The sequence below is a fragment of the Pieris brassicae genome, chromosome 2 (genome assembly GCF_905147105.1).
Source record: "Pieris brassicae chromosome 2, ilPieBrab1.1, whole genome shotgun sequence".
Taxonomy (NCBI): domain Eukaryota; kingdom Metazoa; phylum Arthropoda; class Insecta; order Lepidoptera; family Pieridae; genus Pieris; species Pieris brassicae.
Window position 1 is genome coordinate 14,529,020 of NC_059666.1, and position 72,089 is coordinate 14,601,108.

General features: G+C 33.1%; 1 protein-coding gene across 1 annotated transcript; it reads left to right on the forward strand.

Moving 5' to 3' along the window:
- Positions 1–2,921: 2,921 nt before the first annotated feature.
- Positions 2,922–59,047, forward strand: LOC123720471 (protein turtle homolog A-like). Its single transcript, XM_045677086.1, has 21 exons — positions 2,922–3,105; positions 14,862–15,012; positions 18,508–18,640; positions 20,962–21,075; positions 23,489–23,574; positions 24,114–24,227; positions 27,906–28,027; positions 29,284–29,341; positions 29,625–29,776; positions 33,992–34,136; positions 37,860–37,990; positions 38,303–38,456; positions 42,299–42,393; positions 42,804–42,873; positions 43,796–43,909; positions 44,096–44,208; positions 48,267–48,450; positions 50,820–50,948; positions 52,041–52,423; positions 56,449–56,665; positions 58,254–59,047. Exons 2-21 carry the CDS (start codon positions 14,922–14,924, stop codon positions 58,301–58,303), a joined length of 2,655 nt encoding a protein of 884 aa, XP_045533042.1. The 5' UTR covers positions 2,922–3,105; positions 14,862–14,921; the 3' UTR covers positions 58,304–59,047.
- The last annotated feature ends 13,042 nt before the right edge of the window (positions 59,048–72,089 follow it).

Genomic DNA, 72,089 nt, shown 5'->3' on the forward strand with positions numbered 1-72,089 from the left:
ACTATGATGAGCGTTTCTTAAGGCAGTTTTGTCGCGCGCCATCACTATGTGGAACTAGCTGCCCACTGAAGTATTTCTGAACCAATTCGATATAGGGTCCTCCAAGAACAAAGCGTACCAATTCTTAAAAAGCCGGCAACGCACTTGCGATGTAAGTGTCCATGGGCGGCGGTATCACTTAACATCAGACGAGCCTATATTATAAGAAAAGATATTGTGTGCTATTCCTAACAATTTATTAGGACCAGTTAATTTTACACATATTCAAAATGTTTCAAGTATGATCGTAAAATCATAGTTTCAATTAAACATTTCTATCTTTATTTAACAGTATTTATTTGGTGAAAAATCTGTCTATTGTTTTTATTTAAATATTACACGTAAAAACGATTCTACAGTTTAGGTTACAATGCAATCGTATAAACTAGGTGATAATAAGATGTGGAGTGCACAGTCGTTGGCCTGTAAGTCTAAATTAAAAAAGAAATTGTAAATCTAAGTTTACATACAATACCGTATCTTTAAATACAAAAGATTTATGTATGTAAAGATTACGGTGGACATACAATTTTATTTTATTTTAAATTTAGACATTCAGGACAACGTTTGTGTACTTCACATATTATTATCACGTATTTCATATCATTGGATTGTAATGTAACAAATAAAAATAAAAAAGCCTTTTTATTTCTTGCAAAAAAAATAAAGTAAACTTAATACTATATTCATTATACCTACAAACATATATTTTTTTAAGGATATGAATAACACTATTTTTGATATCTCCAGGGGTTCAGCATGCGACTCGCATCTCTGAGGTCGTAGATTCGATCCCCGGCTGTGCACCAATGGACTTTCTTTCTATGTGCGTTTTTAACATTAGCTCGAACGGTGAAGGAAAACATCGTGAGGAAACCGGCTGGTCTTAGGCCCAAAAATTCGATGGCGTGCGTCAGGCACAGAAGGCTGATCAACTTGCGTATTCGATTGACAAATGATCATGAAACAGATACAGAATCTGAGGCCCAGACCCAGATTTATTTTTAATTTTTATATCTAATTCCTTATTGTTTTGCAACTTCCGCAGGTGAAGGTCTCCTCCAAGGATCTCCAGGTATCTCGGTTTTGGATGAGTTGCATCCAGCTCGCTAGTCGTTATACAGGTCATCTTCTGTTTCGTTTCTCAATAGGGCCTTCCCACCACACGTCAGACAGTCTTGCTATCGTGAACATAAGATTTACAAAAAAATACGTTTCCAAAAACATTACTAATTAATTCGCCTAATGAAGATTAGCAATTTGACATATATATTTTATGCCTAAACAGTAAGTATAATGAACACGTAGGCAACCCTATAATTTTATTTTTCTCAATAATTGACTAGGAAACCTTATAGGTGGAGCCACAATCTTAAGGATGCATAGTTGATTGATATTCTTCAATACATACATATGGCTAGGGAAATAATTTAATAAAGACTTATGTACTATATTAATAATAATAAAATTGTTATCAAGAAACAATCCATTGTAAAAACAAATTAGTCAATTATAATTTCACTTGTCAAACGTGTAGGGCATCCTCCCATCAAACTGACGAAAGTGTCTGGCGAACGACTGCTGCTCGCCTTTTGAAGTTATACTTCTTTTGGCGCGTTAGGGAGAAACGCTAAGAGTACATTTTTATGATGCTCGCACCCACCGTCAAAAAATCCGACACCCGCACATCGTCACAAAAAACCGACACACTGAAATTTATATTTTTTTTAAATTATGTAGAAATAATTGTTTTGTGATATTTAAATAAACTTTATTTAACTGCGTTATAATAAAACAGCTTTCAATATATTAAATTCCTTTTTTCTATTGTTAGTGTAGTTTTTTCTACAAACGTAGAATAAGGCAAAACATAAAAATTTAAAAAAAAGTTTTTTAGCTTGTTACGCATAAAGAAGAATAACTTCTAACGCGTATTCATAAACACACACACACATTTTTTTTAAATTGGAATCTCGTTATTGGCTTGATGGGGCCTGATAGCTCAGCTCAGCCTCTTTTGGCGAGCTTAGTTCTTGCGAGATGCTACCCTACTCGATATCATATATGCTTAGAAAAATTTTCCTAAGAATACGTGCGTCACTGTCTTTTGAATTGTGTTTACGCTGTGCTGTGTACCTCAAATACAGAAAAGCCTCGTATATGTCATATTAAAGATCTTATATATCATATCCCATGGTATTAAATACTATAGAGAAATACTACTACTTGCCAACCGGGACCATGTAGAGGCAAAAAGTTAGCGTGGCCGATCTCCGACAGCCGGCTAGTGAAGATGATGCAGCTGCAGCGGTTCCGGAACAAAACAACGATGTGGACCAGAAACTCACTACGACCACTCTGAAAAGAGTTTTAAGAAATAATAACTATTACAAAATTAGTGAATGTGTTTGAATGCGGGTTCTAACATGTAAATTTTAATTACGTAACATAAATTGGGCCTTACGAGTTTTAATTTTACGCTTGTAAGGTAGAGTATTCTCGAAACGACGCGACTGAAAAAGTCGCAGTAAATGAATTCTAACAAGTAAAAAATAAGTAATGTATTCTTTTAAGATTCATTACCCATTTTTAGATAAGTTCTTAATTTACATGATGCAAACCCAACTTTCTACATAAAGAGGAAACTACGTAATTAATTTTGGCAGAATGTATGTGATAGCTATTAGAAAAATAGGGCCGATAAATTTGTGTACATATTGCTGTATTGATGCGGTCGAACCATTGTATCTGGCCTTACTTCGCCCCTACACCCCATTCCGCAACCCTCCATCTTCCCATACATAGCGCATGTCGTTCAATTCGTTCGACGTTGATCGGTCTTTGGTCCTCACTCCTCAGTTCTCGTTCAGTCGCGCGGTGGCCGTTTCTATGAGTGGTTGTGTTGTCCGCGATCGAATGTAACAGCGATCGTAACGTTCGATTTGAAATCGTTTTCAAATTTTGCTGTGTCTGTGGACTGTGAAAAATAAGTTAAAATTAAAAAATAAACAGTGTAGTGTAGTGACAGTTAATTGTATGGATTACTTAAGCACTGTGAATTAAATTGTAAGTTTAACATTTTTAATAATTGTCGTTACAAAATTCAAATAAGTTACTAGAATATCCGATCAACTAACTTTAACTTATTAGTTAGATATTATCAATTAGGATGAAAATATACGTTTGGTATTAGTTTTAACACACAGCTTTGTTGTTCTGAGTAGATATTCTTTACAATTGTGTAGTTGGAGGTAGCGTTATTACCGGTGGTGGAAATACAAAATTTTAAATTTTGCGACGTTGATCCGAAAATAGACATGTACTAAAGAAGTAGGAAAATAGATTTAATAGGTACGTCTCAGTATATTCTACACGCCGCGGTTTTTAGCGTCCTAATATTTTCATGAAATGTTCATATGGATGTAGATAAATAGTAGAATATAATAAATTATTACCCATTTTGAAATATTGAAATATAGTTTATACAGAATATAAAATATGCTCAGTTATACGACGTATTTTGTAATTATTTATTTATTAATTTACGAATTTTATAAGCAATAAACACTATTGTTGAATATTTATTTCATAGGAACAGCAATCAAGTAAATATATTATATATACAGTAGGAAGTTACTATATAGTATACCAATATTACCTGTATTGGAACGATAAATTAGAACAAACGGACTGACATAAACATCCTTTTTGGTTACGGATTATGTTATTTATGGTTTTGATTTAAGTTTATGTTAACATTGTTATAACTATGGGCCACCGGAGGTTATAAGGCACACAATTTTTGGGTTTGTTTTATGGTGTTTACACGTACAGAACTCGTAAAAATGATTGTTTCGTTACGAATCGATTCCAAGACTTTATTTTTTTATATCTATTATTCCTTTGTGCATTAGCCACTGGACCTATAATTAATGCTGTAGAATTTTCGTTAATTGCGGACTAGACTCCGCTGTTAGCGTCCCGTCTAGGGGGAGTGTTGGCGTATGCTTAGTGACTGAAATTCCTTACATAAAACAAGAACTTATTTTAAGTTATAACTTAAACGCGTGTCCAATTTATATATAGTAGGAATATTATTTGCCTTTATTACTTTTCACGTCCTTTTAGCAACGCGCAGATCTCGGCAACTACTGATTCGAACAGAAAAATTCACATCTCAGTCTTCCCAAACCTGTCACAAATATTCAGTACTAGTGAAGAACTGAGAAAACGATGAAACAGCGAAATCATTGACGGACGACTCGTGAGGTCCACTCACACAGCATTACGAAATACTTTTCAGACATATACAGTCTAAGCAATGCTGGAAGCAGACCCATGCCCCTTCAAAACATTAAGTGCCAAGTAGATTTCGGATTGCCCCCTCCGTAAAGTGCTTTATGAAGCATCCCCCAGCAGCATACCCCAATGTGCCCGGTAAAAGCGCAAGGGTACTGGAGTAATAATATTCACGTGTATCAGGCACAGAGCAGTCAGAAGATTTGTTTTTTTTTATGTAATAGGAGGCAAACGGGGAAGCCTCCTTACCTGATGTTAAGTGATACCGCCGCCCATGGTTCTTTTCTTGAAGGACCCTATTGAATTGATTCGGAAATTCTCCAGTGGGCACATGGCGGTGGTGCGCGGCAAAAACTGTCTTAAGAAAGACTCGTGAACAATGACTCGTAATGTTCTGTGATGATGTCCCGTTATCCTTAATTTTTATATACAACAGAATACGTAAATCAATGTTTGTGGCGTCAATAAAAAAGGCCTCTTATTTATTGCTACAATTGTAAACATAACTTTCCATAAAGTTGTTGTTGATTTATAGGTTCATTTAAAACAAAATCTATCTGGATGAAAGCTAGAGCGCGTTCGTTAATATGAACACAAGAGAATTCCGAAACGAATGCTCTTGAGATATATTACATTTAATATAAGAAATTGACATGTCATTTAGAATAAAGTTTAAATTTAACAGTCAATATAAGGAATCTAGCTGTTCTCTGGGTTGATCATGAAGAGTTAGCGGTGACACAGTCATTTTAAGAAAGATTTCAAAAAGTTCAGTATAGTTCCAATTTCAAACCGATATCCAGATCGAGCATTCTGATAAACGAGCTAGATCTGGATATCCATAGTTGTGTGACTCGAAATCGTTAAAATCGATTTTACCGACCGAGTGTGAGTGTACCGAGCGTTGGTATGCTTTTATAAATAAATAAATACATTTTACGTTGTAAAAGGGGTTCTATGGTTCTTGAAATTAGTCGCGTTTCAATTGCTTTGCTTTGGTCTATAAGTTTTGTCTAAGTAATTTTATATTTCATGTAGTTTTACACTTGCGGCCACGTGCCTGAAAGAGATCGCTCGAAAGCGATAAAGACGCCAGTTGCCTTACTTTTTATTTAATTATTTTAATTGTACTGTATTACTGCCACAAGGTAAATAAACAAAACAAATTAAAATCAGAAAATAAATTTCGTTGCTGTATTGAACTATAAATATAATTCAATGTTACCGAGGGAACAATCTGAACCAAGTTAGCACTGTTTTAATTGAATCATTAACACAACAATTTCTGGTTTATTCGTAAAATATTGAATGCTCAATTTCCTTTTGTTTAATTGACTATGAACACCGATCGCGCTCTATGATTTATCCAATACGAAACCTACCGCATTTTATTAGGTACGAGTAACGCGTGGTTAGAATAATTTATGCGCCTACGCGTTGATATTGTACAGATTGCGGTATTACGTAGTTGGGTTTAACAATCGATACAGAGATTTTCTATAAATAGTCTTACAATTTAACACTGTTTTCGTAGCATATAAAATCAATAATTAGCACTACAACCTTTTTTAATTGTAGGCCTCAGATTTCTGTATCTGTTTCATAATCATTAGTTAATCTAATAGGCAAGTTGGTGATCAGCCTTTTGTTCCTGACGCCGTCGGCTTTTTGGGTCTAAGGCAAGCCGGTTTCCTCACGATGTTTTCCTTCACCGTTCGAGCCAATGTGCCGATGATGCACCGATCGATGCACAGCTTGGGACCTCAGGGATGAGAGTCGCACACTGAAGGCAACACTTTTCACACACAGATTGTTTAATTAGTGTTGGTAAAATAATTAATTAATCATGTATCTATTAGAAAGTTTTTATAAATCACTGGATATAATGGAAGAGAGTCCTTCGCCAAGTCGTATACGATAGTCGAACATCACGATAAACTCATTTATCACACGGGTTTTCGTACAGTTCTTTTCAATAGAGTTCTTGGTCAACTTGACTTGAGTTGTTGTTGAGTTGGGTCTTCGCGAGGTTTAAGTTTGTAATTAAGGTTTTGTGTAAAGCTGTTGTAATATAACGATAATTGTAGGGTTTGCCTAAAGTATTAGCCAATTAGGCAAACCTCCTGCCCGTTTGCCCCCTGTAACATAAAAAAATCCAAGAAAACTATACTTAAACTAAACTCAATATAAGTTATACTTTGTGACAGTCGGCAAAGACAAAACTTTCTATAAGTGGCTTAAAAACTTGGAAGCTTTGAATTTAATTAGATGTTTTAGAAGTTGAATATGTTCCTATTTCGAGGAATTGAAGAGAGAATATTAAAACAGACGGAAAATAATAACAGCTCAAATATAAGAGTCTTTCCTCCAGTTCTGATTTTGGAGAAGAGACTCTTGGGCCGTGGGGTTCAAGTGCAAAGGCGCTAATTAAAGTTTTGAATTGGCGCCTGTTAGATAATACTTACAACCCTAGGGCTGGTGCTTTCGTCACTCAATGAGTAAGAATCGCAATACAGCGAACGCTGCCAGAATTAAAGGTTCACCGCCACAGGGATCAAGCTTTTTAAATTTGTTTGATTTTTTAAATTTGTTTGATTTTTTTAAATTTGATTGATTTTTTTAATTTGTTTGATTTTTTAAATTTGTTTGATTTTTTAAATTTGTTTGATTTTTTAAATTTGTTTGATTTTTTAAATTTATTAGATTTTTAATTATTGTTATTATTATGTATATGTCGGAGTAGTCAAGTCAGAGAGTTAATTGAATTTCTAGACAGTTAATTAAAGATCGATCACACCGAAATAACAATAACAAATGAAATAATAATGGCGGAGTCTTGTTTAACCATCTTGTTTCACACGCTGGCTTTCGGTCAGACAGATAGTTAAACGTTTTCGACGCTGCTCTATTTAAATCAAAATGCTAGTGACTTGATTGAATATCGATTTTTAATTGCCTAGAGATTCAATTAACTCTCTGATTTTATTATTATTTTAATGCGACATATATATAGATAACATGATATGTTGATTTTAATAAATATTTAAAATAAATTTACAATATCTGCAATATATTAGTTAAATAGCTGGTTAAAGCTGATGGACCCAAAATACTAATCAAACCAGTCAATGATTGGAGACAGAAAGGTTTTAGTTCGACTCCGTAGTTTTGACAACTTCTTCAAACAAATTCTTTCGCGATCTAATGTTATGGTTGCCTAGAAGCGATCGCAGAGTAGCGATAAGACCGCCCTTTGCACCATGTCTTTTAATGAATAAAAACACTTACGGGTACTAAATAAAATACAAATTAAATATTAAATCAAAACAGTAATATATACAGATATAATGCGTGTAAGGTGTTGGTGTGCACAGTGTGTGTAACTAAAGCATATATGTTAACATTGGCTTGATTTAGCGACATTATTTTTAATATTACTATGAAATTCCTGTGCAAAATATAAATATTAGGTATACTGGTAATTTAAATACACCTAACAGACTCACAAACATATTATTTAAACGTTCACAAAAGAAGTATATATGGCATGAATAACAATTTAGTTTAAATAATAATAATAAGTAATGTTGACTTAATTCTCTACAGAACTAGTGAAAAGCTTAAACTAAAGTTAATGTTCATTACCAGTCTTAGTGTTTTATAATGTTTTCACACTATGCACTTGACACTACACTAAGTAACTCAAAAGGTTTAGTTCTCTTGCGGCTAGTTCCTATTGTATCAAGAGGCTGGATTGCCTCAGAATTCATATAGAAAATTTTATTTTAAATAATAATTATTATTATTTTATGTTAGTGCGGATGCTAGTTATTAACATAATAACAAGTACGTTAGACAAAAGTACAATACACCGCCATTTTTAATAAGCAGTAGCGAATTCTGTCATATCCACTTGATATCATCTTCGTAGAAATAATTAAAACGTCACGGCGTTGTGAAAATGAAGGCTTGTTAATGAGTTGGATATTCTGTTATAAGGTTTTAAATGTAGTCTGTACTTTATGCACATGTCTTCGAGATATTAAAAAAAAGTGCTTAATGTTAACATATTTTCTTAAAACTAAGTCGAACTGTTTAGAGATAAACCGTCCGCACTGTATAGTAATAGTAGTAATGTGGACTTAGTCCGCGCTTAGTCGCACATTTGGTCCGTTGTACGTTAAGGGCTAATTGAGCCAGCTAGTTCCTCGCCCAGAATTTCTGCTCGTTGGCAAGCCACAGCTACGCATTCCAGAACTACGCGCGTGACTGATTCTTCTGCACAAGGGATTGTCTGTCGCAAGGAGAAAGAGTTGTTTATTTAGGAGACAGTGTCCCGTAATTGTCCCTATGACTGTGTAATTTAATTTTTATAATTGTGTGTAAATAAACAAATCGTTCATTGTTTGTCTGCATTCTCACTTCACTGTATTAGACTCTGATAAAGAATATTGGGTAACACATATTACTTTAAAGTCCGGCAACGCACTTGCGAGCCTTCTGGCAATGTAAGTTTCCATGGGCGGTATCACTTAAGATCAGATGAGCTTCCTGGTCAATTGCCTCCTATTCTATATAGAAATACTTAGGGAAAACCTCCGAAACGACACACGTTTCCTGTTTTTAGAATTGGTACGCTCATTTCTTGAAGGACCCTATGTTGTATTGGGTTTAAGTTACGCTAGTAAAAATGATCCATACAAAGAACGGGAAAGGTATCTTTATCTCAACAATAAATCCTGAACTTTAGTACAATTTCGTTTATAGAATGTATAGTTTATGGCCTACGGATATAGTTCAATGCGTCAATCAATCTCAAACGTTTTACTGCAAAACATTTTTATGAGCGGTTTTATGTCGTAGATGACTTGAGAAAGTTTTATAAGTACTATTTCAGATATACATTTGATCCATACAACTGATCTTACCAGCTAAGTTAGAGGTCCAAAAGGAGAGACAGGGAAAGTAAGAGAGAGAGAGAAAGAAAAATAGAGAGAATGTAAAGTTAAAAGTTGTCTTTTATTGCTCTATTTGCTCTTAATCAGGCGTTAACTGATTATCTAGCAACAGTACTGTTAAGCTATACATAAAATAAGACGTCTCTGAGTAAGGCGGTAACACACATTTTCGTTATTGACAATCTTTAATACATACAGGCCTTTAATACCTACCAAACCCGTAACAATTCTTTAATTTGTCCTCAAACTCTGGACTACCGGGTTTTTGTTATAAAACTCTTTTTCCCACTCATTTGCCTTACTTGCCAGTAGCAAATAAAATTAATGTATTTTCGCAAAAGTATTAAAACTGATATATTTTTAACGGAAATCTTAACCGTCGGATTAAGGATTGAATCTTAACTAGGAAATATTTTAGCCTCTTAGATTTTCTTAATTGGTGATTAGTGATTACGTCAACAGTAATATTTTACTATTTACACAACTATGCCATTACTATGCTTGAAAACGAAATGCATTTTCGAGAATTCCTACTAAAAACTAATATATTTATGTAGTATTATTTTGAGAGCTTTGCTTACTTGTGCTGACAAGAGGAACGAGGGGGGGGGGGTTGTATTAATTGCAGTAAATCAGCTTACGTAATACTTCACCAGCCCCTATATTTATGGACAATATATGGATTTGTTAGATCTGTCATACATCGTATTATATGAATACTTGAGTATCGAATTACAGTAGTTTGTAAGAAGCTAACACTTTCGACCTATACAAAATGAAGTCGTTCAACATCCTGCTCAAACTTATACTAGTTTCTCGTAAAAATAAACAATTTTCATTTACAACACCTGCCGGCTCCTTTAACTTATCTTATTGGTTGAGGATCACTGATTACACTTTTTATCGCCCTTTGGGTGCATTTTATAGCAGCGTCGGTTCCCGTGAATATTTAAACTTGTTACAACGTTTTTTAAATCTCTCGCAGTGGAGTTTTGTATCTCGTAAACCCAGTGTAGAAAATTAATAAACATTTATTTTGTATTAGTTCTGTTTTATAAAGTCTAAATGGTATTATTTTCTCTTTGAATATTTACGTTTTAAATATTAGGTATTTCCGATATGACTTAAGAGGCCTCGAGAAGTGGGCGTATCATTTCCTTAAAGGTCAGCAGCCTCCTGTAAAAAAATATAAAAACTAACTTATTTCGCTTCTTGTTGTTACATATAAACTTCTTAACAGTAACTGTACTTGGACACAATCTCTTCTCACTCTTGCGTAAATCTCTTGTGCTAAAAAAGATTCTAAGGCAGATTCCATCAATAGGCAATATAATTAAACAGTTGTTATATCTATATGTTATTAAATAAACCTTCTTTTTACAGTCTATCTCAAGCTTACGAAGCTTTAGAAATAAGCTTTTCTGCTGGTATTTTTTATAATTAGTAGTTGTTACATCTCTAGATAATATCAAATAGCGTCTTAAATATTACACAAAAAACCCCATATATTACAGATCTCTCAGCTCCACCCGTTCCTTAAAAGCTATAGAAGAACACCTTAGAAGCTACAGACGCTAAACAATAATTAGATAATATATTCTAAGCTAAGTGCTTCTGCTAAGTACGGAATATCGACCAAGTTGCGGTGCCCTCGTGGTCTTGTGGTGTATATTACATCCTGTTCAATGTTTAACTAATATACACATTGATTTTCATATTATGAATTATTCTAGTTGTTTAAATATTCAATACTGTTATTTACACAGATTATATATTATTACACAGTTACACTATTCGATTATCTATGGTTGCGTTAAAAAGGACATGTTTAGCGTGGCATTAGTAAATTTAAATACTTATTTTATAATATACTTCAAATTATTTTCATAGTCAAAAATTTTTTTTAGTATTGTCTCTTGTTATGCTTTTACACATTTAAAGAGAACACTTTTTTTCCGGATTGAAGCTATGTATTATTATAAACTTATATTATTTTAAATTTTAAGATATAGACGACACACAAAATCAGCAATCTGTGAACACACACTAGATAGGCCTAATCATTACATACGCATTGACCAACCGAAAGTACTTGCGAAAGAAAAAAAAATTCTTTCCAAGATTGGTACGCGAAGCCATTGAAATAAAAAGACACCCCAATTTCAATAGAGAAGACGGCCTAAAATTATCAAACACCTGGGATCCCATAATATCCAAATTAAAAGCCCAAGACAAACAATCCGCGAAAATAGAGGACACCGTGAGTAATTTCTGCAAAAACCCGTCATCTTTTAGTCGATACCAACTCCGGGGAAATAAATACAGATAACACAACTTTCTCTACAGCCGTGATACTTTTTGACATCCAATACCTTTTGTCTTCAGTCCCCGTGACCACGCACGCGAAACGTCGGAAAAATTTAAAATTATCTAAAATAATTACATAGCTTCAATACGGTAAAAAAGAGTATTTTTTTGTATACGTTTGTTAGTAAATAAAACACACAAAGAGCGTTGGCCTAGTGGTATAAGCGTGCAATTCCTATCCTTGAATTCGTTAGAAACAACTGTGAACGGACTTTCTATGTGCGCATTTAACACTCGTATGAAGAAAAACATTGTGTAGAAACCTTCATACCCTAGACCCAACAGCGTCAGACTGATCATCGACTTGCCTATAACAAACAGATTAAAGCGCCTGATTATTATTACTTTTAAGGTTAAATAGAATTTTTTAGTGAAATATGTATACAATTATAAAAGCTGTTTTATGTTAAAAGTGGTCAGTCCAATGTTAGCCTTTTGTAATGATAATACGATTCTAATGAATAAAATTCTATGGAAGCCCTTGAATTCATTGAGTATTTCCTTTGTTGTACATTTGGTTAGGCGGGGTTATATTCATAATGTACCTACGTACATGCGATGGTAATAAATGTTGAAATGTTGGCTTTGGTAAAGCAATTTTTTTATAGAACAGGTATACAGGCAGGAGATTTGCCTTAGACCCAAAAAAAGTAACGACGTCAGGCTCAGAAGGCTGATAATGCTTGCCTATTCAATTTACGAATGATCATGAAACAGATACAGAAATCTGAGGCCAAGACCTAAACAGGTTGTCGTGCCATTGATTATTATTATTATACGGGCAGGAGGTTCTGATGTTAAGTGATACCGCTCATTGACACTCAATGCCAGAAGAATCGTGAATGCGTTGCTGGCCTTTTAAGAATTGATACGCTCTAGAAGGACCCTAAAATTGTACCTATAGAAGTACACTAAGTGCAGTAGTGCACGGCAAAAACTGCCTTAAAAAATTAAAAATAAATAACGAATTGTGATGATGTGTAATTCGTTGTTTTGCTTTAATTTACTTTTACGTTAATAAAATTGCTATTTGAAATGGCGATTGGTGGTAAAATGAAGTGAAAATAAAGGTGTATAAAAACACAGTATACAAAAATTTTGTATAAAAAGTAGTCGTATAAAAAATAAGGTCTATTTTTTAGGCCCACATTCTAGACCGTCAATCAAAATAAATCTAGATTCAACAGCCAGCAAACCATATTTTCTGTATGAAGTTTGACATATTTGACGGCGGTCAAGACGAGATTGTTGTATACGAATATGGATCTCAGACATACCAAATATAAACAAAATTTTCATAAAAATCAGTCACGCAGTTCCGGTAAAGCTTGGTTAAAAACACTGTGACACGAGAAATATTAGTATGATAATTAGTCCAAATAACACACAATCTTCATGTCGTTATAGCAAAACAAAAGACGTTAAAACATTTTTAGATAAAACAAATTATTACATAATACATTTAATTATTTACAAATATACCTAAAACCACGTATATTCCGATAACAGCCTGTATACAGGAAAGAAACCACAAACAAACATAGATCAATAAACCACATGGTGTTGATTTCTGTGAATTGGAGCACGGCTTATTGTAATCTGTTTATTATTACACTTTGAAGAATTTATTTAACTACTAAAAACAAGTGTAAATCTTGTAACATTCATGTTGAGACCATGCCTTTTATTCTCGTAGATATTCAGAGTAATTACCTAATAGGCCCACAGCCTTGGTATCCGGAAGCTATATCCACAATGCCTTCCCTTACCTCGGTCAAATACTATGCGTTGGTTCGGCTGTCGCGTGTCAGTATAATGATAAAGGTGCAGTAATTTCAAATACTCATCCTTGTGCCATTACGCCGGTAACACACCTACCATTTCCGGTTTGTCTGTCATAGTCAAAATCGAATTGTCATGCTTCTTTGACACCGATCAAGCGACAACAAATGGATTTAAAAAACTTAACCATAGATCCATCCAGTTCATCCTGCGCTGTGACGCTTAAATTGGGTGTCAATAATAGTGAAGGTACAGATAGATTTAAATACATTTATATTTCTATTATGTCATACTTTCTAGATGTTAAGGGTACACATCTAGAAAGTAGCTAGTTTTGCAAAGGCCTCTTTCAAACTCACCATTTCTGTCAAGACTGTATCACTGCCTGCCTTGCTGTTTCCTTAATCTCGTCTATCACCTTCCAATTAGTCGGCTTCTAAAACCTTCTAGTTTTCTATGCTGCAATAAAGTGAGCACCCAAGTTTGAGATCTATATTTAAATTCATCAAAACAACAGCGTCGGTCAGTCATGTAATACGGCCAGTAAACAATGGACGACGTCGCGTTCCGTGTCATTGTGGTTCACATTTCTAGTCTACACTAGGGCTTGCGACATACGTCATTCCATTTGTCCAATTACAATCAACCGCGTTTTCTCATCTTTTTTTACACAGAACTAGACAGACGTTGGGCCACAATCCCACTAGATGATAAAAATATACCTAAAATCACTAGATATGGCCTGTTGGAAGGCAGGACAAACCTGTTTAACCGCCACTTAAATTAACCCACATTATACTGTTGCATATAGGGCAAGCTTGCTGTTTTTATAACAAACGCTGAACCAAATCGTGCACGACACCTAGGGATGTTAACAATGAAGGTGTGTTTCAGCGTATCTCCTTCTATATGAGCATTTTCTGGAATTTTCAGGAAGATTTTTTTTCTTTATATTCTTAGCATATTAATTATAACATTTTACGATAAGATTTATTAATGATTTTTAACTATTTTAATTTATGTAAATAACTATTAGTTTTAATAATAAAACATAGCTTTAATCCGTTCAAAAAGTGTTTTTCTTAATGTGTAAAAGCTATTTTAACAAAAGACAATACTATTTTAATTTATTTCAATTAAGTATTTAAAAAATAAAACAAATCAATGGCGCGACAAGTAGGTGAGCAGTCTTCTGTGCCTGACGCACGCCGTCGACTTTTTGGGTCTAAGGCAATCCCGTTTTCTTACGATGTTTTCCTTCACCGTTCGAGCTAATGTTAAATAAGCGGTATTTTCGTGATGTTTAAACTGAGACTTAGTTCTGAGCGAAATGTTGTTTTTATTATAATGTACGACCAAATCTTTATTTATTTATTTTAATATGCAATTGATAACGATTTAAACATTTCCTTTCAGATATCCGCTCGAGCGTCACAATGTGAGGAATTAAGTGTGAAGATGTGAAAAACAAGAACAATGATCAAAATTCGTGTAGCGTGCTTAGTGATGTTCGCAGTGCTGCAGCGGAGTGCTGAGAGCCAGCAAGACGTTATTATAGAGGAATCTTGTTAGTATTTGTTCAAATTATTCAAATTTACGCATTTATACGCACGCATATATATGCGTGACTCTATGATCGCCTTCATATAGCAAGAAATTATACAAAAATCTATTTATTCATAACAATCAAATATACAGTTTGCTGCCAGCGTTAAAGGTACACCGCCACAGGGACCCAACTTTATAAATTTGTTTTAATTTTCTTTTTAATAATTATTATGTAGGAAAAAATTAAATGAAGTATTGGTAATTTTAATAATTGGTCTGGCTTTTTTATCTGTAATACGGACAGTTTTAAGTTTTGATAGTCTGAAACCGTTTCGATTTTGATAGCTGATTGCTTAGTTTTCAAATACCGTTTCACTTTTTTTTTTATTTCATGACGATATCCGGCACAAAGCAGTAATAGAATGAATTCCAGTCTCAATTAGGTTAGGACAAACCATTTTAAAGGAATAAAGATAAAATATTTCCAACAGAATTAATTCAATGGTGCCGACAGCTGACACCGTTACAGTTAAATTTAATCTTAAATCTCTTCCGATATCTTAATTAACTGGATATCTATTATAGGAAAAACTCCACAAAAAGTTACACAAAGGCCTTTGACAGTACGGCGTGAAATATGGCCCCTTTTTGTGGTTGATTTAGAATACTTAGGGCGTAATAGGCCGCAAAAGATTTAGGTCAGAGATAGTTCTTCGAACTAAAGTTATGGGCGTTTCTTGGCATTGGTGTTTTTTTTAAACTTTGCCGGATGGGGTGGTTTCATTTCATTTTTAGGATGAATAAGTGCCTTGTGTGCCTGATACACGGCATAAACTTTTAGGTCTAAGATATGCTTGTCTCACTTTTCTTCGCCATGGGCTGTGCGGGAAGTGAATTGTCGTGGGACTTCAAGTCGATGCCGGGATAAATAGCCTTTTTTGTAACGACACTTGCGTCATTATACGTATACCAGTAATAGCGGATAATTAGTATAAGATACTAATTATCTATTTTATTTATTTATTGTATAAATGATCTTTATATAAAGGAAGTTGGTGTGGTGGAAACACAAACTGTACACAGGTTTTTCTGTCCACCAGGATGTCGAACATACAAAAGTATATGCTTATTGTTTGTAAGCGAATGTACAAATAACAAACAAGAAATATTTTTGTTTATTATTTCTTCCTTAACTATTACCAAGAAAGATAAGAAAAATAGCTGTTTATACATTTCTTAAAAGCCTTGATTACGACGCAACAGAAATTATACTATCCATAGCCATAGCTAGACTTTAAATACTTTTACGGACGTTTAATTCAAACCCTCATAATATTTTGTATGCAAAAAAAATATATTTTTTTAAATGGTTCCAATTTTACATTTACTGCCAGTTCTCAAATCAAGGGCGTAGAATGGAAGAGAAGAACTGGCAATAAACTCACCGCCACTCTTTTTGTCGCCATTTTTTTGTTTTACCAAAGGGTCGTAAGGAGCTGCAATCATTACACCATGTTCCACATGACACCTTTTAGTAATTAATAGCTAATAAATTAAAAACTAAGCTTTATCATCTATCAGCAGGAGTCACGGTGAAATAGGAGCACACAACTAACATCACCGCATACACGAATTCAAGTACGACCAGTCACTACAAGTAGCACCCGTTCACGAGTATGACGCATGGCCAAATGTTAGGGAGAGTTACAACCCGACACATGGACGCCGCCACAAGCAATGACATTTTAGCGAGCGTGACGATCCTTGAAATGTGAACTTGCTACATAAGAAAATAATAATACTAATTATTCTAAAATGGGGTATCAGATCACGGTTTGCTCCCACTTTACATTAAAACAGTCGTGGATGTTAATGGAATCTGGATGTCTGGATGATGGAGTCTGGAAATGCAGACGAGAGATTCTGTCGCGTTACCTCTTTATACCGGAGCAATTCATATCCAAGCACTCGATCGTTTAAATATTCATTTGTATTATAATAGGCCTTAGTAAGTAGCTTTACTTTAAGGTACGATTTGAATTTATTTATTGACAACACTTGTATCTCACCAGGGATTTTGTTAAAAAACATACAATTGCCTTGAATACAATTTTGTCTTTATTAAGAGTACTATAATTATGGAAGCTACTATTATTTTTAAAGATCTCTACATGTTTCCGCAGAGCAGTGTTGGCCTAGTGGCTTCAGCGTGCGACTCTCATCCCCGAGCTCGTGGGTTCGATCCCCGGCTGTGGACCAATGGATTTTCTTTCTATGTGCGCATTTAACATTAGCTCGAACGGTGAAGAATAACATCGTGAGGAAACCGGCTTGTCTTAGACCAAAAAAGTCGACGGCATGCGTCAGGCACAAAAGGCTGATCACCTACTTGCCTAATAGATTAACAAGTGATCATGAAACAGATACAGAAATCTGTTGTAGTTTGTTTTTAGTTATTTTTCCGCACTGTAACCGCAGTACTTTTATAGTCCTAATATGGGCTCACAAAGAGGCTATCACAAAGTTGATTAATATCTGCAGCATTTAAACCCAATATTGTGAAGGGGCAAATACACTTTATTATTATTACTATATTAGTTGGCATATCTGCCACAGTTCTCTCCGGACTAATTGCGCATAAAGAAAAATCAATTGAGTTCACAAGGTATGGTTTCACTATCGTTCTCTTTCTAACCCAGTTTAAAATTCTTTAAAACTCAAAGGGATAACGCTAACTTATTCATTTAAAAGGTTGTACTTATAACAGCCGTTAGAGGTTTATATAGTTTTAGTAGTATTGACCTAAAAAACTTAAATGAATTATGTCGATGGAAAGTTGCAATTCACGACTCCACGCTAAACGATTCAACAGACATATAAACTTCATTATTGGCCGAATCAGACCAAATCCCAAGGTTAAATCAGCAGCATAAATCACTTTTCGCATCTTTAAGAAGTTATCTACAAATTATTGTTTTAGACCGTGTAATTGCCGTATTTTTTTTAAATTTTTAACATTTGGACACAGCCATGTCTTCTGTTTCTGTGCCCTTGAAAGAGCCGGTATTGAATTCTTTGCTTCATTGTAAGTTTTATTATAGAGAACAGCAGAGTACCTACTGACAGAGCTTTGTAAAGAGCCGTTGGAGTTTTACGCACTATAAATAATGTTCTCGTCACAATTGCGAATCGATACAAAAGTATGGAGAATGCGAATTGTTTAATGCTATAAAAGTCTTGGTGGCAAATTTTTGGATAATTTATTGACACATTCTATATATATCAGTGAGACTAGTTTCAAACAAAATATACATACATTTTAAAACGAAATCGCGTCATAACGCTTTCGGTTCTCTGATAGGAACCCACCAGAGGTGAAGAGCATATTTTTTTTTTATTATATTCAGCGCTCCGACCTGAATTCGAACCTGATAGCCCAAGCGTCACTCCATACAAAATCTATGCTATGAGGTCTTAAAGGTTACCCAAGTTTAAACAATTCATCATTTTACAGCGTCCATAGAATCTATCCACGCTGCGCTAGGGCGGGCGGCGGAGTTGCCTTGTGACGTCACGCCGGCAATTGCCCATGACAGCGTCGCATTGGTCATTTGGTACAAGCAGGGACACAACACACCTGTGTATACGTAAGTATTATAATAATAACTACAAAAAATAACAATTAATTAATATCTCTCTTATTGCGAACACTATTTAAACGACAAGTATGATATTTAAATTTAAAAATAAGAATATTAATGTTTGGTGCCAGCATGAGCTATTTTCACGTGTCAAATTTTGTTTCACTTAGAAGCTCGCTGGTCGGCGCGAATACTATTCGTAATAGTGTTCTGTGGATACTTATAATCCACAGATCACGGAGATCGTAGTTGTCATAAGTGTTTAGATCGTGCCGAAACTAGTTTAAGCTGACACGTTATCTCTGTTAGATCTATTAAGTATTAACGCCACGCCGAAGTAATAATATATTATTTGATGTTTGATTAATATTCAATATACATTTTAAATAATTAAATTTTGAATTATACATTTAATAATTATTAAAAATCTTATTCAACGCTTGTAATAATTGTCCAACTTTTTAAATATTTAAAGATTCATCAAAATCGGTTGATTAGTTGTTTTTTTAGTAAGGAATTTCGCTGTTGGCCTTAAGGGCCTTTACAGCTCAGCTCGGGTTGTTATACCGCGCGTAGCTCGGCCTGATTTGGCGTTTTATAGCCGCGGCTAGCGCGAGGGCGTCTTCTGTGAGACTCGAACCTCGGCTTGGGCCGTCAATCGCCTGAAGGGCAGGACGGAAGCTCACTGGAGTGAGCGAAGTACGCAGTAAAGGGCCTCGCCCCTCGCCAACCGGTGAACGCGGTTTTTTACCCTATTCTGATATTGGCTATTAATGTTTTTGGCTGCGCGGACGTCTTTTAATTTGCTGCTAGCTACGGTAATAGGATCATCTAGATCCGTTAGTATGTATCGTGGCCTTCTACGAGCCTTTTCTGTCGGGAAGGGGTTGGTTAGTTGCTCTTTTGCCAGGGACTATATCCTAATCTAAAAGTATTCGTGTAGCACGTTTTAATTGCGTTATAGCACCATCTAGGCTACATTATAAAGAACCTTAGATAATTTCTTATATAATACATTGTTACGGCCTATACTGTTTTCCGCAATCGGTCGCGTCTTTACAGTGTGTAATATCGCTTTATATCCCATTAATATACCAGAATTTCTCTAAATTAAACAAATATGTACTTCTATATTAAATACGTATATATAAGGTATATAAATGTCAAAATTGCCCTTTAAAAACTTTTAATTAATAACAGGAAGTTGAAATTGGAATTAAATTGTGATCAGTATTAATTACGTCTCAAGTAAACTCGGGCTGTGCTTGACATGTCAAGATACGGATTGACACTTGAGCTTAATGCACGGTTAATGGAATGCGCTCAACAACATTATAATTGAAGAACTAAAAGTGTTTTATGATATGAAGATTAATTTATTCTTTAAGTAATTATTTTTCAAGTATGAAGTATTTGGACACATCGATTTTTGGGCTTTAACTTTCGTTACATTTATTACTATAAAAATAGGATGATTCGAGCCAAATACTTGGGATACTTTATCTTAATATTAAGCTATTTTAGAAGTAAGTTAAATTTGTAAGATTATCTATGCAAACAAATGATACCTGATACTTTCAACACACTTGCGGTGCTATCATGAACTATTCCGTGGTCTGCGTTAATGAATAAGTACGAAGAGAAATACACAGGTATAAATTAAAGTACCAAATCACGCTCCATGTAATTATCTCGAAAAAATAACCTTTAATGACATGGAGGTGACTGAAAGGTACATGAGGTAATTGAAATAAATGCGCTGAAGCCTGATATATAGCCGTTATACGCATGTTTTAATTATCTTTTTATTTTGTGGATTAATACCAGAAAAATCAAAAACTATAAAATAAATTTAAAAGGCGATGCTTGATTCGGGAGGAAAAAATGTTAAGTTAACATTTATCGAATTTTATATTTAGTTAATATCTTTTGACACATTTCTTTGTAATTTCAAGGAAATTGGTGCCAGTTTATTTAGTTGTCATGTCGCAAGTCAAATCGCGCGCTTGTCATTGTGCCAAAATGTAAAACTAGGCGTTCAATTGCTTTTGTGAGTTACGGAAATTGGCGAAATATATTTTTCAATGTTTCTCAATTAGAAATGTATCAGTTATATTCTAAGTTACAAAAATAAGTTTTATTAGATAAATAATCTTGTTTATAGTAAAATTATTATTTAACTTACAAAATCTATAAATGCAGCTCGCTTATACCTATATTGTATAATTATATTTAGTAATCATACGTTCTGATTTTTCGTTAATGTGACTTTAATTATGTCACTAGTTTTTATAATGATCAACTGAATAAAGAATAATTGTCTACAGTTTCGACACAAGAGATGGCGTCGATACGCACTGGTCGGATCCAGCTACTCTCGGTTCCAGAGCTTCCTTCCGAACCAGCACTACACCAGCATTACTTGTACTTACTAAGATAAGGTAATTATTATTATTATATTATTTCTTTTGAAAAATACCCACCAACAATGATATTAGAATATTTTATTGAGTTAATAGGGTTAGTCTATTTTTTACTAGTATAAACAGCTGAAAGTAGGAATATATATTAATAACTTATTAAAGGGCACTTATTAAAGTGCCTAGCAGAAGTGCTAGAGCTAGACTAGTGCCTCGTCTTTACGAATGAAAACGAAAATCAATATTAGATCTGTTCCGATACTTGTAGTAACGATTCTATTGACACACTTTATATGTTCCCAGAGTGAGTTCACAGTACCGATATTGTGTATTTTGTGTGCTTTATTATATTTCGTGTTTTAACATTATGATATTGGATAAGTACTGTACTATATATCGTTAGAGCAGTGTTGGTCTAGTAACTTCAGTGTACAACTTTCATTCCTGAGGTCGTGAGTTGGATCCCGGGTTGTGAGCACCAATGGACATTCTTTAATGCGCTCACATTTAACATTCGCTTGAACGGTGAAGGAAAACATCGTGAGGAAACCGGCTTGTTCTAGATCCAAAAAGTCGACGGCGTTTGTCAAATAGAAGACGCTGATTACCTACTTGCCTTTGTCAAATTATCATGAAACAAATACAGAAATCGAGGCCCAGACCAATATGGGTTGTAGCGCGACACATTTAATATATATATCGTTATTCTTACAACTTGCAGAATATGTTTGTGTGTGTTAAGGATATAACAAAGTTCTAAATTGAGACGGACTTTACCCAAATAGCCTTCTTACAAAAACTCTCGTCAATCACAAGATACAATCGTGTGATGATGTCCTGAAAAGGCCATGTGCCTATGTGTTTATGACATTATCCCCTTTAACAAATGTTTGCCCCTAAGGATATATCGAGTAGCTAGCTACTGTATTTTTGGTCCACCCAGTGGTTAGACTGCACAAGGATCCTCCCTTTAGGAGGTATACACCATTCTTGCTGAAAATGTCTGTAAATTTTCAGAAAGTAAACCTTATTGCAATAGACAGTTTTATAATAAAATAAAATTAGATTCTAAGCGGAAGTTTAGAAAGATCTGGACATTCTATATTTTCCAAACTAAATTCTATACAAATCGTAAACGTTAGAGCTGAGCTTAGTCCATTATAACGCCACCGCTTTCGTGAGCAAAAGGAAAACATAACACGGAAACCGACACTTCTTAGACCCGCAAATTTGAGAACCTGTCATCTACGAACCTGCATTTGACCTACATATAACTAAGCTTTCGCGAAAAAGGGAAAAATGCGGATTAATGTCAGCTGCAAGAGAACTGGGAGCGATTTAACTAGTTCTATTTAGTTAAATTTGAACTGTCAGAAAATTGTCGTGTTATTTTAGATTTTTTTCTTATTATATAGTACATATATACATGCCAGTTGAGAAGTAAATTGAAGGAGACAATTTTCTCTGTAGTGTCAATTAGTTTGGTTGATTTCCCAAATACCAATGGTTGTTACGACGACTCGTAGCAACTGTTTTTATACAAAAATAAAATTTGTAATGCGCTACTAAACTTAGGCAATCGACTACTGGTAGGGTGAATATAGAAATTGGTCGTTAGAGTTAGGTAAGCGTTCCAGAGCTGATGAATATATCAAAAAGGCGGGAGATTTTGTGAACTATGAAAATTAGCAAAATATATTTTTCCAAAAATATGTCATGATTACAAAAAAACATTACGATTTTTTATGAATTATTGTAATTTGTATATTAAGCATTTACAATTTTATAAATTTAAAAGTAAAATCCAAAAGGATTACACTATAGGTACAAATTCGAAGAAGAACGTATTACAATCTTAAAATAATAATATAATCAATGGCGCTACAACCTTTTTACGTCTTGGCCCCAGATTTCTGTATCTGTTTCATGATCATTTGTTAAACCAATAGGCAAGTAGAAGATCAGCCTTCTGTGCCTGACGCACGCCGTCGACTTTTTGGGTCTAACGCAAGCCGGTTTCCACACGATGTTTTCCTTCACCGTTCGAGCTAATGTTAAATGCGCACATAGAAAGACAATCCATTGGTGCACAGCCGGGGATCGAACCTACGGCCTCAGGAATGAGAGTCGCACACTGAAGCCACTTGGCCAACACTGCTCAACAATCTTAAAATATATTAAGCAAAAACTAATATTACCTTTGTGAAGGACAGCTGGTAGCCGTGCTGGTCTAAGGTTGTGCATTCAGATTGCATAAGGTTCTTATTTTCATATAGATGAGAACAATGATGATGATAAATAAATCATGGGCTTGTTGCCTGTTGAAGTGTGGTGTGTGTTTACGTTCTATGGCATTATTGGAACGACGGCTTAGTGAAGCGTTTAAATTACATTTAAAGTATTGGTTATTTTATTCAACACTTTTTTTTACCAGGCCTGAAGACAGCGGACAATATAGATGTAGAGTTGACTTCATAAAGTCACCTACCAAGAACACAAGGCTCAACCTCACTGTATTGAGTAAGTAGAACCATTGTTTCTCAGGCAGTTTTTGCCTCGCACCACCACTATGTGAAACTAGCTGCTTACTGAATATTTCCGAACCAGTTCGACTTAGGGTCCTTCAAGCATGAGCGCACCAGTTCTTTAAAGGTCGGAAACGCAGTGGCTTGCCCGCTATAACATAATATCAGATGAGCCTCGTGCCCGTTTGTCCCTGTTACATAAAAAAAAAAAAACAATTTGCCTATGGAATACCTAAATAAGTATGGTGCAGCCTTCCCATGTAAATTATATATTTTCTATATGTCAGTCGAGGCTAAGAATTTTTAATTTTATTTGTCTATTCCATATGTAAAAATTATGATGATATTGATTTTTTGTCGTTTCAATTAAATACTGTAAATATAAATTGGACTTTCACGCTGCAAACTCCTTTTTGACAAAATCTAATAATCTCTTGAAAATGCTTACCTAATTATGAAGAAATTTATTTCGCAATATTACTGTTATGCACCTGTAGTTTTACTTTAAATATTTGATATCATTTTGTTTACCAGTACCTCCAGAACGGCTGGTGATACTGGACCAAGATGGAGAAGAGTTCCGTGGTGGGGCAATGGGGCCTTTCGATGAAGGGACCAGAGTCAATCTTACTTGCGTGGCTATTGGTGGTAAGTATATTGAGATGGACCAGTGAAGGAAATTCTTCTACGCCCTTTATAAAACTCAGGATTATTGCTCAGTTTTGATGTACTCTCGTTTGTCTCTTTCCGTCAAATAGTATTTACGCTATGAGAAAAAGGGACGAATCAATGCTTATGTTAAAACGGTGTAAAGGAAGTTATATACTTTTTTCTAGCTTCCGCCCGAACTTATGTGTATGTGTGATTCGTTGAGACCTCTTTCACAATATTTCTATCAGTCAATTTGTATAAAGCTATAATAAATTAACCTTTCTCAGGAATTTGAAAAACTTTATGATACACAATATACAGGACATTTAGGCAAAGTATAGTGCACTGGCCCCCACACTAGGATTCCCTGTGTTGTGGGCAGCTAGATTCTTCCTTTCAACATGTAAACTGTATTTACGTTTGTGATTTCTACATAATATCAATTTATTTATTATGTTTTGATGAAGACTGTACAACAATCCGTTCAGTAGATTTTGAGTTTAACGTTCAGTATATATTTGTATTTAATATCCTCCTAAACAGATGAACCGATTTTGATGATATCTGTGTGTATCCGAGTGGATTTGACAATGGTTTATGTTTAGAATTAGGTCATTTTTCATTAAATTTGTATTTTCTGTATTTAAGACATACGTCAACAACGTCTGTCAGATATAGTATACATAAATATTGCGTGGTAAATATTTACCGATTTCGATTTTTTTTTGTGAGGTTTATATTTACATTTAAACATTTTTATTATACCTTTAAGTCGTCAGTAATACAACGTCATCTCCACTAGTAAAATATAAGAAATTATGAATAACGGGTTCATAGTTTTTAGCTGCACTTGGTTAACCTACAAAAACCTGTACTCACCATCAACTCTTGTATCCATTAAATTCCATTTGCGTTATTAAAAGTGCACGTTCATAATGCACTAAAATACCTCATCTCTAAAAACCACTGACTTCAAATTATATGTATTTAATCAACTACGATATTAATTTAAAAAAAACTAGAAATTACTGGTTAAGTCAATATTTCATTGCATATGATAGAGAATAATAAACGATACCAACTCCAGGGAAATAAATACAGATAACACAACTTTCTCTACAGCTGTGATAATTTTGACATTTAACACCTTTTCTCTTCAGTCACCGTGACCACGCACGCTGTAAAGCACGCGAAACGGCGTAAAAATTAAAATTTAAAATTATGTAAATAAATTCTAAAACTCCTAGTTATTTAAAGCAAAATAGTATGTTCCTCCCTGGTGGTAGTTTTGATTTGCGTTCCTTTGTAAATCTAATTCTTGAAACTCTTATTCATAAAACTGATTTCTATCACTCCTCCTTCACTGTGCAAAAAGTATCCTACTATGGAATTCCTTACCAACTGATATCAGACGAGCTCAGTCTCTAAATTCATTAAAAATATCTTCTTTTTGATCATTTTTCTTCTGCCTCGTAATTAGCTACTACTTATATACATTAATTGTGAGTGAATTAAACTTTGGCAGAGCTTTTACATGTCTGTTTATACATATTATTATTTATGTTTTTTCTTTGGATTTTATTTTATTTATTGCATGTTATTTTGAGTTTTTTTTGTTAAATAATTATGCACTTCTTGTACTTTACCTTAGTTGTTTCTTTTATTTATCGTCTCATATTAGGGTTGCCTGGTGCGTTATTAGGCATTATGTAACCTACTAACTTTTTCTTTTTTTATTTGTATATTATGGTAGCAAAGTATCAATAAATAAATAAAATATGTAACAGAAAACATAACATAACAATGAAATTTAATATTAAACAAACGACAGTAAATAGTTAATGTTTAAAAAAGACCTAAATTGTTACTGCTAAACAATGACCAAAGTCTTCTCGTCTCTTCAAATATTTCCTCACTTACTTTTTGTTGAGGTGGAAAATATCAACATCCTCATAATTAGTGTCATAGCTAAGAATTACATTGGCGAATTAAGCATGTAATTCGTTTTTGTACGAGGCACATGGAGCAATTATGAGTATGTTGTCGCTCTCGGTGGAGGGATTTTTAGAAAAAATACGACAATAATGTATGTTAACAGGATCTTTCACACATAGTGATCAATTATTTATGTTCATAGTCATTATCTTAACATTTATATTGGATAGCTGTTAGGTTAGGTTAGTTGTTAGGCTTATTGAAGTGAAACTTGTTTATCGGCGTTGGAACAAAATTTACTGTCACATTTTCGGGTTACGCGTCACATTTTTCCGTTACCATCTTGTCCCTACCACGGTTGATTCGAAGAGATTCGAAGCCATTAATAACAAAAATATATAATAACAATGATAGTAAAAAAATCTGTTACAATAAATGAAATTCTGTAATAATTTTAGTAAAAATTAGGGAAAATTAAATAATTGTATTATTTGTATTTATATCTATGATAATAAAAGCCTTTTGTTAAACTTTATCTAATTTTAATTTCTTTAACCAATTTCTGTAAAGTTGCATATAGTAGATCATTTTATTAAAAATAAGGTCATAAAGAAGTTCTTACGTGTGTACACTAGTACACGCACACACTTTTTTTGTTTTATAAGCGATAGCCTCGCGATGTACTTAAAATCTTAAAACAAATTTTTCACTATCCATTAAAAACTTCTTTCAAACCAAATCAAACCATTGTCTAAGGTTTTTTAACCAAGACAGGCGTCTACGGCCAGGTCTACCTGCCACTTTGCCATGTGTGATTAGTTGTCTAAAAACTTTATAAGGTTACTATTTAACCTGTCCTATGCTGAAACGGAAATTATTCTTCTTGTGAAACAGTAATTTAATAATAACATTGAAATAAAGAAATTTCAATGTCAATGTCAAGTACCTTAACACATGCTTCTTAGTGGGGCTAATGCTTCTCTATTAACTATATATACCTTTTTTTATTACGTGTAATTAAGTCTTTTTCTGTATATAAAATTATAATTTATCCTTTGTCTTCAAATAACTAGACAAAAAGCATTTCTGTTAACTTTTTGTAACAATTATATATCGTTTAAATCTGATGGTGAAAAAGTGGTTTTATTTGGGATTCGAATTTCAGTTTTTCATAGTATGTTTTGAAAATTTACATTCTGTGTACTCGTTCTCGTTAACAACCTGCCAGTAATTTTTTGCCAAAACTTTTAATATGAGTCTCTTAACTAAACAATTGAATTTTCTAATGCAATATGTATGAACAATATGTGTAAAAATTATGTACAATACGCATAGCACAAAACGGTTATTACTGAATTTCATATATAGTTAAATTCATAGTTAGTTAAAAAAACAACAAGGTCTATCATTGAAAGAAAACACCTTTTAACCGGATTGAAGCTATGTATTATTATTATAAACTTATAATTATTCACATAATTTTAAATTTTCCGACGTTTCGCGTGCTTTATAGCGTGCGTGGTCACGGTGATACTAAGATACTAAGGTCTACTATTTTAAGTGTTTTGTAAAAATTATAACAATTTTAACATTTAACAATTAGTTGCACTCCGTAAACTTAATTTGGCGTAATTTTTATCTTTGATACATTCAATTCATACAATTTAAATCAATAACATTACGTAAGCAACATGAAGCATCAGTTATCTGTAAATTACAGTTCTAGATCTCTGTTCATAGGTCGCCCTGCAGCTAGAGTATCGTGGTGGCAGTCACACGCACTCTTAGCCAACTCTGAGTCGAGGGCTTCCGTCTCTTTCACACTGCAAAGAGATTTGTATCCTGCAACTCTCACTTGCCAGGTAAGTCAGTTCGTAAACTTGATTGTATAAAAAAATCAAAAGTCTGCCCCACCGACTACTGTATATTTTTGGTGATAATTTTTAATACGTAAATAGATAAGCCTTCTATGCCTGACCAAAGCCGTTGAATTTTTGTGTCTTAGGTATGCCATACGATATTTTCCTTCATCGTATGAATGTTAAATGACAGAAAAATTCCTTGATGCACGCGCATGATTGCAATGTACTATAGCAGGGTTAAGAGTCGTACAAGCGACTAATTGCCGGATTTTATAAAGCTTATCCATAGATAAGGAATTAATACATTTTTTATTCAAGAAGTAGCACAAAGAATTATAAGCCTTATGCAGTTCTATAAACGTCGTTTTTCCCATGTTAATATAGTTCTACGCGTCATTTTTATGAGCTTAAAACGAACCCTATAAGGCACCCCATTGCGGCGACAAGGTCAAGTGTTTGCCCTTTCTAGTATCTTAGGTACAGACATTTTTTCAAGTTCTGAAACTGAAAGCAACAACTACTCAGTGAAGTAAATAAATGTCAAATTAATTAAGGGGCACAAGTGAAAAAAAAGCAATCAGAAGAACTAGTACATTTCCTTTATACCAATATATATTTTATTTCAATTCAATTTCAAAACATCTCTTCAATATACATTCGTATATATATATATGAACAGTGTTGGCATAGGGTCTTCAGCTTGCGACTTTCAACCCTGGACCTATGGACTTTCTGTCAAACATCAATAAGAAAACGGCATGCCAGTCTCTCAAATTTGGAGTCCTGTGTCAGGAAATAAGGCTCATCACCTACTTGCCTATCCAAAAAAACAAATGATCACGAAACATACAGATGTCACGTATATATTAATAGCATGTTTTGAAATTCTATTTCTAAAATCAGAATTGTTTGCGGAAAGAAAATGGCAATTATAACTAATATAATTCTTGCTACGCGTTTCTTCATTTATTTACATGATCTTCAATTTTTTCAGAGTAATTATCAAGATTACTGTCGATCTATAATGACGTTATAGAACATAACAAAAATGGGAATTAAGCCCTGTTCTGTGTTATTCAAATAAGCTTAGCTTAGTAACGTTCTCAACGTTTGCCTACAAGTAATATTTGCTATCACATTTATTACTATGTTCCAACCAAATCAAGTTTTATATTGAGAGGTATTCGTCTAATAAAGCAATGATTCGACAATTATTAAAGTATTTCGTTGAATCTTTATCTATTTTTTATGAACAGGCTGTCACAGACCCTTCGATATCACCGCTGTCGGAAAACATCACTATTGATATGAATCGTAAGTCTATCTTCAATATAATTAAATATGCATTATAACGGATTACATAGCACATTTAATATTTTGTATTTATTTAATTTATTTTCAATGTAATCATTATTTATTTTAAGTCACACAAAATATAACCATGTTACGATTATAGATGCGGACGGCGTGAAAAACCATAATGCTTATGCTATAATTAATTAAGTCACGTAATTGTAAATTTATTTGCTATATACTGTGTTTTAGCTGAAGTTTTAGTTCTCTGAGATATACATATTATATAGTTATTTTCTTGCAGTATATCCTCTATGGGTACGTATAATTGGAGGTGCAAGACCGCTGGTAGCGGGGAGAGCAGTGGAAATAATATGTCAAGCAGTGGGCGCTCGTCCCCACCCTACAATATCATGGTGGAAGGGTGCCACTAGACTGCATACAATTCGGGAAAAGGTATTAAAGATTTTGATTTTGATTCATAACAAATATACATGCAAAAATACAAAAATAATTAAGAAATTATAAAGAATTAACAAACTTATAATCGACGCGTCGTTGAGTTAAGATAACACATTTATTGTGTTATGTCGTGGTAAAAATTGATTTATTTTGTGTTAATAATTAAATAATAATAATTTATCATGTATAATTATTCGTACATATTATTTCAACTCCATAATGACACGTATATAGTGGTACCTATAGGCTTTATAACTATGTGCATCATAAAGAATGTTAGAATTGTTATATATTTTTAACTTTAGTAAAATGTTATGTGTGACAGTAACAAAAATTAACGGCGAATAGTAAAAAGTCACGAAGCAAACTCAGCTCCATATAATTCACCCGCTATAAAATATACACATCTTTTATTGCGGACCTAAATAAAAATTTGAATATCGTAAACAAAATCATTTGCCCTACAGAATTATGCATTTTCATTGTATAAAAGCTATTTTTGAGTTGGCCTCACTCTAAGCAGACTTGACCTAGATTATACCACTGAAATCTAGATTATTTTCTTCGCTAAGCTCTAAATTACTATTAAGACTTGAGAAAAGGGCAGTTTTTCTATGCCACTTTGAGACGATGAAAACGTGGAAAGTGCTGGAAATTTTTGCTAAGATTAATGTGTGGCTGTTTTGTATGTTGAAACATTTTTAAATAGCTGCTATTAACATGATACGTGTCCGTATAGTATTTATATATAAAACAACGTTCTTATATGTAAATTATTATTCTATAATAATTCATTACCGACTTGAAAAATTTTCATCATGAATTTAACTGACTAACCTATCACAAGAGACGAAGACCTAGCCAAGACATACTTGTTTCCATTGTTTATGAGACCATAACAAATTCTTTCACCTTAACTTAATAATCTTCGATATTAATAATATTTATTATATAAGTATTTAAAATTACATACATACATTTGCATATAATAAAAGCACGATATGTGGATATTTGGAAAAAGATAAAAACCCAAATTAATATTATTATTTATGATAATGAAGATAACAAATTAACCGATTCGCCGATAAAGTTTACAATAAAAATCAGGTTTTATTTGACTAATAATTAACAATATTATATCAAGTTAATAATCAAAAATAATTTATACGGTTAATTATATACAGTCGACCTTTCAAACCTTTAATTAACTATTAACTATAAGGTTAAAACAAAAGTTTTCACTATTTTATGATTACTAATGGAGAGTGCATAATTATATTGTTATAAAGAATTACTGTTTTATATGTGTAAACATTTTTTAAAACCTTGGCAATAACATATTAAACGTCCAACAGCAAACATACATTTCTTAGATATATGTCATAACAAATGGTTACTAAAATTATATATATATATAAAATTAACAATTAATTTTTCTTATTTACTTTATGAGTATTAAATACAGTACCATTTTTCTAATCCAATATTAAAAGCTCTGAAGCTTCATTCACTACTACAAGAGTTTACTTACAATTTGACCTTTTGCCTGAAACTTAATAATTACTAACAATATCCTCGCCATATAATTAATCCTACATTTGTGCTCACAACTCCATTGTTCAAGTCTATGCGGAAAGAACACTGGCGCCCATATACTTCTTATTTGCTACGCGTAATTTATATACAACAATTATACGTGGGTAACACTGAAAATGTTTAGAACTGGACAGTTAGAAACATTGCTAAACTTTGATGAAAGAAAACTATTTATGAATTTCAATTTTAGAACTCTTTGATAACCTAATGTAGTATATTGCATTCATTTGTTTTTGTGAAATCTAAAACTTAATTTTCATGTGTTTTGTGAAACACACCTAACCTAACGCGAGAAAATTTTCGGCCAATGATTTATTATGACTTTCGTTGTGGGCTTACTCAGCAATAAAGCTTTGATATGTTGTGATAAGGATTTGTTAATGAAGCTCCATTTCGTGCCACTATTTACAATTGGTTTAACGAGTTAAGCGTAGACGTAGCAATCGCAATGATGGTCCGCCTGAGGGGCGTCCTTTAACAGTGAATACTGAAGATAACATCAGTGATGTGCGACGCATGATAGAAGAAGATTAGAGGGTGATACGGGCAAGCCTAGGCATTGGTATGAGTCAAGTTCAAAACATTACACGAACATTTAGGCGTCAGGAGCTCTGTACCAGATGGATTCCCCAAACTTTAACAGACGAACAGAAACATCTTCGCATGGAATTGAATATTTGACTACGGCAGGTGTCGAGATAATGAGTCATCCGCCATAAAGTCATGACCTGGGGCCCTGCGACTTTCATTTATACACAAGAACTAAAGATATCATTTGAGGTATTCGCTTTACGAGCCCTGAAGATGTGGTGAAAGCGTACTATACTATACTACATAATGTACTATACTATATATATAAAATGCTATAAAGATACCCCTAAGGAAGAATGGGCCCACTGCTTGCACTCAGTGGTTCCATCGAATGCGACGATGTGTAGAGAGGAACGGAGATTATTTCGAAAAACCATAATAGTATTGGCAACTTTCTAAATTAAGCCGTTTTTTATTTTTTTTAACAGTTCCAGTGTTACCTAGTGTAGTGTGTTATCTAACTGTAATGTGTGCGGGAGTAATTTAATAATTAATGTACTTTAAATCTAACCTAAGCATATATATTTACAACAATATTGTAACTAACACAATAATACCAACATAACGTATACCATAAAACCATATGGACTTACGATTGTGTGCTTAAATACAGAAATTATTATTATTATTATAATGTTTTAGTGTTTTCAACATAAGAAAAAAGGTAGTTTAGCACTAGTTAGGCACTGTAGGACACCACGCGCCATCGCAGACTTTTCAAAACCAAACATGAAAACTTGTCCCTTTCTATAAAATAATTAGAGCTAGCAAATAGCGAAGATTTTAATAAAATACACAAAAACGATAGATCCCGTCGCTTAATTACTACTAAAATACTACTACCCGTACCCGTACTATTAAAATACTATTGACGAAATGAGGGGCTATTATTGTTTTAAAGCTGTATTCTAGAAAAAGAAAGATAAATTTTCTTTAATAGCTTACCCTGGAAGAACGTGTATTTAATCTTAATCTCAAAGTAACTGGACACACAAGATTGATCGCCTGTGTACACTCAGAGCATCAATCGCATGTTTAATAAAACCTCCAAGGATTTTATTTATACTAGCGTTGTTTCGATGTAGAAGCTAAAATCACGAATTGTCAGACATTGTGTTTGGTTCTGAAGCTAGTAGAGGGGAAACAAGGATTAGGTTTGATTTGTTTATTGTGTTCAGTCCACGCAATAACAAAGCTATCGTATATCAAAATCTAATAAAAAATAAATGCAAAATCTATCGGAAATCACATGCAACATTGCAACTTGTTTCTTTATACAGAAGAGATTACTGCGATAAGTCAGTTTAGCTTACGATTAGTTACTTATTATTAGATATATGTATTTTATAAGTTACGTGTTGAGGAGAGATCGTGAATTATTCCTCCAACCCAAAGGAAGGATCCTTGATCAGTCTCACCACTGACCCTCCGGCCCGAAGGCCCAAAAATATATATCGGAGAAATATCGTCACTCCATCGATACTGACATCGTCATGATATAGTAGGCGTTATGTGGGTAAAGTCCGAGAACAAAAGACACGAATAATTATCGTACAATATTTAATTTAGATTGATTACTTTTAACTCTAAAATTTACACTTTAGCTTAAACAAAACAAACACCAGGTTCATGGCACCGATCTCACTTCAAATCACAATATAATAGACCCACTTCAGTCCAACGTCTCATCACCACAACACTCCACTAAATACTCGATCGAAACTGTCTTCTGTTCCCTGAACGCACCGTCCAAAGTTAAGATGGCGAGTAATTATTCACACTATGACATAATTAAATAAAAACAAAACAAATCGAATTGAATCCAATTAGAAATTGATTCTTAAAAGTAATGTAAGGAATCTCAACAATAAAATCATTCAAATCAACAATAAAAATCAACAGTCAATTGACTCGATCATAACATTTCCTGACATAATTTTTTTTTTCCAGTAAACAAAGTGTATTCAAAGTTTCAAACACAAAAGCCTGTAAACCCATATCGTAATAGGAGTTCTTTTCTAGATATCACCTGACGGCAACGTGACAAGTAGTATCTTGAGTATAATACCGACAGTCGAAGATTCGGGACGAATAATCTCATGCAGATCTGTTCAGCAGAACCTGAAGCATTCTGTTCGAGAAGATGGATGGAAGATGGAGATACAACGTAAGTCATTAGTCATCAAAAACCTTTGAAATAATTTTGTAACTTTTAAATTTGCTATGATATATCCATGCACACACAATACGCTCATTTAAATAAAACAGGAAAAAGTAAATCTTAGCAGGTAGTCTAACTTTAAAGTTATTATCTAGATAAATCGTGTCACGTTCGGAACGGCAAATATTGCAATTAATTGCTACGAGTAGATTAGAAATTAACTTATTTTATTAACTATTAAGAAATAAATTACACACACGAAACAAATTACACAAAATAGAACACGGGGCGTCTCGATAATAGGTTCTGACGGCGATAACATAACACTTACGTGTAATTAATTAATTAATTAACATTAATGGCGTAAAGAGATCAAAAGTACCAAAAAAACAGAAAAATCCTAGGAAACCCACTGCTGGACATACATTCAAGTACCAACATCTACTAAGTATCGTAATGTTTGCCCACAAATTACTCGGAAACGAACATTTATATCGAGGTTTTTTATAAATCAGACAGGGTTACAGAACACGCATTTCTTTAGACAATGTATTTGAAATTCGGTTACATTTCCTGAATTACTTTCATTAATTACACATTTATAACGAATATTGTTTATAATATCTATATTTCTATGCATTTTAACGAACCTGAATAGTTGCAATGGTTTTCCTTTGTTGGTTTCCTTACAAAAGGATACGGCGGTCGCCACAATGAGCTCTACCCCGCAAACTTTTTGACCTAACTTCGCAAACGATACAGAAAACTACTACTTACTTCGTATACTGTAAAACAACGAACTCCACGTGTTTATGGGTAATACACAACTGAACACATACTAGTGTGCCCTACACGATAATTGGTACAGGCAGCTCTGAGTTAGTTCAACCTACTAACTGTTTAGCTGCCATTGCTATGTGTGTAAAAGAGCAGTGTTGGCATGCGACTCTGATCTCTCCGAGTTCGATCCCCGGCTGGCACCAATGAACTTTCTGTGTATGTGGACATTTAACATTCGCTCGTACGGTAAAGAAAATCATCCTTACATTTAAACAGTAGACCTGGGAAGGCTGCTTATTAGAAAAATCAAATGTTGACGAAATAGGCACAAAAACTTGAGACAAGAGGTTATAGCGCCACTGTTTTTATGTGTGCATTAGACTAGAAAAATACATCTATATAAGAACAAATAACATTTAAAAAGAACAATGAAAATTATTGAAATTCAGTAACACTTCAAACGAGTCTTTCAAATATAGAGCCAATTTGTGTATTTCCTCAATTGGATTTTAATTGGAACATTGGCCTTCAAACGTCTTGTATCAAAATTTCTATTGAAATGCGATACAACTAATTGGTCATAAAAATGTTCGCGAGTGTATCATGATAATAATTTTCCATGTATATTTTAGATTTTATATTGATTGAATAGTATTCGTGTATATAATATTTCATTTACAAAGTATGTCAATAATTACGTCTGATTTTTTTAAAATGATGACTTGTGTAATGTACTGACAAATATTAGTGAATATATTACAAACTTTATATATATAGAATAGAGATTTAATTTAGTAAGTTAGTTAGTTATAAGTTAAATATTTCTCAATTAATAAAAAATACATAGTTTGTGTGGTTTATATTGTCAGAGCCAGGACTTTTCGATTATGTAGTATATGGTTATTAACTATAACAAAGAAATGAATGAATAAAGTTGTTAAATACACACAAGAAATCAACTAATTTATGAGTACGAAAGTGTAATAAGGGTACTTATCTTGTGTTTTGAAAAGAAAACGGGTACTTGAAAGGGTTTTTAAAGTTACAGAAAATTTGCAATGTTGAACATACAAGCGAATGCTGTAAAATCTCTTCCGATTTTAATGTAATCTATATTCATGCTATGCTAAATATTCTACGAGTAGCATATTCTATATTTCCAATATATTAAAGGTAATACATATAGTACGATGCCGATCGCTCGGTTTATATAACCCCTCTTCAGGTGGCGTATACATATGTATTATAATGATACATCCATCCTGTTTATATTACAAAAAAAAAAAACAATTATCAATTTGACACAAAACACAGTTCTTAGAATAATTCCAAAGAAGTTACTATGTCTAATTATTTCTGTTCTCAACTAAGAAGCGCTCATCTTAAAACAGTTGACCTGATTTTGATTTAATTAAATTCATCTTGCGCTGTAAGTGATGCTTTTATTTTTATAGTACCTTAAAATGACTTCAGACTAGATTGAAAATTCTTTCAAGGAGATGTCTGAAATAAATTTCACACAAAAACAAACAAGCCGATCACTTATACAAATAATAATTATTGGTTTTATATAAAATCGCTAAACGTTTATACGCTAATAATTTGATAGCAATTAAATAGAATCGTCAAAATGACGATTTCCCGACAAAACTAAAGTGATTTAAGCGAAATTGTACAGAATTTAGGCGTTTGTGTCACACATGTCTTTGTCAGACAGTTCACAAAGGCTTACACAGAGAACTCTTTGGTTGCATTTGAATGATGTAAATTAATGTGATAAAGGCAGAATCCTTAATATTATTAACATTTTAAACTACTATGTTTATTAAAAATCAGTTAGGTACCTGGCACCTTGGTTTCACTGCTAACAATTTCATTTTTTTGTATTTAATTAAAAAATATTTATTACTTTTTAAGGTTAAGCTATAATCTCGAAATAAAAAGCTTTTGTTCCTATAAAAAATAGTAGCTAGCGACCTTATTAATTATATTCTGTATTTACTAAGACTAAGTTCCATATAAAACCTCATTCAAATTATCTTTTGCTGTAGCTTCGAAGTGAAGCTGTGCTAGAAAAATAAAATAGATTGCAATACAAATATAAAATAAAAATAAATCAATGGCGTCCCTTTGTCCTCGGCAAACCTTTCTAGGTCCGGGCCTCAAATTTCTGTATCTGTTCCATGATCATTTGTCAATCTAATAGGCAAGTAGGTGATCGGCCTCTTGTCTGTCACAACACATGCCGAGGACTTTTTTGGTCTAAGGCAAGCCGGTTTTCTCACGATGTTTTCCTTCACCGTTCGATTGAATGTTAAATGCGCACATAGAAAAACGTCCATTGGCCGGGACGAAATTACGAACTCAGGATGACAGTCGCACGCTGAAGTCACTAGGCCAACACTGCTCACAATAACACAACTAGTATAATTAAACGGACATTTTTATTCCAGTTTAAATTATAAATTTATAAAAATCCAAGTTTTAACTTCGAAAGTGTCAATTGCGGGAATGGAAAGAAACTCCGCTCCCAGTCGGGCCTGTAATATATATTAAGGATTGAGAATCGAAGAGATAAATTCAATGTAACTTTAAATCTAACAAATTTTAATTGAATTGCATATATAGTATGTAACATAAGTATGGTTATTTAAAGATACAATCATAACCCTTTTTAACAACTTAAATGTATGCATTTAGTAAAATTATACTTCCAGTTTCTTTGAAACATAAGAATTAATGACATTTAAACTTTTAGCATGCCCTGATGAAGTCAGTAGTCATGTAACTTATGGAGTTCTATTCCTTCGTTGTTGACATCCAACGGTACCACATTATACTGATTTGGTTTGTCCATCATATATTATCAGATGGGATTGTGGCTAAACGTTTTGTAAAAAAATATAATAATGGTATATCTTTGTTGTTGAAGTAAATTTTTGTTTGTAGATGTACCCATACCAAAACTTAAGTTGGGTGCCAATTTAGACCCTGACAATATAATGGAGGGGTCGGACGTGTACCTGGATTGTGACGTGCGAGCGAGGCCGGACCATGACCACGTTTATTTCACATATAATGTGAGTATGGGATGTCGTTTGCAGAAATTTCAATATTTTTCTAGTTATAATTTGTCTTTATTGCCCTTTGGACTGTATGAAAATTTATAAGTCGTGATATTATGAATAAGTTATTATTAAGCTAAACATCGATAAAAGATAGTAATTAGTTAAGATCATAAGTCATTTTATTCCTGCTAAAACAAAAATTGTTTCGCAAAGGCAATCAGAAAGTTATCACCAAAATTGGCCCAGAGGGCTTATATACTTTACAAGGAAAGAATACAGTGGCAACACTGTTTTAATATATAAGGTAATTATTTTTTAATCTAGGGGGTGATTGTAAAAGGCAGCGGCGGAGTGCTCGTGTCTCGTCAGAGCTTGGTCCTACAGGGTGTTTCGAGGCAGCGAGCCGGAGCATATGTGTGTGTTGCACGAAATTCGCTTGGAGAGGGCAGCAGTGATCCATTACATCTTGATGTTAAATGTAAGTTTTATCAATTGTTTTAAATGTAAATGTACTTTTTCAATTAATGGACGAAAGAATAGATCTTTAAAAAAGTTTAGTTTCTGACAAACGGCATTTATACTTATTATTTATACATATGATATGTATTAAAATCATAAGGCAAAATTGAATTTAACCCAGCTGGAAATATTGATTACCTCATAAATAGATATATACTGTATAAAGGAGCGCAGACGAAACGATGAAATGTTTTGTTCGATTGTTTTTCTGTTTGACGATCAATGAAAAAATTATATAGGTAGTAAATGTATGTCTATAACAGTAAACTTAGTATGCTGTAAGAAATACGGGTTTTAATTAAAAACTGAAGAATTCCTGACGAAATTTATAAGATTTTACGCGAAACCGCCTCTTAATCAAAGTTAGGTGAATCAAACTTCCGAGTTCACGCGTGAACTTAATTTATGAGATCACTAATCCACCCCGCGTTGGTAAAAGCTTTCATGACGCTTGCCGCGACCGGAATATTAAGTATGGTAAAATGTTTTGTCAAGAGTAACCTTACCTCCTAACCTACCTTCCTAACAAACGAAATAAACCTCAAAGTTAGAGAAGGTCATCTTATCTGTTATGGCACATTGTATAAGAATGATCGTCATTAACTAATTGAAGCATGTACTACTAAGCCGTTAATATGCAAAGATAACATATGTAACATGAATTAAGAATTTAGTCATTTATTTTATGTTAAACGAAAGATGTGTCGTTTAAGATCAGTTTAGTATAATTATGAAAGTTTATATTCTTATTACCTAGTGTTCAATCCCGGTATTGCACCGCTGGATAATTATTTTATTAAATATGGTAGCATAAACTTTTTTGTAGATAGGTATAGAATTCCTCTATAGTGTAATACATCACTTTGCTCTATTGCCAATAGTTTCCGCAGCGTAGGTACGCGATGTAGAGATTTTAACTAGTATTTTTTTTAAATAGGGTAACATTATCGAAGTTTTCATACTAATACCTAACTTTTGGAAATATACTATAGATATGCTATAGAATAATTTCAAAACGTTATCAGAGATAATGTAAAATTCTAATGGTAAAAAATAATCAAATCGGTTCAGTAATTTTGGATATTCAATTCAATCATCACAAACAGTGTGAACCAAAGAAATTGACAAATTTATTTCGTAAATGTATAATAATAGTGTAAATAACATTTTATAACTTTAATAGGATACTAATTCCGTTATGAGTAATTATTTCACAAATTTCAAAATTTCAGTTTGCAAACATCCTGTATAAACTCGTGCCCTATTTCCACACTTCATATTCCAGGCGTCCATTAGCGACAAGTTTCGTTGTTAGTGTTGCTATTTCAAATATTACGCATTTTTGTGCTGCAACTTCGGTAATAATTAACCTGATTTAATTACGGTTATTATATGTAAATCCACTTCTGATATAATCTTGATAGTTTCTTGAATTAAATATCGATGAATTTGAAAACGATATTTATGTAAATTAGAGTACATTAAGATGTAAGAAATATGTTTGGTTTGGAAGATATTCGCCAATTTGGATAGAAAGTAGTGTGAACTCTCCGACTTTCTTTATCTATTGGTTATTTGTCATTTACGCTATAGGAAAAGGATGTAGGTTATGATAGTTAGATGACAGTGTATACAGACAGTATAGACGTTTTAGCGAATATCTCTAATTTAGCCGTGAGAAAAATATTTTTCCGTTATACAGTAGAATAACAACTGTATTTAAATTAAACTAAAAAAATGTGTTGAATTTAAAGACGTCTATCGTCTAAACCAAACAAAAATAAGTCACATAAAAGATTATGAGACTTATTTTTGTTTGGTTTAGAGTCACTGGTCGTAGCCGTTGTAGGCATTCAAACTTTTCTATTGTTTAAAATTGTGTTACCTAGATATTGACACAGTTCTGTGTCTGTTGTGTAAATATTTTTTTAAATACATGCCAGACCCTTTAAAACAAACAATATTTTCGTATCGTACATATAATATTTTAATGTAAAATAGGTTTTTCTGACGCACAAAGAAAATTAAGACAAAATTCATTACTACGTTAAATGATACATCCTTTATTTGTAAAAAAAGTGGTATACAATCAGCCAAGACAACATAGTAACTAACAAAATATAATTAAAATTTATTAAATTATTTAAAAAGTCTATGATCAAAATAATATACTTGCATGTATTTTAAATTTATATTAGTGGAATCTCGAATAACTCGAATGTCCAAGGAATGGCAAAAAAATCGAGCTAACGAATTTTCTATTTAACAAGAACTTCGCGAGATACATATGATTTAAATGCTGAAATTTCCACTTACAGAGGCACGATTTCTAATAATAAAATTTGATGTGAATTGTTGAATAATAATTCAACGTAAGTTCTGTAGTATATATTTTTTTTATGAACACAGAAGACATTATTAGAAGCCCTGAACCTGAGTCTCCTTTTTGAAATACGAGTTATAGAGTATTAATATTTCGTAAGGAAATAACATTTTGTTCGAGTTACAAAGTCTAAATAATTCGACATACCGCGTATTTAGGGGTTCAGCGGAAGGAAATGGCATATTTTTCGACTTAACCAGCCAATCGAATGGATCACACTTATACACCCCCAAACATTGCTGATTATTAGTACATTACATAAATAGTACATAATCTTCGTCGTATATATGGTGTTATCCAGTTATGTTGACTTGTAACTAAAATTATAAATAATATTATGTCATCGCAACAAGTTTTCTGTGTCATTTGCAAACTAACGCATTTTTTATGTAAATAAAATATGAGACAACTATGTTTTGACGAGAAGAGACGAAATGAAATTATACTAACAAAGAAATAAAAATGCTTTAACAATTATAATGCGCATAGGTAATATCAAAAGTTTATGAAAAGTCTATTAAATGAGTAATTTACTAACTTGCATTTAGTCGCTTGTGGCAAATGTACTCTAGAAAGCACAAAGCTTGTTCAAAAGCTTTCAAGACGGTTTACGAATATTAATTTAGAAAAGCTCCTCATAATACTATCGTAGATTCCTGAATAATTTAGTTTCTAGATATGAATATGGATATCTAATTATTTATTTAAACTTATTTAAATTAACATCAAGTAGACTAAGACCAAAATGGCTAATAAATAAAACGAGTCATAGATTTTTAACATCTTTCTCTCTCTTTCTTAGCAGAAGTAAAAACGAAAGAAAGCTTAAACCATTACTTTTAAGGAGAAACAACAACTCGTTATAATTACGACTGGTATTTTATATATAAGCCTAGACCGTAGTTAGCACACTCCGAGGTTCTATTAGGAAAATGTTGACTTTGATTATCAGCGAAAGTATTTATTTAGAAATATAACTAAATTGAACGTACATTTACCATGAAGAGTGTTCAGAGGAGTTGTTCGGTTAACCCTTCAGCCGAGTTTCATCAACGGTAGAAGGCAGAATACCAAATACCATCCGTATAACCTCGACGTCCGTCGTTCAACAACTCTTAAGGCAGATTTGCCGCGTACCACCTCTATTTGGAACCATTTGCCCACTGAAGTGTTTCCGAACCAATTCGACTTACGGTCTTTCAAGAAGAGAGCGTACCAATTCAAAGGCCGGCAACGTTGCGAGCCTTCTGGCAATGTGAGTGTCCATGGGTGTTGTCACTTATCATCGGGTGAGCCTCGTGCCTACTGTTACATAACTGAAAAAAAAACATCAGTACACACAGATCGCTCAAGTGTTTCTTGAACTTTTGCTGTTTTACTCAATCTATATGTAGCGTTAATTTTAATACTATTTGTAGTCAGTCCCGTGTGCACGAAAAAGGACGGTGTGGCGCTGCGGGCCGCCCGAGGAGAGACTATGTCCATCAAATGTGACGTCGACGCTAATCCTATGGTGAGACGTTTTTTTCGTTCTTATGTTTGATTATTTCTAGAAACGACCATAAATCCGACTTTTTATGTCTTAATTCTTTGTTTAACTTGTCATATTAAACGTTTATATCTTTTGATAGCATGTCGCCTTGAATGACGAGCCTCTCTGTGATCGCATCTTTCTACTTAAAGTGCCGAAGAATAATTTGCCTTTTCCTTGGGTTCAAATCCCGGGTGAAATTAATTCGAAATCCTAAGATTGGAAGTTAGCGATGTTTGACTATTCCCTAAGGTATGGGATATGAGAATTATAGGTCAGGGATGACTTATCCGAAATATGTGTGTATCTCATGCTCTTAATAGATATTGGTGTGGATTTTACTTATTTTATTTATGCCGTAATACGATGTAATAGAACTGTTTTTATTCCAGCCATCGTCGTTTAGGTGGTGGTTTAACAGTTCAACATACACTGAGCGGGAGCTGACAAGTAGCAATGGACGTAAGTGTTTTTTTTTTAATTTAATGAAGTTAAATTTTATTTTTGTCATGGTTCAATTGTCAAAAAAAAGTTTATTATCACAGTGACCAAATCTTTTAAATTTGTCTTAACTTTTATTTATTTTATTATTATTATCATTATCATTGTAAATTAAAGGCGCTCAATTTCGTACAGTGCATTATAATGTGCAAATTCATTGTTTTTGGTTAATCAACAAAATGGTTTAAATTTTGTTTGTTTTTCTTTATATTATTTGTTTTGATTTGCGTCAGAATTTTCGATTATTCTGAAAATTAAGTTTACGTACAAACATAATGTTTATTGTTTCAATTTTTAAATTGAACTTTCAAACAATTTTAAAAATTAATACGCCTTTGTAAATCCACATATGAATTGAATATTGCGAATCCATTGCTTACTCCAAAATCCCATTTAATCTGTTAAAAGTTTTTAGTCGAAGTTATTTCTATAAAATTGAAACTATTTCAATAAACGTTAATTAAAACGGCAAAACAATTTGATTAAACGAACGTGTGAATTCTTCCAAAACACGCCAACTTTCATAATCATTTTATCCGCTTACCAAAAAAGAGGTTATCAGTTTCATAGTGTCGGTGCTTCTTAATAGTGAGGTCGTGCGCTCGAATCACGGCCGTGTCCCAATGTTTCTGTGTATTAACGCTCGCTCGGTTGTGTAGCGCTCGGCTCCACCTGAAGAAAAACATCTCAAGGAAACCGCCATGCCTTATACCTAAAAATCATCAGCGTGTTAGGCATAAAAGGCTGATCATCTACTTGTTTGTTAAAAGAAATCTGAGGATAAGGACATACATGTTAAGCTCCACTGGTGTTCCAAATTCATATTTCACAGGTTTCGTTTAAATTTTAAATTTCGAACGTTAATATTTTTTAGTGTCCACAGATGCATATGACTATAGGGTGAACAGTTCATCTGAGTATGGATGGGTCCAATGTGCCGGAACTAACTCGGTGGGACGTCAGGCTGAGCCCTGTATGTTTCACATTTTACCTGCCGGTCAGTGTAGTTTATTTTTGATATATTGAATTTTAAAAAAAGAACATTTCATTATATAAATAATTTTAATAACTAACGTTAAAAAGAAGTTTATACTATATTCTATGTATGAACTTGTGTGTTGAAGGTATAAATATCAGTATTTAAAGTAAGGATAAAATAAATAAAAAGCAATTTTCCTCCTAGACAGACCATCGGCAGTGCAGAGTTGTGACATTAGCAATGTTACACACGAGTGCTTCTTGATCGAGTGTAACCCGGGATATGATGGCGGACTTGCGCAAGAGTTTATGTTACAGGTACGATTGTTTTTCATCTCTTACTTACCCTCTTATATTCTTATTCATATTTCAAGTCACAATCATGTCTTGAACATTATCAAATATGTCAAACTTTGTGCAATAAAAATAATTTGACAGCTGACTAGATTTAAGTTTAATTTTATTCATTCAGGTAGCAATCTTTTTTTTGTTTGACTTAATTTCATCTTGGTTATCTATTTATGATGAATTATACATTCATAAGAATAAAACATATTTGTGAGTTAATCAATATATCATATAATATTTGCCAAATGCTTCAGGAGTTCAGCGTTAAGCCCTGTTAGAGACAAACGTAGCGACCGCGTTCTTCTCATTATAAAATTTAGTATGGTGAATCGTAATATATATAAAAAACTATATTTATCATATATTTTTCTTGTTCTTGGTATCTCAATGTCAAATATTTAATTATGAATGCCTCTTTTGTTATTCCTTTAGTACAGTGTCATTGTTTGTAGCTGCCCTCTATTTATAAATACAAAATTAATCGAAATTTACTCTGTTAACTCAAACACAAACTCAAAATATCTTTATTCATATAGGTAAACAAGTACACTTATGAACGTCAAAAAGAAGTTAAATTAATTGTAAATTTACATCTACTACCAGTTCGCAAGTCAAGGGCGTAGAGTGGGTAAGAAGAACTGGCAAGAATCCACTCTTTTTAATTGCCAAGTATTGAGTCATACAAATTGTTTGAACTGGAGCAAATTAATCCAGAGGATTAGGATCATTTAAGTATTCGTCAAATTTATAAAAAGCTTTATTTATTAATGTTTAACGATGGCTTTGAATTTAGTGATAATTCTCTAATTTCCCTTGGTTGTAAAAACGAATACAATTTAAACATAAGGAGTGGTTTATCATCTGGAGCCTGGTTAGTCGTACACTCAAATTAGTTCTATTTCGCGTTTTATACTGGTGAAAGTCTTCATTTGCTTTAAAATCCTTTATATTTTTTGTACATACAACAAGGCTTCAAGAATATATTGGCCAGATAGTGTTATGACACTTATATTATGATATTTAATTCCTTAAACTTATTCCGTACCAATTCCCTCGGAGAAACACAACAAATACCCCGAACAGTCCGCTTCTGCAGCACAAATATGGATTGGACCTCTGCAGCAGCTATGATACACAATTTTAGCCGTCGGATTTTCTTTACTGCGTTAAAGCCCATGAACAAAGGAAACAGAATAGAAAGGAAAAACACAACAAAAATATATCTAATAAGTATTTTTCGGAATAAAATTGTAACAAAGTGAGCGTAACTATCTCCTATATACACTTCCTTAAAAAGGGTGTCTTTAACAAAAGTTGAATTTTGTAGTGTGGTGATTAATAACGTGGAGGAAAATTGGGTTGAAACTAGTGTAAAAAATGATAAATGAAACATTCCAAACAGATTCCTAACAAAACAAAGTTCATGCATATCCGATCCAGTCACAATCTAAGCTCACGTACACCCATCTTAATCTTACACAACCACACATGTGCACATTCTTATAACTCGTACCCCAAAAGCTGCAACTGCAACGCCTTAGAATTAGTTCATAACCATAAGTACCTGGGGCTTACAATAGATGACCGAATGTCGTGGAAAATGCACATTAATTCTGTCTGTGAAAAGCTAAGAGCGATACTTGCCAAATTCACTTTAATAATAGATAAAATACCTCTTAAAACTCTGCTACTATTATACAAAGCACTAGCGGAATCCATTATAACATATGGACTTTCAAGCTATGGGAGAACATGCAAAACTTATCTAAATCAAATATTTGCAATACAAATACGTATTTTAAAAACAATTGCTCCCATAAAATTAAAATCACAATATAAAAAGGACTACAGAAAGCTATTTGCATTTTTCAAAATTATACCTATACATGAGAAAGTGCAACTAGGATTATTGAATGAAAACTACTTTACAGAAAATTACCTCAAAACAATTAAAACTCACTATCACTATTAAACACGTAGAAAATTAAAAAACGAATTTCTATTACCCAAATGCAATAATTTATATGGGAAAAAAACATTAGATTACATTATTCCAAATTTAATAAACTCGATACCAGCTACACTTCTTACTAATATAACAAAAAACAATATTAAATTTAAATTAAAAAAATACTACATAAGTCAAACAATTATAAATTATGCATAACAAAAATTATGCTATATACGTCATTAAAACATATTCGAATATAGGAACTCACCTGTATGTGAATGAGAATTCTCGACAAGAACAGGTTTCTTGCATCGGCTATCTATGGCGCGTCAGTGTTTAGATTTGTTTATGACGTTTCACGTGCAATTTTAAATCGTTTGAATGGTTTGATTGTTATAAATTTACAGTTTATATGTCACTGGCCTTAGTATATATATATATGTTAACGATTTAAATATGTTCGACGTTCTGGTGGATAGAAAAACTGTGTACAGTTTGTGTTTCCACCACAACAACTTCCTTTATATTAAGAACACTTATACAATAAATAAATAAATAAAATAGATACGTTTTAGGGATAAATTTGAGAACAATATATTTTAAAAAATTGTATGAAATTACACCGTATACTGTCACGACTAGCCACACGACGGCTCACTTGAAAACTGATAAATTTTATTATTTTATAATTATAATAAATCGGTACATATATTAAATAAGGTTCTCTTCACTAGTTTTTTCTCGAAACACATTTTACGTAATTACGAAAAAAACTTCGAAACTGGCTTTTACCGTATATTTATATTTAACCATATCGTCAACCTTACCAGTAGTCAGCGGTGAGTTCACTCATAAATTTATTAAGCGCCCCCGCTGAGACAGGTTACAAAAATTAGACATTATGGCTATAACTTTAAAATATCGTATCCTAAATTGTTATTTATTTAATGGTTAATTTGTTAGACATTTATGTCTTATTTTTACATCACGAAAGACGTACTTAGTTTTTTTTCTTGTAGTATTTATAAGGAAAAATTAAGCCATTGATCTAAGCAGTCCTATTCCCCCTAAGTCCGGCTTTACATACTATGTATAATATTATATAAACATAAATAAATCAGTGGCTACAACAGTTTAAGTCTGGGCCTCATATTTCTGTATCTATTTCATGATCATTTGTCAATCTATTAGGCAAGTAGGTAATCAGCCCCCTGTGTCCCATACATGCTTTGGGTCTAAGACAAGCGGGTTTCCTCACGATGTTTTCCTTCACCGCTATGAAATGCGCAAATAGAAAGTCTATTGGTGCCCAGCCGAGGATCGAACCTACGACCTCGGTCATGAGGTCACGCTGAAGCCACCAGGCCAACACTGGTCTAATAATATATTATAAATAGTATAATTAATACAGAGAATCCGATAGAATATTTTACACCGTAGGTATGTGGTAGGTAGGTAGGTAGGTAGGCCTAAATTTCCGCACTTACATGCATAGTTGTTCCGTTGTGCGTAATTTAAATGGCTAAATTAGCCAGCCTAAATCCTTCCAGAAGCACAGAAGACTCCCGGGTACTTCACAGGCTTCGCGGAGCGACCTCACTGTTTCGTGGATTTTTGTGCGTTGATTAGGCACAGCCTCGCATACCAGGACTACGTGGGTGACTGATTCCTTTGCGCTGAAACAGCCTCTGCACAAGGGGCTGTCTGTCGCGCCTAGGACAAAAAGATGTTTATTAAGGATGCAATGGCCCGTGATTGTCCCTATCGATGTTCTGAGATTGGTTCTGTATTGGTTTAGAAGTCGCTTTTCGCTTTCGCTATTTTACACCGTATAGATCTACACAAGATAGCTCCTACATTAAAAAAAATACAAGTGAGCCTTCTGTATCTCACACATGTTAATCTATCCTGAAACATATTTTATAGAACCGAATGAAACGGAGGCTCACGCACAGAAGTTTTGCGAATGAGGTGCAGGCAATGTCTCACCCAATAATATGTGACAAGAATGAGAAAGCTCGGAAGTACTTTGTCGGCGTTTTAATATTGAATTGTATAGTCTAATAATTGCAAGCAGGTATTCATCGTTGAAAACGGTGCGCTGATAACGAACAGGACAGGCGTGGCAGCACAATGGAGGGTCTGCAACGTGTCTGGGGCGCAATCTGTTCGCGTGTCAGTTTACGCGTATAACAGAGTGGGACACAGCGAACCACATACGGTCACTGTTGGTTTACTGGAACATCCGCAGAGACATACGGGTTAGTAATAATTAATTTGAAATGTTTTATACCGCTTTGGATTTGAACTTTCCTTATTAGAGTAGTTTATGTTAGTGTTTATCAGGACAGGACATTTTTCGAATGTCAATTTAATTTAATGTGCTATTATTCGGTATAAATATGATTTAGCTAAAGTAGTTTATGAAAATTGAACACGAGCGTGAGTAATTTGGTACTGAAAATTAGCCGGGGAAATGTCCATTAATTTTCTATCAGTTTAATGACATAACTATACATTACAATTGTGCGTAATGATGTGATCGTCCAAAACGCGCCCACGCAAGGCGCTACTTAAGATTTTGTATTAGATTTTTTGTCACTGTTCTGTTGCGTTCACTATCCAATTAAACGTATTGTTTGCGCTACGAAATCATACAAAACTGTTGAAATAATTCCTATCTATATTTAAACTATGTATAATTTTAACGATTCTATGTAACGTATTATTCGTAAATGTTCTATTAAAATAATATCTAACCCTTTTTGTTTATTCGAGTTAATATTTAAGAAGGGTAAACTTTATTTTAATCCAATTCTGGCATTTGGCTAATTTATCGTTTCCTGCCCTTAGCCCAACCAATTTATGTTTATTCAAATGTAATTTCTTCAATGCGGAAATGAGGTTTGGGCAAACAATGATCTATATTATCCTTAGTATTTATTTTGGAAATGGTAAAGCTATTCTGTAGGTTTGTCAAAATATTTTTTTAAATATAAATGAAAATAGCCATTTCAACACTTAATTATTGGTATGAAAAAGATATAAATTAATTGAATACCTGGTCGAAAGCCCTCTCTAAATCATTCGTTTGATAATCTGGCATTAATGTAGCTTATTAGCACCGTTTTATAATATTTATTCATATCATCACGCGTTTTTTCCGAAATGGTAGGCAGAGGCCACGGTTCTCCACTTGCTACGGTCCTGACGTACCTCTCTCGCTTCGACTCGACTTCGTTAATAGTACATTAACTCATCCCTTCTCTAGTACCTGGATTTGGTCCCGGTTTACAGTCACCATTCACGGTTGCCTTGATATATAATATAATATATAATAATAATAAGCCTTTATTCCACATCTTTGACATACATTTTATAAAAAAAAGATAAATTTATAGTTTTAACTAAGATGCGGCCCATGTCCGGGAGAAGGCCTCCTCCAACTTTTTCCACCCTAATTTATTTTGTGCCATCATCATCCAATTTCTACCAGCTACCCTCTCGATCCCGTCGGCCCATCGCTCTATTGGTCTTCCTTTGTTCCTTTTAAAGCATATTGCTCAGCATCAATAACATTGGTTTTTCTGCGAATATATTCACTTTTATGTTTGTCGCGTAATTTAATCCCGAGAATACTCCTTTCTATCGCACGTTGGCACGAACGTATTTTGGCTTTAGTTTTGTTTTTGAAAATCCAAATTTGTGCTCCATATGTAAGGCAAAGCAGCAAGCAGGAATCCAGCACCTTTTTCTTTAACTTAATATATTTATTAATTAATATAATATATTTTTATTTAATTTAATTGATGATATCATTAAGATTTAAAAAATCAATACGTTTTAAGTGATTTAAAATAACGAAGGAGGAGTTCATTATTTCAACGAGTTATTGATATAAGTCAGATTAAACGCTAAACCTGAGATTCTAATATGAGACTTATGTTTATAATAAATAAATCAAAATCCAATATATTTTATCGTACGGTAGTCTCGACTCAGATCCAGAAGCACGATCTATGACTCCCGTATGTCATCTTAAAATAAAACGCAAATATGGCCCCACGTATGGTTCTGACCGTAGGCTCCCTAGCACTCCAGGTCCTTCCGTTCTGGCACTGTAAGAGTCTATGGGCGGCGGTATCAATTAACATAAGTAAAGACTCCTGTCTATTTGCAAATTTCAGAATTTCAGTCTATATAATTAAAACAAAATCGTCATCCTTCAGAAATAATAGTGGTAAACCTTACACGTATTATTCTGAAAAATTACCCTCACAGATAGTGATAATTGCTTAAGTAACATATATCAACTTCTTTTGTATGAATAGAGAATTTTGTGATCAATTATCATTCGCGAGTGGCGAGGGCAAGATACCAATCACTTGACATCAACTATCCATATTTCCTCAGTCCAAAAATATATGTACATACATAATCAACACGTCATATTCACCGCTGCGTTCACTTGTTTTGTAGGACACAAAAGCATATAGAGAATTAAATTTCTTTTAATTAACTGAAATCTACCATAGAACGTAAATTAAAAAAGGTGCCCGGTTATTTGCAAAAGAGTATCTTATATCACTATTCCCATTCAAGTGCAGTGTATAATATAATATATTTACAGGTATTTCGTCAGTCAGTGTACAACTGTCGGCCGTGCTTGTGTCAGTGCTCTGCGCTGTGAGTGTACTTATTTGCGTCGGTACATTAGCAACGTTTGCATTGTGCTACCGGCATTGTCAGCCGAGAAGTGGTAAGTTCCACAAGTTTTATTCGTTTGTACGGCAAAGCTTATTATTTATTAACGAAAGTGAATTGTTTTGGGTGCGTATCAAAATGCTGCGTTTACGTTTTTTAAAAATGGAATACATTTTGAAATATAAACGTCGTATTGATTCTGATTGGCTAACAGCGTCGGCCAATTACTGTCGAGCGACACGATTTTCGATTTTCAAACTTTTATGTTAAATCACCAGTGTCATACGTCAAAACGTTTATGTTTAACCAATGCCTGACTCATCTATAGAAGCGGTTGAAATATACTCTTAGGAGTCCCGAGGACAAGACTTAACATCAGCTATGATATGCCCTCAAATTTTTCATAAAAAATGATACACGTGGTATCTTTAGTTTGTAGTTCACTTGATTCGGAGGGTATAGAAACATATATATATATGTTGCTCAAAAATGTTACATAAAATGCTTTAACGGTTTTCCGATGAACCTTGTAAGCTTGCTAAAAATGGTAATGGAGTCCCATGGGATGCGTTTCTTAGAATATTGAAGTTAAGTAAAACCCATTTTCTACAGCATGTGGGGAATGTGACCTGCTTTCTTACTTACCGATTAGATTTTTTATGTACAGAGAATTTACATAAATCGAAACACAATAACTAAGCTATTAACTTAATGTGTTTTTTGCCTTAATTTGAAATTATAGACTCTGTATATTTAATTGGCAAATGGTGCTTTTAAAACGCTTAAATAGACAGATATTCCTAAACTCAGCTACTTTGGATTAAAAGGCTGTTTGTAATTATTGTAATGGTAGGAAGATATAAACATTTTGTAAAAATCCGTGGCGATTTTAAAGAGTTTAAAAGAGCGCAGTTTTTCGTTCGAGCCAGTGCTTCTCGTTTGTTCTATGTCCTTATTTGAGTACTGCCAATTCTAAATTTAAATTAATTTGCAAATTTATAGAAATATTTTTTTTAACTGACAATAAGTGTACATAAGTTACTTACACTTTTATTTTAATGTAGGGTTGCACGCGGGTGGAACTTCTTGTTTGGTTAAATGTATAGATAATAATACCGCATTTTTTTATATATGTTATTTTTCTTAGGAGAAAAACCAGAAAAAGCGAAAGGCCGCGATGAGTCAACCAAAGATCTCCTCGAAGACAAATCAGAGGCGAAAGACGAGAAACATTCAGACACAAACCCAGACATAATACCAATAGAAACGAAGAACATCGCCGTGACAGAGACCGCGCAACCGTTACTTTCTCACGGGCATTGCTGTGACCGGCCTATTTGCGACCAATATGTAGTTCGGCCTATGCAATATCATGTGCATCCATACAACATTGACGCAAATACACCGAGTTTGAGTCTAGAGCCGTTGGAGTTAAGTTATTTGCCCACCGAGTATCGATTGCCACATGATAAGGTGTATGAAGACTGGCTGAGGTATAAGAACGCTTTGCCCATGGACACAAGTAATTTGGTGAGTTGAACGTTTGATCTTAACATTTATTTATATTCAGCTACATTTATTTATTTCAATTTAGTTTAAAAAGTTTTGGCTTACGCTTATGCGTGTAACCCTCATCCATGAGGTTGTGCGTTCAAGTTACGGCTGTGCACCAATGTGGGCTTGCTAGAACGGTGAAGTCAAACATCGCGAGGAAACCGTCATGTCTCAAACACAAAACACAAGGACCTACTTGTCTATGAAATAAATATGATAAAAAAATGGCTGCAATCAGAGGTCAAGACCCATTTGTTGTTTGGGTTGTAGCGACACTGGAATGTTATTATTTAAAAACAATTTGTAATAGTGTGTTCCATACGCGTAGAACAAACTTTATGTCTTTACTAATGATACAACGTATAACTTTTTCACCCATCCCATCAATATATTAAATAACAGGTATCCGATGCAACTCTGTTACGTTGATAACAAAGCTTATTCAAATACAGTGCCTGTATAAGTTTTATAATATAATTTATTTTAATTTGTTATAATGTTAGTCTTATAAATATTTTAATTGAAAATAAATACAACTACATTTAATACGTATAAAAAGTATGTATTTCCAACACACAAATATAAACTATTTAGAATATTGTCTTAACCAACATAGTAATTAAAAATGTATCGATAGAAAATTAAAAAAAAATAAAAAACGTTTGGCGTGGTGTACCTTTATTATGGGAGCATAATAACATTTTTAATTTACATTTATTCTTGATTTTTGTTAAAATTGCAAATCAACAACATGCTTCTGATAATGTCTTTATAAACACAAATTTCACAACACGTTAATAATCAAAAAGGTTTTTTTTATACTAATATTATAAAGAGAGTTATGTATTTTTGTAATAAAAATAATCACTGAACGGCTTTCCAATTCTGTGTAACATAACTGTGGCCATATTTTCAAAAAATATTTAAAAATAAACGTCCTTCGAAGCCTGAACAGACCGCTTGCAGATTAAAAATATAATTCTTTCTGTAACCTATTCTAATATGTAGCGTTATTAAAGAGCTTGTAATTTACAATGTGGTTTCAAAGTGAACTATTTAAGGAAATGACAACACAGATTGAAATTACATTAAACAGTGCTAATCAAAGCTAATGTAATTGTTTATGACACAATTCAAGCCTTTCATTTCAAACGTAAACTTTACAGAAACTGATTGCACACATAAATATAATGTATTACTTCTCAGGGACGGTCAGCCTTAGCGTTGTGTCGGACAACCCGTAAAAACTACTTTAAGTAATATAAATAACAATTTAATTCAAACCTTTCCGTTAGCGCCGCGCCATAGCTCTAATTATACTTATTCCCTAGTCAAAAATATTCAATATTACATGTATAAATTATTATTTTTATTTGTCTTCCGTAGTCTATGCACAAATCATATTTATAACACTAGAAATAAAATCAAACTCGCTGTTCCCACAACTAGGCTTCATGGAGTTAATTAATCATTCATAGGTCAAATTGTACGCTTCTATAATAAACTACCAAGTGATGGGGTAAACTGGTCAAATAATAGATCTAAGAAAATTTTATAAAACAGAAGCTCTCTAAGAAAGCTTATTATAAAATATCGAATTACCTAAATGATAAGGAAGCTTAAAAATAATTTGCTCCAGCTATTTAATTTAATTGTAACTAATATAAGCATTGTAAATAACTTAAGACTACATTCTTGCCCATCTTCTTGTGTGCTAGTCGCGATTTCGAACAGGACAATAACTTAATTATATATATAATATGAATTTTGATCACACCGCCTTACGTATATTTCTATCTAAAAAGTTCGTGGGACAAAAATATTTACCAAAATGCTATTTCAATAGTAGTTTTCTTCGGTTCCAATTTCATATAACGATTTACTGCATGTCAAAGATCGAACTGTAACTTTTTTGTTTCGCTTAAATGGCTGGCTTTTGATCTTTCGACCATTTTGATATTCAGAACTGACTTCTGTATGTCAAAAACGCATTGAATTTTGTGATACGTTTCTGAATGTTGCATAACTTTCGTGTTTAATAACGTTTCGGAGGCAGAGTTAATTCCGCATTCGAAATTAGTTCGAATTTCAAACTAGGAATCAACACAAACTACTGTTTATTAATATATCTTAGTCGTAAGAGATCGCTTTACGTTCATATCATATTAATACAGACATTAGACCGTCAGTATGTAGGCAAATAGAGTGAGTAATTATGTTTGAATATTCATACTCCACTTAAATAAACGTTGAGTTTCCACCGTGAAATTCAATAATTATAATATCCGGTTAGACCAGTAACATCAGGAAACTATAATTCTAACAGCTTCTGTTTCCCGATTAACCTATTAGCCAGAGATTATTTCACCCATCAGAAGCATACATATAAATGTACAAAATTAGAGGTCTTCTTTTTTAACATTTTTAATCTGTAGTCCTACATTATAATGAGATTTGAGGTGGTGTCAGTGCTTTATTAATGACACTTTCGAGTGTTTACGCAGATTTTTTTATGAATGACAAATTTATGAACTAAATATCTGTACATAAGTCACATTTAAGTAACTTAAACATAGAAATACAAATAACCCAGGGAATATCTAACTAATGTTAAACAACACTTGGTACACGGTGCCTAGTGTCTTTTATATCAGCATAAAATAAAGTTCTACGTACGCCCGCGAGTACTGTAAAAGTAAAAACGCGTTTATAACCCTTTTCGCCGGGGCGAAAGGTCGTCTGTCTGATTTATATATAAAAACAATATATTTATACAAAATCAATTACAGTAATTATTAAGTCGAATAAATAATAAAGGTATTATAAAATAAAATTATAGTCTGTGATAAATCCAAAAGTATCGCTAAATTAATTGTATTATAATGAATATGATAGTAGAATTTTATATTCGCTGGTTTTGTATCATATATATTAGAAGTAAAAATCTACCATTTGTATCGGACACAGAACAGATCACCTATTAAGAAGATCACGAAACAGATACGATAATTTAAGGCCAAGGCCTAGCCGTTGTAGTGATAATAATAGTAGCATAGTAAAGTAAAACCTCGTTAGATGGATTTAAAATCTCAAAATAAAATTGCATCAAACATGAAAGCGAATTACAACGCATGAATATAAGAGAAATTAGCAGCAAAACATACTCCCGCTATCTCCAGCGCAAAATCCAGCGCAAAACCGTTGTAAAAATAAGGTTAAAAGACGTTAAATATTCATATTGCACAACTCACAAACTTTATAACTAGGTTTATCTAGTTTCAAAAGTATTTTAGTTTGAATTTCCGAGTTTATACAAGAAAAGTTGAATAATAAATATTCAAGCGAATTATCACTTCATATACTTGTTGTAATAGTAAAACAGCGGCTAATAGATTGTTTTAATATTAATAGTTCCAATATTTTACGTATAGTTACGATTATTAGAATTAGTATTCGTGAGATTCAGAGCAAAATTCAGGCTCCTCTACAGAAATCTAATGAATATTACAGTAATTGTAAAAATACTATAGATAAGCTTAAAATAGTATAAAAAAGGTTAAACATAACGTAATATAAAATCAGCCAGTGGTGGCAAAGAACAAAATATGTATAGATCGAGATAAAAAATGTTATGCTTTGCCCTGCTCACACAATTGCATTGTTACATTTACAACAAAGAGGAAAGTATGATAAACAAAATAGAAGAATACGTAAAATAGAAGTAAAAAACAAATACCAAAACTACGCTGTAACACCGTTCAACTCTATTACGTTCCGCTTAGGCGCTTTGCACTTGCCATTCCTCTTGTGGTCTTCGTCTTCCTCGGCGAAGTTAGATCATTATCTACGCTTAAATTCTGCCTTACAAATACATTTATATTATATTCAAAAGTTCTATTTACTAATTTTTGGGCACAGACTATATTATAGTATGTAGTCTGTGAAGAATAAAACAGTAGTACAGACTAATTTAACACTTAAAGCGATATTTATTTTCGTAGCTCCCACCACACCAACTGACGCCCCAGCCGAATTCAATATACAGCAGCATCAAGCGGAACCCCCTTAAATTGGTCAAAATGCCAGAACTGGATCCATGCCGACTGGAGGTGTCTAATTATCAACGATACTCACCATCGCTACAGCTAAACCCCGAAAATAATACAGCAAGATTCAATAATACACAAATGAATGAAGCTCAGCCAGGCAATGGAAATGGTAAGATTAACTTTTAATCCCAATGAGACTTGGGCATACACATTTGTGTTAGATGTTTCTGAGATGTTTCGTATTCGTGTATTCGTCCTAAATCAATATGTAGGAGCCAAAAATCCCAGACCTTCTCGACCCCGTATAGCCATATGGGGTTGGAAAGTTTAATGTTCTTGTTCGTACGTACGTTAATATATGTATTTTGATATATGATATGTTATACATTACGTTAGGAGACTGCAGATAAATTACGGTTCCTTATTATTAACGAAGTATAAAAACATCCCAAGGTAAATGAAAGTAAGAAAAATACTGAAAAACTTAATTTATTCTAATACGAGGGAAAATTGCAGAGGAGAATCTAAATTCAGAACTTAAATTAAACTTGAATAACTTCAAGTACATTCGAGGATTCTAATTTCAAATTCTTATTCGTTTTTTCTTGAACTACGCTAATAGCCCTAGAATTAGGCTTGTGGATAAAACTCATAATTTAACGGCAAAAATATTGGTAGGTTTAAATTGCTAACACACGCCATACAGCTTTGCAACTTTCTATGCGTGATAAATCCATTGTCATTCTTCATTCATACCAGATGAAGTCACGAATAAAAGTAAGCGTTATAAAAGAAACTGCGAGATTTCTCATAATAACATGTCAGGGCTGCTAACTGCATAATATGTCGTTGAATAAAAGCGTGTACAACTTGCATTTTTCACCCTCTGACCTACTTAGATGTGACAGCCCTGCAGAATACTTGAACAGTCGGAACAATACTAAAGACGCGCGAATTTATTGAACCACCAGACTAAGAATATTAACTGCACCGTTTATAATTATAGTATATTTTTACGCTTAACTGTTCAATTGATTCGCGTCAGTTAGCGAATTGCTGAGTGCATATAATACAAGATGTTTCATACTAAATCTATTTCTATTGAAAAAACAATAAATTACAATTGAAATCACTCATCAAACATACGCAACAAAACATACCTATTGCGGTCAAAATTGTCTTTGTTTAAGAGCTTTTTCCCGTTTTTCTTAAACATATTTAAAAACAACAAATTTATGCATTCGGTACTGTTTATCGCCATCACTTGGATACTGAATGTTGTACTGTGTTCTAAAATTGGAAACAAGACGCAAGCACTCGCAATGTTCATTCGCCTAACTGAATATTAGTTTGAGGCGTATTTATTATGTGTTTATATTTGCTTTTATCCATTCGCATTTCGCGATGAGCTCAGAGAACTGTTGAGCAATGAAAGTTGATATATTAGTAGAGGAAGCACCTTTTGAAATACATTTATTGAAATATATCCTATTCAATTATTTTAACGAATTGCTATTCATTTTATATCGTATTAATCACGCTTTGAAATTGAAACTATCCAGGGTGAAGTTTCATTTACAAATCCAAAATTACGTTATAGAACAGTGTGACTATGAAAATGTCCAGTTTGTCTCGTTTTTATTTCCGAACTTTACATCGAAAATTATACTACGTTATTTTTTTTCAAAAGGCTGTCAAAGTTCCATAAGTGTACCTATTTTAACTATTTTCCCGCATTCAAGTACTTATTTTTTCAGAACGCCAACAAGTCCCGAACGAAGCGTCCAATACAGTTACACAGCGATGAAGCCAGTGAATTGTTTTTGTGTGATTTTTGTGTTACCTCGAGTTATACCCCTGAAAGACGTTGACATTTCAATTATGAAGCGAACGGTGTTTCTGTGTCTAAATATAAAATATTCGGCATAACAGTTTCCGAAAATATACTGTATTAGTAAGAAATTGTTTTTACTTCACAGATACTCATTTCATTACCTTGTCCTTACGTACACCAGATTTGATTTACGATATATCGATTGTAAGGTAAATTTTCCTTGTAAAAATGGTAACACGTTATAGTCCCTTTTTATATTAAAGCCGAGGATGGAAGTGAGAAGTTGAAAGTTTGGAAGTGTCAATGACAGGTCCTAAAATTATTCTCGTGACAATTTAAATTAGTAATAGGCAAGAGCTTTGACAGTTGTCATTTGCGAACGTCACTTTGACATTTTTACTCTCGACTTAAATTAAGATGCATTTGTCATTTAGATATAGGTGATGGCACAAGACGTCTTCAAGTCGACAAGTTACGTTTCAGAACTATTTGTGTGAACGAATTTAGTATTAAAAGCTTGTCACGCCATAGATTTTTTGCTTTTTTTATTTCAAAGCGTTGAACGCATTTTTTTTAATCTTTTTCCATCGAAATATTTTCGTCGAGAATAGAATTTATGTCTTCGTATTTAAGGTTGTAAATATGAATTGTTGCATTTAAAGATTGCAGATTGAATTGAGTATTTATTGTAAAGTATTAATTATAGTTTTATTAATAACAAAGACTGTAATACTGTTATTTTAAATAAATTGTTTATAGTTCTAAGTAATTTTTAATTATTAAACAGAGTAACTGAATTATGAGTTTCATTTTCAGGCCTCTCGATCGCAAAGAACTTTTATTTGATTGCCACAAATAATTAAATTATTATAGAATGTTATGTCAGCTAGTTCAAGAATTCCTTAATATGAATTGTCGATCTCACCAGCGACATCAGAGGTGAGTGAAGTTTCAGATGAAATCCGTTCAAGTCCAGCTGAAGAACCGCACAGTATAATAACCTTGTTGCTTAAGTAATTATACCAACTCGATATAACAGGCTTAGTTGTTAGCAGCACCGACATCGCTTTATGAAACATTTGGTATAACTAACCCTATACAAACAGTCAGTTTGTATTTCTGTTATCACAATTATTCTATATTAGACCAAGTTTTAGAAAAACAACAATAAAACATTTTTTTTATTTATTATATGCTTATAGCATTCTAATTAATAGGTAATTTAAGGTGGAATTCCGAAACTAAACTGCATATTTAAAAAAATGAAACCTGTATTATTTATAGTCTTGGTGTCTTCATTTCATCATTAATATAAACACAATTTCACAGAGATAATTTCACCAAGTCGTGGGGTATAAAAATGCTTATTTTTATTAGTTTAACGCTATAATCAAATCCAAACTCGTCTATGTATGATGCCCGTACAGATACTACACGCAAAACTTGTGTACAACTGTTCAATAGATTACCTATTAATAATTTTAATTCAAAATAAATACATTATACACTAAAATAAATATAAGAGTTTGGTCCCTGTGGCACTCTACCTTTAACATCTCAAAAAAATGAAACCTGTATTATTTATAGTCTTGGTGTCTTCTTTTCATCATTAATATAAACACAATTTCACAGAGATAATTTCACCAAGTCGTGGGGTATAAAAATGCTTATTTTTATTAGTTTAACGCTATAATCAAATCCAAACTCGTCTATGTATGATGCCCGTACAGATACTACACGCAAAACTTGTGTACAACTGTTCAATAGATTACCTATTAATAATTTTAATTCAAAATAAATACATTATACACTAAAATAAATATAAGAGTTTGGTCCCTGTGGCCTACCTTTAAGGTAGACTACCTTTAACATCTCCTAACTGCATTGTGGTATCTCTTCGTTGAGCGTCGAAAGCACAAAATTCAATGAATTAATAAAGACATCGAAGATATTTTAGAATTGTTACTGATATTTATATTACAATTTTCCGATGCAATAAACAACTCATACTCGTAATTAAGTTCTAATTTATACAAATATTTGATGATAAATCTTATTAGCATTACAAATATATAATAACTTATAAAGAGAAATGGACTTGCATTGTTTGTAAGGAAAAGTAAAAAACTACTAGGCCAGAAATGTTTTATAAACTATATGCCATCACCAATTAAAAAAAAGGCATTTTATTTTCAAAATATAAAAAAAATACCAGTCTTGTATAATAATAAACAAAAATGTTAGGTACCTCGTTTGATTTAATATATTTCATGTAGACTTTGACAGTTTCAATTGATACAGAGATAACGACTTGCCCTCTGATTAATACGAATTCATTAGAAGAAGGTCATATTAAATTCTAATAAAGTCTGTTTTATCTGAACTGTCAAATTCCTAACATAAATAAAAATGTAATTATACACACCCGTTTAGAAGAACTATCTTCTCATTAAACTAGTTTTAATATTTATTATGCATAGGGTTTTCAACTGTATTAAAATTTAAAACAAATACTCAAAACGCATTTTGTTTTTTATTCTGGGAGCTTCGTGTAACCTAGTATTTCATTATTTATTTATTTTACTAATGTGAATATCCTTAAATAAAAATACCATCTGGATTCATACTTATTTCGTTGACGTTTCATAAAGCGAACTACGTAAATTAACGAATGAACCTATACGAATTTTATGGCACATGAAAAGAGTTATTATTTTAAATAAAAAGTTTAAAGTTCTGTTAACAACCTAGTATATATTAATTAGATTTTGCTTACCACATCTTTTTTTGTATATTGCAAATACACGTATAGTAATTACACAAGTAAAGTGTAAATCTTTTAAAAATGTTGATGTAAAGATACCTCTCAATTAAGCGGGTAAACCATTCGCTACCTTAAAAAGGCTCTCCTATAATGTAAGCGTCATTCAGAGTCCTTCTTTAAGAGATAATGGTGACTTAGGTATGATGAACTTATCACAAACATCCAATGTCGTCTAAATTAATTTAAATAATTGTCCTATTGGCTTAGAAGTAATTTAATAGACGATTTTATAGGAATATTAAACTCAGTTGCCAACCCTGATAAAAGTGGCAATACTTCTCCATTTCCTGTTTATACCATTTAAATATGTAAATTAACTGGTCAGGCATTTTATTAATTGCCGACTATTATCAACAGACACGGTCACTGGATAGGCCTATATTTATTCCTGTTACTCGTCGTTTTAACCGTAATTCTATAAAGAATAAGTTCTATGTAGTTTTGCCCAGGGTAACAATAGAGTATTCACTATAAAATAAACTAAATGGTATACATTATTAATTCTTTCTTATAGTGTTGACAATGACATATTACAAACTACTGAATATTGTAAACAAAAGTTATTCGGAATATCAAGAATATCAAGTATAAGATAAATATCTATATTATAGTTAAACGCCCTCATTCAAACTACTAATCGCAATTGCTACAGTAGATTTAAAAAAACGGTCTGTGGAATCTTACAACTAGAAACATACAAAAATGATGAGATGAGAAACATGATTAAAAACAAACACTTATACATAACAAAAATTTAACTATAACGTTAAGGATAAATAACAACAAGCATACTGTAAATTTTTAAAACATGTTGTAGAATCTATGTGTAGGAGAGGACAATAACAATGGTAACTTCATTGTCTAACTTATAGATCCTAGAAATAACAGAGAGGGTAGGTTTGTCTACAAAAAGTGTATTTCTATAGAAATTGCCTTCGCAAATGCAAGTCAAGAAGTCAATTCTAGTAGAGTATTTTGGAACGCAATTCCATTTACACTAAAACCGGAAGTTACTGAAACAGAAGCCTTTGACATTTAATACTCTTGTGAAAATTGATGACGTAAAGTCGAATTGCGATAAAGGGATTGATGATTGAAGACTATTTTGGCCCTTAAAGGATTTATTTGAATTCTGTGGTGAGTTCTGGGAATGATAGATACAGTACTTTACATATGACAAATTTCATTATAAACTAGACACGAGTGCGAATTTAAAATTTGTTCGAACGGTGAAGGAAAACATCGTGAAGAAACCGGCTTGCTTTAGGCCTAAAAAGTCGTCGGCGTTTGTCAGTCACAGGCCCTGATCACCTACTTGCCTAGATTGACAAATAATGATCATGAGACAGGTAAATAAATCTAAGGCCCAGACCTAAATAAATTCTAGCGAATTAGTATTTACATGTTAAGGAATTAAATGTTTTATATTAGACTGTTAATTCATAAGACAGCTTTAAAATGTTTCGTCTAGAGACAAGGTTGGCATAAAAAGCCCCGATTTTATTTTAAAAAAACAACTGTGAAAACAGAATATTTAAGTATAAGCTGACGCATAAAACAAGTTGAAAACGAGTTATTTATGTTGCTGATTGTCATACAAAGACAGGTAGCTGCGTTAAAAAGTAAAATACAAAATATATTCAAGGACCTTAATTAAATATAAGATTTAGTTCAAGAATATGTAATAAATGAATTCGTTTCTTAATCCATTGCCTATTTCGTTTTCGCCTATCTCTGACCTTTTCTATTGCGCCTTGGCGGGGAATCTAAATTGTGATTGTGTCAGGATGACCAGTTGTCTGTAAAAAAATTGTTGACGAAAGATTAACGTGACAACGCTATAACAAAACATTGACGAAATGATTGCATAGGTACTTAACTCTTCGATTGGAAGTGAGATAGATGCGGCGCAAGTGTACAATGAGCGTAACCGATCAATGAGCGTAAGGGGACAATGAGCGTAACGGGCCAATGAGCCGTGCTGTTTCTTGCATGTATCCGGCGTTCATCGATTTATAAGACGTGTCAACGTCGTGCGCTTATTGTCCCCAAAAAGTAATAGTAAAAGTAACTTCAATGGAACAGGCCCAGTTATCTGAGGGCCAAACCCAATGATTGTACCGCCAAAGTAATGATTGTTAATTAACGTAATCTTCAAGTTCGCAAAAGTGTAACGTAGTTAAACTTAATTTTGTTTATTTATTATTATAATTAAATTAATCCCCTTAATCTATGTAATTCCCCTAAAAATAATGTTCCCTTTTAAAGTTACTACAAAATACTTGTGCCAAGGGACCCAGATCTTCCGTAACTTATATGGTAATAAATATAATATATTATAATAACAGCAACTAAATCCCCCACCTCTGTATAACTAGTTATATTTATAGTTAATTCGTTTGATGGAAATCATAACTAATTATTAGGTTATCAGAGAGGATTACAGCAGCAAATGATAAATCCGATATAACTTTTGCGGTGAATTTGAACTAAAATAAACAAGATGAAATCCGATTAATGATGGTCAGCTGTCTGTAATTCAACCATATGTTTCATATTTCGGCCGCAGCATATTCGTTGCTTGATAGTATGAAAATCAATATAAATGTAAACATTCTTCTATTAATTTGATCGCTTAATTGCCACAATATTATATATTAATTAATGTAATTTTTCAGGCAATTTTTACATGTAGATTTATTCGTACTTTTAACCTTAAATTTATTAAGGTAAGGTAGACCTTTTAAGGTAGACCTTAAGAGGAAAGATCATCTTCTGCTTCAGTTAATAATGCAATTTGCCAATTGTAATACGCCTTTCATAAAATGTGTGTTAGTTTATAAAATGTGTTTTATTTCTATAGTTTATAAAACCATTTTATCCGCAATTTCCACGGATAGTGTTTAGAGGAGTTTCAACCCGTTCCAACGTCTGTTGTTCCACAAATGAGCCTTTCTTAAGGCAGTTTTTGACGCGCACCACCACTATGTGAAACCAGTTGAAGTATTTTAGAACTAATTAGACAAAAGGTACTTCATCGAAAGAGTACTCGCGAGCCTACTTGCAATGTCAGTATCCATGGGCGGCAGTAAAACTTAACAACAGGTGAACCCAATTCTCCCTTTTCGATAAAAACAAAACTCTGCTCACAACTTTGGATCTTGTATTTTACAGTTTTTATCAATTTCAAAACTCAGTTTTTTTTTTCAAGTAAGGCACAGACTACAATAAACGTCTCGAAACGTACTCGAAAGAAATAAGTTGCCTGAAATCCTACGAGGGTACTGCAGATAATAAGCACATATAAAGACGAGCCTTCGTTACGTTCAGACAGACCGACTGTAAATCACATCAACAAACACATGTCACTCTAATTGACGTTATCCAAACATTTTATTGTAAATAAAACTACTGAATATCATCGAGATACGGGATCCAAAGTTGTATACAAGACGTGGTTGTTTGTTATGCATTTACGGCTAAATCACTGAGATAATTGACATGAAATTATTCGTAATATAAATGCGAAATATCCACGCTGTTATAGAGATGAGCGCTGCACAATTGCGTTAATTAATACTCTGAGCTCGTTAGCAAACGCATGCTCTAAAATTGAAAAGAGGTTAGATTATGATTCACATTCACAGAGACCAAGTGTCAATGGTTATTTATAAAATGTCAACTGACAGTTTACATTTTGAATCACAGAATGCATCTAAAATAATGCGTTAACAAGATATTTTGTTGTAATATAATATCAACTATCTAATTTCGTTATAAATCTTAATGATTAAGTAGTAGGGAACTAAGGACAAATATAAATCTTCAAGTTCTCTCTTAGCAAGGGAGCAAGTATTCCGAGCTAAAATACTTTTTTCGGTAGCGGAGTATTCTTCCAAAACCGCAACCACTTACGCAACAAATGAAAAATAAATTCGGTAAATATTATTCAGTGGGTCATAGAGATATTCCTCATTATTCAAGCTTCTTCATAAATAACCCTCTGACCCTCTTGTCCTCACTCAGCTGGAGATAACAAGGTGTAATCAACCCATGACCAGGTAACATGTTACCTCACAAAAGTTTTAAATATGAATATATATTCCATTTTTAGGCAGAAAGATACTTGATCTTATATCATCTATGGTATGTATATTTAAATTATAGTCAATTATCACTTGTACACGATGAAATTATGATTCTATATTTGAAACTTTATACGTTTTTGTAAACGTCAACACTTACGGCTTGTCAAAGTCACAGATAATTAGATTATCCAAGAAGTTACGTAACTTGATTTTGCGTGTTTATTTTTTATTATTTATGTTTAACTACATCTACTCTAACCAATTTTTGGCGGGAATACCGAATATAAAAACTAACTGTCATCAGTTAGTGATTTTGCCGCATAATTTAAAGAATAGTTTTTTCTTGCAAATAAGTCTGTTAAAGAAGTTTTAAATAGAAGATAATATACAATCAAGAAAAAAATAATTCGACCACAAAATGTTTCGTCAATGATCTCAATGATACATTTTTATGAACTAACATGCACCTGTCCACTTTCTTGCTTGTTAAAATACCTCATTGAATGAGACCGCTGAATGAACGAAACGAACGAAAGACCTGTGTGGCGCCGTGTGAGCAAAAACTATGCGTAAATGTTTAAAAACTTGTTTGTTTAATATGTAGTATGTTATTCATATTTTTAGGGTAACAATATTTTTAATTATTTTATAAAATACTAAGTAATCATTTGACATTCAATTGTAAAAATATAATTATTTTGTAACTTTCCAGTTATATAGTAAAAAATAATTAATAGACATAATTATGTAGGATCTAGGACGTTATTGTTGCTCAAAACAAACATATATATCACGTAGACGTATCAAGACAGTGTTAAGACCTAAGACGGACATTTCAGCTATTTTTTATTGCCACTATCGTGACTTGGCTTAATATCCTATATGTAGGGTGCATGAGGCAGAGGGCGTCCACAGTGAGTCTCCATTGCGTTCAGCCTTGAGCTTCGCAATTCACCTGCCTCCAAGTATTTCCGGCTCTCTTTGCCTAATTTGCAACTGTACGACTCCAGGTTTACTCGAGATGACCACGCTTAGTTAGAGATCTTCTCGGGCCAGTACATACCCAGAATACGGTGAAAACAGCGGTTGAACAAGTCATCTCGCACTGATTTTCTCTGTAGGCAAGTAACATTAAGTTTATATTAAACTGAAACAATTATTGGTTTGTGAACCTTACGTTATGAACTACGCTCTAGTTCGTTCAAAAGGTTCGAATTCATAATAGTTTTTGAAAATTTTTGGTTCATGAATTATAAAGTAACGGAATACTTTACTACGGATTTAGTATATTTATTTAGCAAAACTGTTATAGCCGTGTTCTCGTTTTAACATTTGTTTCGTTAACATTCACTTATAAAAAATAAATTTAATTATCCTGACAACTATAATACTGATTACTCTTAACTATCGATTTCTGTATTCGTTTATATGATTAAAACAATATTTTCATGTTGCAAAAGTATCGTCATAAAGACATTTGTTAGACGAAAAACTGACATTTCAGGCACAGAAAGCGGATCCTACTTGCCTAAGAAAACATAGATGTTATTAAAGAATAGTGTTGAGTTGAGCAGATGTTGGCCTGGTTCCTGACGTCGTAGTTTCTTTGAAATTAAAACTCGCTTTTACGGTGGGAAACATCTTGAGGAAACCGACATAAAATAGATACAAACATCTGAAGAAAAAGCCAAAGGTTGTAGCCACTGGTTTATTTTTATTTCTCATTTATAGTATTAAGAAATATTATATATTGGATCAAACAAAATCATTTTCCATTGATAAGAGACATTGGGGGGTTACGTAATATTCATAATTACAACTTGAAATGTCCTATTAACTTCAATTGTATGTACACCCCACATGCCGGTTCGCATCTCGTTTTAATAAGGGCACGTAAAGTACCTACTTGTGAAGTCACCGCCTCTTGATCAAAAAACAACATGATTCTTATTGGTAAGTTTTTTTTCGAGGCGGGACTGACATTTAGCATATTAACGTTAAAATTATAGACCATACGGAGTCTTGAATTGATACAAGTTAATGAGCTTGTTTAAAGTAGCCTTGAGCCGCCAATTAATATATATACAGAGAACAATTTAATATTCAATAAAGCAGACCCTACGATGTGGCCTGCCCTATTGGAGTGACTTTAAACAATTTTGTATACAAATTCTTTAACTGAAGGAAAATCTTTAATTAAATTTGATTCAAGCGGAATATTAAAAGGAAACAAGACGGCATACAATTATTTTTGAATTGCGCCAACTCGAACCGGTTGTGTCATTAATTGACAGCGTAAATCAGTTCCAAATATAGTACGTAAATATGAATATAGTTACTTATATATTATATGTTCCTTTAAATCTCTACTTAACAAGCATTACCTGTCCTCATCCCTATTATAATTAAAATCATGATTCATGAGTCCCTTTGTTATTTTGTCTGTCCTTTTTTATTTTACGTAGTTTTGCACTTCTTTAGTTTTTCTTAAAAGGTTGTCATGGAGAGATCGCTCAAAAGTGATAAGGCCGCTTGTTGCCCTCAACATTTATTTTAAGCTTAAGATATTTGCAACGAAGTGTTAAACAAATTAAATTCACGGAAACTATAAATGTTATTGAATAACGATAAAGTGACTTCGATAAATTTTGCCGATTTTATATTATCTCAGTAACCAAATCGATTTTGATGGTACATACTTAAAATCTAGAAACATTTTGATATGACTTTTAGTTTGGCTAATTTCATTCAATTTCATTAATGTTACACGTATAAGCTGATTGCCTCCTTTTTTTAATTAAAGACACTTTTTGTTTTTAAATAAATGAAAATGCCTGCTGTAATTTGGCCTGTATGGAAAAACCTGTATTAAAAGTCCACCTGTATCAGATAATACCTTCAATCATTCCGATAATTTGACAGAGCTTTAGAGGGCAAGCGAGGTTGATTTATAATAAGGTTTTTAAAGAGATTTGTTTCCAATTTAACTTTTTAAATGACTCAAGTATATTTAGAAAAATAAGTTTAAAAGATAATTTATAAACTTGTATCATGTAATTTAAAGGAAGAATATGAAAATTCAACCGTATCACCTCGACGACTGTCGTTCCACAACCTAGCGTTTTTTACGGTTTTAAGGCTGCCCACTAAAGTATTTCCGAACCAATTTGACTTAGGGTCCCCCTAAGAAGTATAGCAAGTCTTGGAGAATGTCAAGGCTGGTAAAGCACTCGCGAGCCCTTGAGGCATTGAGTGTCCATAAGCGGCGGTTTCACTTACCATCAGGTGAGCCTTTTGCCCTTGTTAGTTATTCGGAAGTAAAGAAAAGTCTTCGTGGCTTGTATAATGGTTAAAGGCCTTTAGTGAGAACGTAAAGCGAACGACGAAACGACGCCGTGTTGAGTTTGTTTGTGATTGGTCAATAGTATCTCTAACGGTTGTTACGATACGACATAATCCGTTTATCCAATCTGAATTAAACGATTTCGTATTTTGTTATACATTCTCACCACTTCTGATTCCTAGCGATTCAACATTTAGTATATAGAGAAGAGGCGGTCAAAGAAATGATTATTGTTTGAGTTGGCTATATAATTAATATTTAATGAGTTATTTCCTAAAATAAAACGAAAGGTATACTGTACAATTATTACAAACCTTTACGAAGCGTAACATTCACAATTGCGGCTTTTCGCTATGTTATTTTTGAGTAACATCTAATATTTATAAGTTGGTTTAAGGATGTTACTTGAATAAAATTGCTTAATTAATTCGGCTCGTTATAACACGCCTTTAGCTTATAAATTCGAAGCGAGCGTAAAAATATCCTCAAGCATTTCCTAACAGCAATTTTTAACTATGTGAAGACATTATTTCTGCATAGTTTTAATATTTTTTAATAATCTTGAATTTATCGCCCTCATTAAAACTGCCTTCCCTAGCTAGTATTAAACGTAGTTTTCAGAACTCTAATAGACATACAAATTGTCAGCCATATATTTATTGATTCGCGGTATTATATGGTGAGTCTTTTACTGAGTCCGATGTCATGTTTAGGTAAATATGCTTTAATAAAAATTCAAATAAACTTCAAGAGGTAGACATTCTTCTTACAACGTAGTCTTAGAGCTGATAAGCTGCAAAATGCTCCACTGAAGAATCAATCAGAACCACCCTGCGTTTCTTGAACGCACTGTCCAAAGTGAAGTTGGCGTCTGGAGTCCACTCGAGGCATTTGCTGGCCTCTGATTTGACGTAACAATATTCGTACTTTTATTTGTTAAGTAATATTCTAAATTATGAAACAGTTAAATAATAACAAAAAAAAACTCAATCAAATTTACGATTAAGGAATATTATGACAAATTAAAAACATATATACTTACATTTTGTGGAAGATAAAGCCTTATTTACAGCAGTGTTGGCCTAGTGGCTTCAGCGTGTGACTCTCATCCCTGAGCTCGTAGGTTCGATCCCCGGCTGTGCACCAATGGATTTTCTTTCTATGTGCACATTTAACATTAGCTCGAACGGTGAAGGAAAACATCGCGAGGAAACCGGTTTGCCTTAGACCCAAAAAGTCGACATTGTGTGTCAGGCACAGAAGGCTGATCACCTACTTGCGTTTTCAATTTACAAACGATCATGAAACAGATACAGATATCTGAGACCCAGACCTAAAACGTTGTAGCGCCATTGATTTTTTTTAATAGCCTTATTTGGTATTACAGTATAAAAATATCAGCAGGTCTTGGCCTATAAAGTAATATCACCTGCAGTAAACGCGTTGGTGTTTGTTTACCTTTACGCCTTTAGAAGCGCTTTGTTTGAGAAACCAAAGCTTTATCCTTGTAAATATTACATTCTCCACTGATCTTGTTTGACGTTGTCGGTAAAATATTTTTTCTACATTATTAAACTATCCACAGATTGAGCAGTGTTGGCCTAGTGGCTTCAGCGTGCGACTCTCATCCCTGATATCGTAGGTTCGATCCCCGGCTGTGCACCAATGGATTTTCTTTCTATGTGCGCATTTAACATTAGCTCCAACGGTAAAGGAAAACATGAGGAAACCGGCTTGCCTTAGACCCAAAAAAGTCGACGGCGTGTGTCAGGCACAGAAGGCCTGCTTGCTATTTGATTAAAAAATAATCATGGAACAGATACAGAAATCTGAGGACCAGACCTAAAAAGGTTGTAGCGCCATTGATTTAAAACTAAAGACAATACCGTGACAATTAAAAACATATATAGTAATACGATAATATGTTCGCACAATGGACCTATTGAGCGTCTAAGTGCGGAAACAGAGTCCACACGATAATATGTTGGACAGGTTGACTACAAAGATTTGACATGTGGAGTATTAAGCGCTGTGTCAGCCTACAAATGTTCTACACCTTATAGTATAAAGTATGTTTAAATAGGTTCGTCATTTCCTCATTCCCAATATCTAAAATCAGCAAAATGTTCCAAAATCCTTCTGCAAACACCAACCTAGGAGTTCAGGCACCTTTCTTTCGGGCTCGTCGCGATTTTAATGGATTAAACAGTACTTATCCGAAGCTGGATATATTTGGTAGTGAGCTGATCAATTTTAAAGAAAGCATTGTTAAGTACATATCTAGAACCTAATCCACCTCTTTGCTGGTTTTTTTTTTTCTGCTCAACAAAAATTACTGTTACTTTTATTTTAACTTGTACGAGTATATAAAAAATTATATAAATATAATTTGTATTAAATTTTCCTAATTTGTCTTAAATTTAGATAAAAGAGTTTGTAACATAAACCGTAGATTTAGTACTATCTATGATGTGGTAAACTTTTATAAATAAAATATGTAATGTAAATACGGTACAAACCTGTTGACTGAGCTTCATTAAAACAAAAGTATTTTCATAAAATAACGTTACCCATTTTTCTGCGAGTGTAATACATAACACAATATTTAATTAATTATTTAATAATTAAAATACAACACGAGTGGTTAGTGCTCTGTCGGCGCTAGAAAGACACATGAAGCAGGCTTAAATTGAATTTGTTATATTTGTTTAGTTTTTGGTGTTTGTGTTTCTTTATATTTTTAATGTGTTTGTCATATAAAAATAACTATTGGCAGGGGTTGGTATTTGTTGTGACTATTGTCAACGTTTCTTAGTTTTCTTCATTATTAATAACGATAAATTAAAACCTAAATGTTTTATTAAAGTAACGAATTGTAAATTTTATATCGACCGTTCGTTCTTGTATAAGAACAAGAGCTGAAGAGTTGCTATAAGAAAAAAATAATATCAGAATAACGAAGCAAATTGTACGATAGAGTATTTCTCATTTGACTTGAAATATGTCAAGAAAGTTTGTAAATCGACGAAGTTTCGGGCGGTAACAAAGTTTAAATTATTTCAGAAAAAACTGTCGGGACTTTTGTGTCCCACATAGCTTGTTTAAATGATAGATTTTAGGTAAAGTACCTTATTACAGTTCAAAGTTTTATTACACTCTTATTTTTTTCTGAAACTTTGCACAGAAAACTACGTAATAGGAGGCAGCCGGACTTGATGTTGAGTGATACCACGGACAGTCACATTTCCAGAAGGCTCTCAAGTGCGTTGCCGGAAAACTAATCTCCTTGACAGATGAATGTATGTTTCCAGAACCATTCACGTCGGCTATATAATTGTAAGCTTATATTGTAATAGCAAGGCGATGTATGAGTAAAGTAGGGTTTTTTAATGGGTAGACTCAGTATGCCATACAAACCCGAGAACCTGATCGTTCTTATGAAGATTTTTAGAAGTTTTTTGATCTTCTTTTCTATGCTTTTAACTAATTCTCTTTAACCAAAAG

Excerpts from the sequence above, each read along its gene's own strand:
- LOC123720471 (XM_045677086.1), top strand. The coding sequence starts at position 14,922 with ATGATCAAAATTCGTGTAGCGTGCTTAGTGATGTTCGCAGTGCTGCAG. Across the intron at positions 18,641-20,961 it reads CACAACACACCTGTGTATAC|TTTCGACACAAGAGATGGCG; the intron begins GTAAGTATTATA and ends AATTGTCTACAG. Across the intron at positions 42,874-43,795 it reads GCTGACAAGTAGCAATGGAC|ATGCATATGACTATAGGGTG; the intron begins GTAAGTGTTTTT and ends TAGTGTCCACAG.